At 42.2% G+C, this 72,089-nt stretch overlaps 1 protein-coding gene across 1 annotated transcript; it reads right to left on the bottom strand.

Annotated features, from left to right (window-relative positions):
* Window positions 1–19,667: 19,667 nt before the first annotated feature.
* On the bottom strand, window positions 19,668–64,325 carry CREG2 (cellular repressor of E1A stimulated genes 2). Its single transcript, XM_036881434.2, has 4 exons — window positions 63,828–64,325; window positions 61,529–61,698; window positions 27,230–27,343; window positions 19,668–24,781 (listed from the first exon to the last, which is right to left on the bottom strand). The coding sequence occupies exons 1-4, from the start codon at window positions 64,242–64,244 to the stop codon at window positions 24,634–24,636; spliced, it is 849 nt and encodes a 282-aa protein (XP_036737329.2). The 5' UTR covers window positions 64,245–64,325; the 3' UTR covers window positions 19,668–24,633.
* Between the last annotated feature and the right edge of the window lie 7,764 nt (window positions 64,326–72,089).

The raw sequence follows: 72,089 nt of genomic DNA, 5'->3' as shown, positions 1-72,089 counted from the left end.
GACATTTAGAAGAAAAGGCAAGGTTCTTCAACTACGCTTCATCAACACCATTTAATCAGTGTACCTTTAGAGGGGAATACCTAAGAACAAAGTAAAAGAAGGCATTTCACAGACTCATCTGACAATATTCAAAATGTGCTGTCTCCTGTTGTAATTTTCAGTTAGTCTTTGGAAATAATGTGTTTATCGACAGGCAAATAAATACAGATCCATTCTGCAGATAACTGTGTTATATTTGTCTAAGAATTTTTCTGCTTCATCTAGACTATCTATGTTGGCATATAATTTTTCATAATATTCTCTTATAACCCCTTTTATTTCTGTAAGTCAGCGGTAATGTCCTCTCATTCCTGATTTAGTAATTTGAGCTCTTTTTTCTTGGTCATTCTAATTAGAGGTTTGTCTTTTCGAAGAACTAACTTCGGCTGCACTGATTTTTCTCTACATTTATTTTTGCTCTAAGCTTTATTACATTCTTCCTTCTTCATGCTTTGGGCTTAGTTTGCTTGTCTTTTTCTAGTTTCTTAAGTTGAAGGTTTAGGTTATAGACTGAGGATGTTCTTCCTTTTTAATAAAGGAATTTTAATAAAGGAACTATAAATTTCCGTTTAAGCACTGCTTTAGCTGAATTTCATAAATTTTGATATATTTTGTTTTTTGTTCCTACTCATCTCAAAATACTTTCTATTTTGTCCTTGATTTTTATTCTTTGGCTCATAGGTTATAGGAGTGAGCTGTCTAATTTCCACATATTTGTGAATTTTCCAAATTTCTTTCTGTTGCAGTTTCTAATTTAATGTGGTTGGAGAACATATGATTTTAATTATTTTAAATTTATTGAGAATTGTTTTGTGTGCTAAGATATAGTCCACTTTGGGGAATGTTACATGCACACTTTAAAGGCCTCTGTATTCTGCTGCTATTGTGTAGAGTCTTCCATAGGTGTCTCTCGGGTCTAATTGGTTTTTAGTATTATTCAAGTCTTCAATTTCCTTGTTAATCTTCTGTCTAGTTTTTCTACTCGTTATTTAGAGTATTTAAGCCTACAGTTGTTATGGTTGAGCTGTTTGTTTTTCCTATTAGCTCTGACAGATTTCGCTCCATGTATTTTGGGGCTCTGTTGTGAGGTACATATATAATTGCTCTATCTTTTATATGGATTGCTCCTTTTATCATTATAAAATGTCCTTTGTTCATTGTAACAGTTTTTGTCTTAAGGTCTAATATGTCTGATGTTAGTTTAGTTACTCCATCTTTCTTTTGGTTGCTGTTTGCATAATGTATCTTTTCCCATTCTTTAAATTTCAACTTATGTGTGCCTTTGACTCAAAGAGTGTCACTTATTTCTATAAGTATAGAACTGGAAAAAAATTTTTTAAATGCCTTCTGCCAACCTCTGCCTCCTTACTGGGTGTTCATTCCATTTACATTTAATATAATCACCAATAAGTAGGATTTACATATTATTTTGTGGTTCTTACTGATTGGGATGATCCCTACTAGGGATGATCATTAACACCTTAACTTAAAATCTAGTGGATAATGCCATCTAATTTCAAAATATAAAAATTTTGCTTCTATATAGCTTTATTCCCTTCCCTTTATGCAATTATTGCATCATCCTCATACAAATTACACCTTTATAAGTGAACAATACCAGTAGTTTTATAATGATTGCTTTATGCAGTTGTGTCTTAAATCAGATAGGAGAAGAAAAGTTACAAACAAAAAACACCAGTAAGATGTCTTTTTATGTTTATCTCTGTAGTTAACTTTACCAGTCTTCTTTATTTCTTTGTGTGGATTCAAGTAACTGTCTAATGTTCTTTCATTTCAGTCTGAAGGGCCATTTTTAATATTTCTATAGGGCAGGTTTGCTAGCAATGTATTCTCCTAATTTTTTGTCTTTCTGGGAATGTCTTCAATTCCCCTACCTATTTTCTGGGTATAGAACTCTTGGTTGACAGTCTTTTAATTTTAGCATTTTAAATATGTCCTCCCACTTCCTTCTTGCCTCCATGGTTTCTGATGAGAAATCAGCTGTGAATCTTATGGTGGCTCACTTATATATGAGGAGTCACTTTCCTCTTGCTTTCAAGGTACTCACTGTCATTTAACATTTTTGATTATGATCTGTCTGGATGTGGATCTGTTTGAGTTTACCCTACCTGGAATATGTTGAGCTTCTTGGTCATGTAGAACAATGCTTTTCATCAAATTTGGAAAATTTGGAAATTTTGAAAATTTTCATCTACTATTTATTTAAGCTTTCTTTCTCCCCCTTTTTCATCTCTGAGACTTCCATTACGAATATATTGGAATGCTTGTGGTGTCCTGCAGGTTTTAGAGGCTTCCTTCATTTTGCTTGATCCTTTTTATTCTTTCTGTTTCTTACACTGGGTAATCTAAAATAAACTGTCTTCAAGTTTGCTGATTATTTCTTCAGCCAATTCACATCTGCTGCTGAATCCTTCTAGTGAGTTTCTTTTTGGTCCTTTTTCTTATTAAAATAATTTTTTATTTCTTTATTGGTATTATCTCTTTGGTGAGACATCATTATCATACTTTCCTTTAGTTCTATAGTTCTTTGAACATATTTATAATAGCTAACTTAAAGCCTTGTAAGTCTAGTAAGTCTAATGTTTGGGTTTCTTTAGGGACAACTTCTATTGACAGCTTTTTATTTTCTCTGTATATGGACCATACTTTCCTGTTTCTTTGCTTGTCGCACATACTTTAGGTTGAAAACTGGACTGAAAAATAATATAATGTGGCAATTCTGGAAATTAGATCTAGATCCTTGCAATTGTGATAGCCATAAAAACCAGTAGTCTAGCTACCAATTCAGTCTAGAACAATGGGCTGTAAGATCCCCACAATGTTCCAATTCCAGAGAATTCCACTATTTGTCATTGCTGTTTACTTAGCAACATTTCTGAACTGATTCTGTAAAGTCTGTATTTTTTTCTGTGTGTGGCCACTGAATTCTCTGTTTAGTTAGTGTCATTGTCTGTTAATGACTGGCCTGGGATTTTCTTAAATGCCCTGAACCAATGTCTTCCAGCTTTTGCTAACAGGCTCTATGTGCCTGTGGGGGCATGTTCTCAATGTTCCAGAAAGCAGTTTTACAATTCTGCCTTAGTTTTCACTTCTCGATTGTGCAGAGCCTCAGGGTCATCTGGAGGTGAGAGAGTAAGGCCTTCTCAGTCTTTCCTGATCATGCACATAGTTCTGCATAGGCATGTGACCTTTTAGATTCCCAAGAATATGCTGGAGGTTTCCAAAGTCCCTGTGGACATTCTATTCTTTCACTTTTCAAGTGTTTTGGTCAGCTTCTCATTTGTCCCAACTGTTAATACCACCGTATGCAGTGGAGAACTTAAAAATTTGCTGCTGATTATTTTCAATAAATGCCCCTGGGAACAAGCTCTGATTGAAGTCAAAGAAAGATTACCTCTATTATGGGGGTTTCCAGGGAACTTGCAGATAGGTCTAATAATGCAGTTCTCTGGGAGTGGGGTGTAATGGGGACATCCGAGTCCATTATGTTACACTGAGTTGGTTGCTAGACCACTAGTTTTTGTGGCTTTCACAATTGCAAGGCTGTTGGTTTTTAGGCCTCTGTGGAGCTATGGAGAGTTGCATGGAAATAGAGTATGTTAAAACACCACAAAACTCACTGTTCTCACTAAGATTCAGTCATTTTTTTCTTGAATTAATGCTCCTTGGATTGTTGCAGGCCATTGGTTAATTTCCAGGGTTTGGAAAAGTTGATTTTGACCATTTTCTGTCAGTGATTTTGTTGCTTTTATGGGAATGTAGGTTTCAGAGGTTCTTAATCTGTCATTCTAGAAGTGATCTTTCTCTGTGTATTACCTTTATATACTTATCTTCATGTTAATTTGCCCAGATGAAAGAGATTTATATCAAGAAGCAATAAAAAAAACTATAACCTGCTTAACTTTGTCTTCAAAGAGGGGAAGTCAGGTTGGGAGAAATATCAATGAGTTATTAGTGGCAGACAGTATCATCACTTGCTGTACAGTTTATAGGAAATTGCACCCTTGTTCTCAATGATTCCTGGTAGGCCAGTTGGTAGATGGTAGTAGCTGGTGGCCAGCATGATGGAACTATCCCTCCACTACAATGTCAGACACAATGATGGATGCTTGTTAAATGACTGACGTGGAATAAATGAAAGAAGGAAGTAGGATTGTGTGATGGATTGAATTGTGTTCCCCCAAAAGGTATGTTGAAGTTATAACCCTCAGCGCCTCAGAGTGGTTTCCAAACCTTACTTGGAAATAGGGTCCTTGCAGATGTGATAAGTTAAGATGAGGTCACCCTGGTAGGCCCTTAGTCCAATACGACCAGTGTCCTTATGAAAAGAAGAGAGATACACAGAGAGAAGACCGGCATGTGGAGACACAAACACAGGGAGAAAATGGCCATGCGATGAAGGCAGAGGTGGGAGTGATGCGGTCACAGGCTGAGGAACACCAATGACTGAACTGACGGCCAGCAGCAGAAGCTGGGAGAGGCAGATTCTTCCCGACAGATTCCAGGGGGAACACAGCCCTGTTGACATCTTGACTTTAGACTTTTAATTTCCAGAGCTGTGAGAGAATAAATTTCTGTTGTTTTAAACCACCTAGTTTGTGGTACTTCATTAAAGAAGCCCCAGGAAATAAATACAGATAGGCAGGGAATTACTGACAGGGCCTAGCAGGTGACTGTGTGGGAACTAGTTAGTCAGTAGATCATTGGTAATGACTTAACAGAGAAGGGTACGACTGCCAGGCCAGGGTCCTTATTTATTTAAAATATGTATTGGGAAGTACTGTGTCCTCGGGCAACACTGCTGAAGTGTGGTCTGTGGTCTTGTGCCAGTCAGTGCACTGTTTGCTAAAGGTCCACCATGAGATAAGGAGCTTGTGCCACAGCAGAAATCAATAGACTGTTTCCTTTATCAAAAAAGAAATCTTGATATAAATAGAAAAAATGCCAGCTGAACTGAAGAGTGTGCACCATGTTTTGGGTGGGGCACTGTGTGAGGGGACGCAAGGAGAAATCTGACATAAGCCTGCTTCAAACTGAGTAGCCGAGATAAGATGTTCATATTTCTGCCTTGTTACTGGGTGAATTATAGTAGTTACCATAAGAAGCTCCAAACAACAAGGAGAGAGCTTCCAAGTGGAAAAATCTGACAGTGCTTCACAGAAGAAGTGAATCTGAACTAAACTTTGAATGATGGTTAAGATTTCTTTTTAGGAAGAAAAAAATCATTTTTTTCCAGCTTTGCTGGGGCATAATTGACAAATAAAAATTGTATGTATTTGAGGTATACAGTGTGATGATTTGATAAGTTATATACTGTGCAGTGATCACCACAATCAAGCTAACACATAATCACCATTATTTGTGTGCACAACACTGAAGATTTACTCTCTTAGCAAATTTCAAGTATACAATAAAGTATTATTAACTATTTTCACCATGCTGTACATTAGATTCCTAGAACTTAATTCATCTTGTAACTGAAAGCTTATACTCTTTGACCAGCATCTCCCAATTTACACCAGCCCTGGCCTCTCGCAACCACCAGAGAGTAGAATGGAGAGTAGATTTCACATATAAGTGGTATCGTGCAGGATTAGTCTTTTGGTGTGTAGTTTACTTGGCATCATGTCCTCCAGATTCACCCATGTTGTTGCAAATAGAGGGCTTTCCTTATTTTTTATGGCTGAATTATATATATCACATTTTCTCCATCCATTCATCCATTGACAGACACTTAGGTTGTTTCTATATCATATATTTCCATGCATAACCAGAAGTAGGATAGCTGGATCATATGGTAGTTCTATTTTTAATTTTTTGAGGAACCTGCATATTGTTTCCCATGGTGGCTCTGCCAATTTACATTCCCACTGATAGGGTTCCCTTTCCTCCACACTCTTGCCAACACTGATTCTTTCTTGTCTTTTTGATAATAGCCATTCTAACAAGTGCGAAGTGGTATCTCTGTGGTTTTGATGTGCATTTCCCTGATGATTAGTGATGGTGAGCATCTTTTCTTTTATCTTTTGGCCATTTGTATGTCTTCTTTAAAAGATGTCTATTTGGATCCTCTTGGCATTGTTGAATTGGGTTATAAGTGATATTTAATATTTTAATGGGGTGGGTAGGGTGAGAAGACAGGGCATTCAGAAGTAGGACTCAAAATAAACAAGGGTTGGAAGTGGGAAAATGAGGGTTGTGCTTGGAGGCCAGGAAGTAGTCAATTTTGAATGGAAAATAGGGCATAGAGATGAGAGTGAGGTAAGGACAGAAAGTATTTGAGGCCATATTAGAAAGGACATGGACTCCGTATCGTAGAGTTTGTACTACACTTGTTGGACAGCAGGGACCCATTGACATGTTTTAGATAAGGAGGTGGCTTGGTTCTACTTTTATAGTCGTATCTTTGAGGAGAAATCATCTAAAGAGGAAGAGACTGGAGTGAGGGTGACTAATTAGGATGCTATTTGACTAATAAAAGACCAATAATGAGGAACTGCACCAGGCAGTGGTATCTGAAAGGAATGACAGTGTATTAAGAACTATGACTGAGGCAGCATCTGCAGGTGTTAAAAACTGCTCAGATATGAACACGGGAAAGAGAGTGCATAGAAGGTGATGGTGCCAACCTAGGTAAAGAGGGCAGCAGGAAGAACTGGTTTGGTGGGAAGATGATGAATTGGACTGGATTGCGTCTGAGGTACTTGGAAAGCCAAGTAGAAATTGGCACAGACTATGTAGGTCAGCAACTTGAGAGAGAGGTGAGGTCTATCAGTCCTAACTTGAGAGGTGACATCATAGAGGTGATTCGGGAGTTGTAAGGATTGACATGCTCAGCAAGGGAAACTACTTGAACAGAGAAGGTAGAGAACCTTGGGGGATAATTCTCTGCTTTTAGTCAGGTGAGAACCTTGGGGGAAGAAGGAGGAGTGGCTGGGAAGGGCAAGATAATGAAGGTGAGGCACTGAAAATGGCAGATAAATGTTCAGGGAGGGAGAAGCCCCCAGAATGACACTGGCTATAATACTGGGGCCCATGAGTGTGCACCACTTCAAGTTATTTGAGTAGCAAGATTGGTAATTCCAAGGTGCAGTAGGACAGAAGGAAATGCTTTCTTTCTTGGGGTGGGGGAATGTTTATGGGCTGAGGAGAAGGAACCAGAGATTAGTGGGGGACTGAGGATAGAGGTTAGAGGAAGTGGTTGATTAAGTCTGCAAAAAGTTGCTAAAAGGGTTACATTAAGGTAGAGGGGCAATCTGAGAAGGAAGGAGGTATATTTCTTTGACACAGGACAGAAGATGAAAAGGTCAGTGTGGATACAGAGACATTTTGATCTGTAGAGGCAGGAAGCTGAACGTGTTCTCAGCTGGTGACTCATTATTCTCAAAGGAATAGAAAGTGAGGCCAGCAGAGACTGGGATGGGGCATGTACCTGGTTTTGAGAATAAGGGAAAGACTGAAGCACCTGCTGGGGAATGAGAGAGAGTCCACTAGAGGCGGGCAAACAGATTTCTGAAGACCACTGGGAGCCCAGCTGAATCTCAATCCAAGAATATGCAGTAGAACCAGTTGGCATGGTCACCCACTTGGGGTCCCTGGAGGGCAAGGCAAGAAAGCAGAGAGTGTCATCCTCCAGCAATATATAATGTAGTCAGTTATCTATATACACCACTGCAAGTAAAGAGCAGGTTCATACCTTATTTGGCACTGTAGTCCTAACACCCATTACAATCACCATGCTCATACTTAATAAAATGCTTACTGAACAAATAAATGAAGTGTGCAGCAAGATAAAAATTCTCGTTAACTGGCTACCATATAACAGAAGGAGAGGATAGAAGGAGAGAAACAGTGTTATTACGAAAGCTGAGTCAGTGCCCTGTCAGCAGCTGCCCATCTCCACATGCTGCAGAGAAGATACCAGAAGCTTGGACCCCTCTCTCCTGCAGAAGCCTACCACGCCTGCCTATGGCACGGTGATCACAGGCCTGGACCATAAAAGAGATCCATAAAGGCCTTCCCTTCCTTTCCTTTGTCACCATGCTTACCTTGCAGTCTTGATCTCTAATTTGGCTGCCTAGGATCTTGTAAGTCTAATATCAAGGCCACAATCATGGTTTACTGCAAAGATTTTTATCTTCTTTTAACATTAATAAATTGGCATGATGGCTTATAAGCCAGTCTTGTGTGAATTTAATTCATGGGAGGCATGTTAATTCATGGATGAGGTAATAAGTTCAAAAGCTGCAAAGCTGGGCATCAGCATCAGGATCACAGGCAATTTACTGTAATTATGCTTCTACCAATGTTTTACATTGCTAAGTCTGAAGTCAAGAAACAGAATATAGAGCTCTCTTCAATTAGAATTATCTAATATTTCAGCAAAGGACATGGGCTTTTCTTTGCAAGAAAATCAGAGACCTCACAAGGAGAGTACAAGATAAAATTAATAATCACTTTGGTGATTTAGGTCTGTATATTTGTAGCCTACAGACCTAAATTATCAGGATTTTGTATTTCTGGGCAGAACACTCTTTTAGGGACAGATGACTGTGATCTTGGTGTGGCCATACAATAAAGCTCATAGACCTCATAGTTCAGGGGGTATAATTGACCATTGCTGCCAGCCAGCTCCTGTCCAATGACTGTGTACTTTAGCCTGGCATGCTAAGGCAATTCCTGGAAGACACGGACATTTTCTGATGGCTGACTTTGGCTTGAGGGCTCTCCTTTGGTCTTGCTGAACCTTCCTTACATCACACCGAGGTCTTGGACACCAGCAGTCAGTCTTTCTTGACTGTCCTCTTCCTTGGGGTCAAACTTGCATGCGCTCTATTATTGCTCCCAACCTTTCCCATCTCTCTCCCCAGTACCTCTTACAGGCATAATGAAATCCTTGCACCATACATCTCATCTTGGAGGACCTGGACTGATGTAGAAATTTTGCATCAGAGCCCAGAGGCCAGGAGGGGCTGATGGAAGGTGAGTGTCCGTGGCGTGGCTCTAGACACTGAAGAGGCTAATTGTGACATGGATGCAAATAGTTCTGAAGCTTGCTTTTTTTTTTGTATTTTATTTTTTTGAAGCTTGCTCTTTATTGACATTATTTTTCATAGTTCATGCCTGCTTTATATAGCATATAGTTCCTGCCTCTCTCTATATATTTCCAAAATAAAGCTATTTGGAAGTCCCATAGAAAGATAATGTCGAACAAAATTAGTATTGCTCTTCCTCATATACTGTTGATTTTTTTTAAAGATCAAATTATGAGGACTATCATTCCAAGTTTGGAAATTCTAACTTTACATGTATTGCAGATATATCATTTGTTTATTAAATTTTATCTTTATTCTAGATTTCAAGTTTCAAAATATAAGATACTTTAAAAATTTGTTTTACCAAAATCATATTATTTCCATAGTGATGCCAATTTATGGCAAGAAAAGCTCATTTATTTGTATGTGGGAGGGGGGCCTACATTAGACTTTCTCTCCTTTCTCCCTATTTTTATTACTCAGGTCTCTGGCATAAAGAGTAAAATTTAATTGGCATTACTATTTTTTAAAAAATCTTCCAAGGAAGATTGGAGACTGACAAAAATTAGGCTTGGGGTGGATTAATGATTGTGCATTGAGTATTGACCCCCCTATACAGAATTTTATTGTTGTTAACAACTATTTGATCAATAAATATGAGAGATGCCCTCACAAAAAAAAAAGTATATATATATATATATATATAAACACACTTCCAATTGTAAAATAATTAAGTAACCGGGATGTAATGTATAGCATAAGGAATATAGTCAAAATATTGTAACAACTTGGTATGGTGATAGCTGGTACCTAGAATTATCATGTATATAAATGTTGAATCACTGTGTTGTACACCTGAAATTAATGTAATACTGTGTGTCAACTACCCTTCAATAAAAAAAAAAAAAAATTCCAAGATAACCTCACCTGATTGAATTGAGCAAGGTCCAATTTATTCATGTGAACTGGGTTTTATTTTTAACTGGATCCTATCCTTCACATTTTAGTTATTTTTCCTGAGAGCTAATTTGTCATGAATATGTACTGCATTCATTTCCTATTCCTGCCGTAACAAATTATCAGAAATGTAGTGGCTTAAGATGACACACACTTATTGTCCTAAAGTTCTCTTGGCCAGAAGTCTGAAGTTGTTCTCAATGAGCTAAAATCAAGGTGTTGGTTGCAGCTCTGTTCCTTTGGGAAGGCTCTAGGGGAGAATCTGTTTTCTGCCTGTCCCAGCTACTAGAAGCTGCCTGCGTCCCTTGGCTCACAGCCCCTCCACCTTCAGAGCCAGCAGTAGCTGGTTGGGTCTTTCTCACACTGCATCCCTTAGACTGCCTCTCCTGCCTCTCTCTTCACTTACACAGACCCCTGTGACTATATTAGGCCTGCCCAAATATCCGGAATAATCTCCCCATCTCAAGATTCTTAACTTGATCACAGTGACAAAGCCCCTTTTGCCATTCAAGGTAACCCATTCACAGGTTCTGGGGGTTAGGATGTGGAAATCAATGGGGGGCCATTAGTCTGCCTACCACGTACACCCACTGGATAAATCATAAAAACATAATATCGCAAAAGGATACCGACAATCAGATTCTAATTATGTTACCTTTCTTAAAGCACATAAAACAATACTATATATTGTGTGTGGGTACACAGTTTGTGTTAAGTATGAAAAGAAGCCTAGGATGAAGCACTTAACATCTGCTGGATAGTGGTGACCGTGAGGAAAAGAAGGGAGAGGAAAGGGCTAAGGAATATGAGTTTATTTTTTTATAAGAAGGAGATCTGAAGCAAAATGTTAACATCTTTTAAATCTGGGTGGCTGTCACATAAATGGATGTCTGTTTTTATATATTCTCTTATATGTTGTAATACTTCATAATTAATAATTAAAAAATTAAGGTAGTATTGAGCAACTTCTCAAACTATGTTGGTAACTTGAACTAATTCCAATGTGATCTCATTGTTATAAAGAATGTAGTTTTTTATAACTTTGACAAATGCACACTGGAAAATGAATGAAAATTTGTTTTTATTTTTATGATGTTTGTTGTACAGTCGGCTTCTCCACACAATATTCAGGCTGCTAATTAGAACTATGTGTTAGCCTTTGGCATTTAAATCGATATTGTAATTCAAAGGGTTGATCTTTTCTGATTCAAGAAGGTAACTATATGATTAGTTGTAGGATTTGAGTATTAACTCGATGACTGACAGGAATGGCAGGAAGAAATGAAAAAGGACCCACCCATTGAAGGGACTCATCAGGTCCTGGGGAAATTAGTGCAGGAATATCAACTCTGAGGCATTGCCTAATAAAACAGCTAGATTTCAAAGAAAAAGATAAAACCCTAGAGGCCTCCAGGCAAAAACATCAAATTACAAAAGCAGAAGAATTAGTCTGGCACCAATTCTTTCTTTATGAAACCATAAAACTCTTAGAAAAAAACATAGGCAAAAATCTTTTGGACATAAACATGAGCAACTACTTCATGAACATATCTCCCCGGGCAGGGGAAACAAAGCAAAAATGCACAAGTGGGACTATATCAAGCTGAAAAGCTTCTCTATAGCAAAGGACATCATCAAAAGAACAAAAAGGCATCTTACAGTATGGGAGAATATATTCATAAATGACAGATCCGATAAAGGATTGACATCCAAAATATATAAAGAGCTCGGGCACCTCAACAAACAAAAAGCAAATAGTCCAATTAAAAAATGGGCAGAGAATCTGAACAGACACTTCTCCAAAGAAGAAATTCAGATGGCCAACAGGCATATGAAAAGATGCTCCACATCACTAATCATCAGAGAAATGCAAATTAAAACCACAATGAGATATCACCACACACCAGTTAGGATGGCCACCACCCACAAGACAAACAACAACAAATGTTGGTGAGGATGTGGAGAAAGGGGAACCCTTCTACACTGCTGGTGGGAATGTAAATTAGTTCAACCATTGTGGAAAGTAATATGGAGGTTCCTCAAAAAGCTCAAAATAGAAATACCATTTGACCCAGGAATTCCACTCCTAGGAATTTACCCTAAGAATGCAGCAGCCCAAGTTTGAAAAAGACAGGTGCACCCTATGTTTATCGCAACACTATTTAAAATAGCCAAGAAATGTTAGCAACCTAAGTGTCCATCAGTAGATGAATGGATAAAGAAGATGTGGTACATATACACAATCGAATATTATTCAGCCATAAGAAGAAAACAAATCCTGCCATTTGCAACAACATGGATGGAGATGGAGGGTATTATGTTCAGTGAAATAAGTCAGGCAGAGAAAGACAAGTATCAAATGATTTCGCTCATATGTGGAGTGTAACAACAAAGAAAAAAACTGAAGGAACAAAACAGCAGCAGACCCACAGAACCCAAGAATGGACTAACAGTTACCAAACGGAAAGGGACTGGGGAGGATGGGTGGGAAGGGAGGGATAAGGGGAAAAAGGGGCATTACTATTAGCAGACATAATGTAGTGGGGGGGATGGGGAGGGCTGTACAACACAGAGAAGACTAGTAGGGATTCTGCAGCCTCTTACTACACTGATGGACAGTGACTGTAATGGGGTATGTTGGGGGGATTGATGATGGGGGGAGTCTAGTAACCATAATGTTCCTCATGTAATTGTAGATTAATGATACCAAAAAATATAAATAAATAAATAAATAAATAAATAAAATAAAATAAAATAAAAAGAAATGATGACTTGGAAAACTTCAGCAAACAGGCTGATGGTGAGTATTTAAATACATAAATTTAAAATATATAACTGTACCTCTAAGTTTAAAACAAAAGGTCAGAGACCAATGTACATATATATTATGACAGAAGAGAAACAAGACAACTGATTTATGGGAGGAGAGAGCAAGAAAGAAGGAAATGGAATGAGCTCGTTGGTTATTGTGGACAACTATAATTTTCACGAAGTTGCATTCATACTAACCTAATTTAAACAGGTAACATGTCCATTAACTTAGGGATAGTGTCAACTTAATTTTCATTTGGATTTGAATTTCCTAACTCAAATATCCCTGAGTGAGATAATGTTAGGTTAAGCTGCGGGGTTTTGGGGTAATTGTTACACAATGCAGATAACTAGGACATTGAGATACAATCTACATCAACTAAACAGACTATATGGAAATTATTGGTTGCCATGACAGGACATCCTAAAATGTACTAACTGGTTTTAATTAAATCGATATGTAATAAATTGCCAGAGACAGAATGTCTCAGGGCTTATAGAACCCTGCCTCGAAATCCAACATCGGTATATGCAGTGTTTACTCATCACTGTCTCCTAGGGAGAGAGCCACTAAATCTGGGTTACCAGAATAACTTGGCTGCATTCCCCATTGGGGAATAAAGATGATCCAGTTTGCCCATTTCTGGATTTAGGTGAATAGCCCCTTCCAAGCCATTCTATTCTTTGGATCTGTTTTATGTTCAGCAAACCACTCTGAAAAATAATCCAGCTTCTCTGGTGGAAGAAAGGTGGGGAATCCCTGGATGTGAGGTGGAAACATTTTGGTCTGTGCAGGCTGTCCTAGCCGCCTCAATCAAAGGCCATCAGAACTAACCCCAAGTCTAACAAAATCAGGTTTATTGGCTCATGGAAATGAACACTGCGTGTGTACCAGCAAAGCCCTGGGGCATTTCACCAAAGAAAGAAAGAGAGGGTTATGTGATTTGGGGGAGGGGAGTTTAGGTAAGATTTAAGTGTAGCAATGTTTGGATAGCTTCAAAGCAAACAGAGCTGCCTGTATAAGGGTGAGCTTTGGGTCTAAACTGCAAAGTGGACTCAGGGCCCCGCTGGAAATTCCCCAGTTAAGATAGCTGTGTAACATCTTGCCTAGAAAGCCTCTGTCTGGAGCCTGCATCTGGGCTGGAAATTGAGGCTACTTCCTGGCAAAGGTCAAATGTTTCATTCTTTACGGATTTGATTTCAAACAGCAAATTTCCTGACAGCTGCTGTTTTTAGAACAAGGTTCCTCATTAGAAAGCAGAAGTCACTCAAAAAGGGGTTTGTTACAGTGTTTTATAGTTGTAGCACGACCTTGGGAGAAACACCGTTTCAGTTAACCCAGCAGCTGGATTCGCCTGTTTCGCTAGCCAGATTCAGAGCAGCGTGAATCTTTCCTCTTGAAATACAGTGAGGGGAGAGAGAATTGCCTGAGTCTTTATTTTAAAAAATCACCAGCTACTCTGCAGAGTGTAGTACACCATAGATGAATACAATAAAAATAACGGCTGTGTTTAAAAAAAAAAAGCACAAAAAAATCCCCCAGTCTTATGACTTCATTGCTCCCAGATATTTTTGGGTAAAATACACAATCCTTTCAAAAGTATCTGTAAAATAGTGGCACCCATTTAAGATCCAGAGCATGATTTTAAACGTAATTAAAATAGCATACAATGACCTTGGAAATGTGAGGTTGTTAGAAAAAGCATGAAACCTAAATGTGATTTATTCCCACCAGGAGATTTAAACATTTTAACACTAAGGTATTAACAAAGGGCCACGTGGTGGAAAAGTATTAACAAAGGGCCACATAGTGGAAAATACGCCAGGAAGCTGCTCAGGCTGAGAGTGGGGGTGGGGGTGGGGGAAATTGGTAAGGGCCTGGCTATACATGTTTGAGTTTTTTAAACCTACCAATGAAATTAAGACAAATATAAGAGAAGGCCCAATGTAGATATAATTGGCTTAGGCGATGTCTGGGAAAGAATGTGAACCCTACAATAATCAGTCAATGAGGAACCACGGGAGGGACTCACGTACTAGGGAATAAATTACTTGGCACCAACGGCCTCAGGTGTGCCTGCCCACCAGACACCTGATCTTGCAAGAACGTCATTAAAGCCTTGCTCTGCTGTTCTCTTTGTCTTTGTGTCTGCTTACTGAGTTTGGACCAGTGAGTGTGTTTCTCACAAGGTGTAATAGGATAGAACAAATGCTTCTTCATTCCAGGAGAAAATAAGAAACTACTTTCATTTCTTTATAATAGAAGGTATGTCAGTATCTCGCTGGGAAACAGAACTGTTAAATAAAGAAAAGTTGACCACTATACTAGGGACCGCCTAGAAGATTTCTAAGGTTTAAGTATTGAAGATTTCGTTAACTCTGGGAGTCTCAAAAAGGCTACCTGTGAAAAAACTTAAAAAAAAACAACCCATCTGTTAATTAAGTTAAAAGCTAAATCTGCATCCTCATTCCTATTAAAGGATAAGCAGAATGCTTACATTTCCCCTTAATTGCCTTCTGCCTCCAGATGCCTGCAGGATGTGGACTTCTTCCTGCTCTTTGCATGATGTAGCTTCCTAAGTGAAATGTACCTCTCTGAAGGTCTGTCTCCTCCATAGAACCTTCATATGATTTGGGCTCTTTGGAACATGTCTCCTACCCTACCGGTAGGGGTTATATCTTCCTGGTAGGTCCAAATTCTGGGTCAAATAAAACTCTTTATTTTCAAGGTGGTCTTAATGAATTTTTCATTGACAGACTCATTCTAGATATTTCAAGTAAAGAGGCATTTAATGCAAGGACTTAGCTACAAAGAGGTTGGCAGGGCTGGAAGAGCCAAAGATCCCAGAGGAAGGAGGTGGAGGGGAGCTCTGGGGTGGGGGTTAGGGTTGGTGGGGTACAGGGAGGGTTGGAGCGCAAAAGCTCCTACTGCCTGGCTGTGTGTCGGCCACAGGTCCATACCTGAGTTACTGTTCTTAAATTAAGCAATCGAAATAAAAATTTAAGTCAATTTAATACTGAAAAATACAGAAATAAGCTTGCCGGGTGGTGGTTCAGGGCTGGGACTTGGTACGGGATGGGGTGCCACCAGTGGGCAGGTTTTCTCACTTGGTGATTAGCGAGAATGAGGGCCTACCTCCCAGGGTTGCTGCGAGGGTAAATCAGGTACAGCTAGTAAAGGGTAACACGGCCTGGCACCTAGTAAATTCTCCACTGATTTAAATAAAGGCCTTGCATCTGCTGGAAGCAGCTTCAGCCTGAGCCTGAGGCCATGCCGGGGCTGGTCACTCACCCAGTAACAAAGCGAGGCAAGGAAACTAGATAGATTTGTCTGGGTTCTTCTTAAATCCCAAAACACCGAGGGGAGGGCGAGGAGACTGGAGTCAGACAGTGCTGGGTTTAGTACCCACTGAGCCTCCTATCTATTTCAGGGCCCCAGGAACCAGATGTAAGTACTAAATGGGATTTTTTAAAAATATGTAAGATACATAGCTTGTAGCAGGAGTTCAATTACAGTACCGCTGTAATTAAATAATTATAAATAATTAAAATACAGATAAATAAAATAATTATTTAATTAAAAATCTCTCTCAATGTCATAAAGTATTTGTATGCCTGACGTGGCATCACGTGCGGGAAAACATGTACCCGTGTATATTTTCAAAGGGGAGAGTTTGGTGAACACTGATGTCCTCCACAGATCCTTCCGCAAACCTAGTGCGGACCGCACTTTCTTGCCTGGATTCTGGGTTCTGAGAAGTGATGTTCCCAGGTACGGCCACCAGGTAGCGCAGCGGTTCTTTGCCAGGATTGCAGCGAAAAATCGACAGGGTTGCGAGCCAGCAGCTCTGATGGAGTCAGTTCCTCCCCAGGGGAGGAACTGTGTGTGTAGGCGGGGTGGGGGGGTGGCAAGAAGGCTAGGAAGCTGAGGCACAGACGGAGAAAAAGAACTGAGTCAGTGAAAGGTACCCCCTGAGTCCTGGGAAGGGTCTCTGGACCAAAGCCCTCAAATAATTCATCCACTCTTACCACAACCATTTTCCAGCGCTTGCCATGAGCCACCAACCGGGCCATGTGTTGAAATCAGCCCCCTCAAGTAGCTCAGTCTTGCTGAGGAGACTGACACGAGGACAAATGACTAATACTCAGTGTGAGAGAAGTAAGAGCGCCATCTGCTAAAGAGCACTCATCTCTTTAACCCTATGGTGTGCCAGGCACTTTACCATAATTATCCCATTTTAGGGTCAGGGAAACAAGGACTGAAGCTATGCCAGTGTATTTTAAGGCTGTGAGTGCTTTGCAAGTCATTACTCCTTCAGTAAAACAAGAGAAAACAACCCTGCTCTTTAAAGTTCATGATTTTAGGTTAATCTCAGCAAGGGTCGACACTGGGGTAGCAGGGCACTTCCCGTATCTGGTGCCGCCCCCCACCTCCTGCTTACCGTTCACCCACCGGCCGTGGCATCCGGCTCGTCTCATTCACCACCCCACGGCCTGGCCTTTAGGTCCTTACGGCGGGCTCCTTCCTAGACAGTGCCTGTGGTTCACAGTGACCGGCTCTCCAGACGGCTCCAGTGCCCCCCCTGCAGCCGTTGTTTGCTTTTCTGGGTCCTGGAGATCCCGCTGAGTTCTCTTAGACCCCAGAGCACTGAGGGAAGGGAGAGGAGGCTGGAATCGGACAGTGCTGGGTTTAGTACCAACTGGGCCTTCTTCCTGTTTCTGGGCTCCAGAAACCTCCCTCTCCTTCATTCCTTCCCCAGGTTAGTCCCCATGTGAAAACACCCTAAACTCCTGTCTCCTCCTCCTGCATGCACCGGCTTCTACCTGAATAAGCCTCGCCTTGCTCTGCTGCACCCAGGCAGCCCTGCAGAGAACCGCGGGGAGGAGAGAGGGCGAGGAGAGGAGGAGAAGGCGGGCGGAACACACCGTAAGGAGGTTAAGGATTGCTCATCCCAAGGCTTCAGAGTTCCCTGCGAAGCGCATGTTTTCTTTTGTTTTGTTTCTGTTTTTGTTTTTTTGCTGAGAAGGTATAGACAAGTCCACCCAGCAAAGGAGAAGGAAGCTCTTTTGTGGAGGAAAGGGTGGAGTTAGGGGAGGCCCTGATAAACAAAAAGTCAAATATCCTGGCTTCTCATCGGGTGCATTATGACAGCTCCCATTGGCTGGGCTCTTGCTAGGGCAGAAGGAAACCTTCCTTCCTCCAGCTGGGTAGTAAATGAGTAACTGAAGGACTGTGGACTTGCAAGGCCCGTCTCTTTTGGTTGGGTGTCTGCAGTTGACCTTGAGTGGTGGGGCATGAGTGCTCCCCCTTCCAGCCTGGGGACTCCATTTTAGAGAGGTTTCCTTTACTGATTTTCACAATTATCAGCTGCAGAGATGAACCAGGGTGGTGCAGAGGTTTGCCCTGCGGTTCCATCAGAAAAAGGGGGATTTTGAGGATACTGGCTAAAGTGATGGGCAGAGTCCATAGGAAAACAATTAAGTCCCTGGGTTTAAAATTCTTTATCCCTGGGTTTAAAATTTAAATCACTGGGTTTAACATTAACCAAAAATGAATTCAAATAGCCCCCAAACCCTTGTAACCATTAAAAGGTGGCAGTTTCTTTTTGTTCTCCCTGTTTTCTGAGCCTTAGGATCAGAGATAACCCAGAAAGCTAATTTTGCAGAACCCAAGACATTCTGTCCCAGGGTACTGAGGAAGAACAGATAAGAACAAAGAGCAATTAAATCATATCCTTGCAAGATGCTACTTTATGTGACTGTGCTCATGACTGCCACAGCCTGTCCCCAAGCATTTCCCCTTTAAAAGCCCCAACTGCTTTGTGCTTATGAGGACAGTGGTTCTTTAAGGCACGAGCTTGCCACTCCCTCATTTGCTGGCAATTAATAAATAAACTATTTCTTTCATTTCCTCCAAACCTTGTCATTGTGTTTTGTGATTTGATTTCAGTGACAAAGACCAGTTTTCAATAACATTACTAGATTACCTGGTTTAAAAAACTGATTACTTATTTTTACAAAACAGAAGCTTTCTGAGGACAGGACCTTGTGTTCCACTGTCGTCCAACTGCATTGTCTTCTTGAGCAAGTGAGTCAGGTGGTGAGGTAGAGAACCTCAGGGTTCTGGTAGCAGGAGAAGGGGCTGCACAGAGAGAGACTGTGGCCGAGGGGGGTGTCTGAATGCAAATTTTTGAGATGGGTCAGTTCTGGAGATGACCTGCTGGGGATGTGGGGACCTGAGGTGGATGGAGGCAGGGTGACCAATCCATCTGTTTGCCCAGAGCTTTGCTGATTTTACCATGGAAAGTCCTGTGTCCTGGGGAACCCCGAGTCCTGGATCCCCTGGGCTAGCGGTCACTCTTAGTGGAGGGCAGGACTCCTGCTGAGGAGCCAGAGTGCTGGTGGGCAGTCCGGGGAGGCTGCGGGGTCCATCAGTCCCATGGGTGTGTATATGTCATTTTTGCCACACTCTATGTGTGACCCCTTGGGCATATATATATATATTTTTTTATTATCAGTGAAAGGGAGCTTTCTTGTATCCCTGAACTCTAGGAATCACAACTGTGCTAAAAATGGCAAATACTTCCAAGAGAAGGAACACCAAAGCATGGCATCAGCATTTTCAAGTCTGCAAATTAAGTGCATTTTACTCAGACCCTTAAAAATTGTAAAAAATCACCCAGCTAATTCTTTTCTTTCTATTGGACATTTAACTGCTGACTTACTGTAATAGCATCTATTTTCTTAGAAATCAAATGATGTTAATTCGTAGTATTACATGAAGAAACTATTTATAAATATCATAATTTTATTTAACCAAGCATGAAAATCATATCAGAAATGACATAATCATTGGTTAAATAGACAGATCTAGTTTTGAAAACAGATTTTACACTCCACATGCATTACATAGTACAGACAGACCATAGCTTCATTACAATTCCAATTTTATAGTAACTGACTATATAGCAATCAAATAAGCATCAATAAGTTATTCTAGAGAGGTTTTATTTTCAGAACAGTACTTGATGGTTAAATTATTAAAAATGAAATGCAGACTTCCTGGGAAAATTGCAGAAATCATTTCAACCAAAAAATGGTTCCATAAAAAATCTATACATACAAGGCACATTAAACAAATAACATCAGAATTGCACTCTTAATTTCAATATCATGGGTATGTACAATTACTGTAAATAAAAACACAAGGGTCAGGACATAGCCCATTCACAGAAACAAAAGAGGAATTCTTTCCCAGAACAGTTAAAGGAAGAGCATTGAAAATATAGTTCTTTGCTATAAACATCAGTGGAGAATCATTATGTACAAATTTGGCTATTTATGTACATCCATAGCTTACCATGTTTATATGCCAGAAACTTGAAGATATCTTCCCCTTCTAAGTGTCTACATAAAACCTATACAGCAGACTTGAATTCCTATTATTTGTATTCAATGATAAACTGAATACATTTAGAAAATTTTTAAGGAAATCTTACATCTCTTCCACAAATGCATATATTAATGGTGAACCAAAAAAATTAAGGGGTTGTCTGTTCTGCTAGGTTTTGGCACATTAGCTCAGTTCTTCATTACTAGGGACCAACAAGAAAGCATAAATAAATACAAGCCTTAAGTTTTGTTTACATTAAACTTTTTACTCTGAGGTAATTGTAGATTTCGAGATAATTGCAGATAACTGTAGATTCATATGCAGTTGTTAAGAAATAATATAAAGAGATCCTGTCTGCCACTTACTCAGTTTCCTCCAATGGTAACATCTTGAAAAACTATATTAACAATATCACAACCAGGGTTTTGACACTAAGACAGTCAAGATAGGGAACATTTCCAGCAGCGCAAGGATCCCTTGTATTTAATAGTCACACCCACCTCTGTCTGTCCTTCATTCTCCTTCTTGGCAACCCTTAATCTGTTCTCCATTTCTAGAATTTTGCATTTCAAAGTGTTAAGGAAATGGAATTATGTAGTGTATAATTTTTTGGAATTGGCTTTTTCACTCAGCAGAATTTTCTGGAGACTCATCCCCGTTGTTACTTATATCAGAAATGATTTTTATTGCTGTTTCCTTGGAATGGAGGTACCATATTTGTTTCACCAGCTACCCATTATAGGATACCTGGTTGTTTACAACTTTGGAATATTATGAATAAAGCTGCTATGAACACTCGTGGATATGTTTCTGTGTGACATAAGTTTTCATCTCTCTGGGATAAATGCCCAGGAGTACAATCACTGAATGGTATGGCTGTGCATGCTTAGTTTTATTAGGAACTGCCAAATATTTTTCCAAAGTGACTGTTCCATTTTACATTCCCACCAGCTATATATGACTGATACAATTGCTCTGCATCCTTGCCAAGAGTCAGTGTTACTTAATTTTGGTAGGTGCATAGTGGCATCTCATTGTGGTTTTAATTTGCATTTCCCTAATGACTAATGATAGAGAGTATTTTCATGTGCTTACTTGCTATTTATATATTCTCTTCAGTGAAATGTTTGTTCATGTTCTCCATTTTCTAATTGGATTTTTAAAGAAACTGCTGAATTTGAGAGTTCTCCATATATTCTAAACACTAATTGTTTGTTGGATATGTGGTTTGCAAATATTTTCTTCCAGTATGTAGCCTCTCTTTTCATTCTCTTAACATGGTCTTTTGCAAAGCAAAAGTTTAAGGTTTTGACGAAGTCTAATTTATCAAACTTTCCTTTTAAGGACTGTGCTTTTGGTGTCAAGACTAAGAAAGAATTCTTTGCTTAGCCCTATGTACTAATGATTTTCTACTTAAAAAAAAAATGTTCTATAGTTTTGCGTTCCATGTTTAGGGTTATGATCTATTTTGAGTTAATTTTTCTACAAGGTATGAGGTTTAGTTTGAGGTTCTTTTTATTTGTCTATGGATATTCAATGGTACATTTATTGAAAAGACTATCCTCCCTCCATTGAATTACTTTTGTACTTTCATAAAAGGTCAATTGAGCATATTTGTATGGGTCTATTTCTTGATTCTTTATTCTATTCCATTGACCTATGTGTCTATGTCTATGACTCCACCAATACCCCACTCACTTGATTACTGTAGCTACATAATAAATCTTTATATTGGGTAGGTAGAGTGATTCCTCCTACTTATTCTTTTACAAGATTGTATTAGCATTCCAAGACTTGTGCCTTGGAACTTTTAGAATAAGTTTGAATATATCTATAAACACCTTGCTGGGATTTTGATAGAAATTTCATTCAACCTATAGATGAATCTGGGGAGAATTAACATCTTTATTATTTTGAGTCTTCCAATTCATGAACATGGTATGTCTCTTCATTTATTTAGGTCATTGATTTCTTTCATTAGCATCTTTCAATTTTCAGCATATAGAGCCTGTACCTGTTTTGTTAAATTTATATCTAAGTATTTATTTTCTTTGGAGTGACTGTAAATGGTATTGTGGTTTTAATTTTGGTTTCCATCTTACTCATTGTTAACATATAGAAATTTAGTTAAATTTTGTTTCCTGATTTCATATCCTGAGAACTGCTTAAATTACTAGTTCTAGGAGTTTTGTTTTCTTAAAAAAAAAAAAGATTCTTTGGAATATTCTATGTAGACAATCATGTCATCTATAAAAGGATACTTTTTTTTCTATCTTTCTAATTGTATACATTTATTTCTTTTTCTTGCCTTAACACTGTGTCTAGAACTTCAAGTACAGCTTTAAAACTTTTAATCAATGTAAAATTTTAGAGATTTATTCAAACTTACTGGCCTGAATGAGGCCCATCATTCTCAAACAGATGAATTTTCAACATGCTTCTTACCATCACACCTGCCCAGATTTCATTTCCTGCAGTTTGGATAAATAACCAACAGCCTTCAAATGTGGTTATAAATGGAACCCACACTGCAAAGCCCCTTGAAGCAGTGAAAGTCCCTTTAATGAGCTAAGTGGAACCTGATTTTTAAGAAAACCTAGCATAGAAACATTATCCATATGGCAGGACCAGGAGGCAACAATGCTCAGATAGTCAAGGTTTGAAGCTGACTTATGGAAAATATGCTTCATTCTTCCAGTTTCCCCTCTTATCTCAAAAGTGGAGGTAACAATAATTTAAACTCTGAAAGTATGAAATACCCTCAAAGTCACCTTATTCTTAGATAATGGAAATTGCTATATTATTGGGAACTTTACTGAGAATTTTAATAAGTGAAGAATTCTGTGCATCTTACTGTTTTTAGTAACAGGCACTTAATATTTTGACAATTCAAACTCTCTTCATGTCTTAATTTTCTAAACAAAAGTGTAACCATTCATAACACTTTTATTTAAAAATATATATTTCCTATATATAGTGTTGTGTTTTTATATTATACAACATACCTAACCCACTGAAAAAGGTTTATAGCCATTATAGAAAGACAGAAAACGGTACTGCTAGAGCTTTATAGATTCCAATAGATGAGATCTTGGATGTATATACATAGGTCCTTGTAGGTGTCAGGTGTGTACACAGTTGCAAGGTAGTTTCTTGCAAACACCAGGAGCTCCTGCATATAATTTGTAGAAAATTTTAAATCTGTACTAAGAGTCAAATTTCAGAGGCCTTTTTTTTTTTTGGTAGAAAGCAGTAACCAATCAAATATGGCAGGTTAGGTATGATTTTACCGATCTTGCTGATTCAATGACTACCTGTACATTCGAGTAACTCTTTTGTCTTGTCATTAAGATTGAGCATCATCCAGTGACCGCTTCATCCATTGTGTACTCTGTGTTCTGGAGTCAGATGCTGGGACATTGACTTAGCCTCAGTCTTCTCATCCATGGGTGGACAAGATGATATGCATCTCACTGATGGTGAGGTTTAAAAATGAGATGCCCTGACCAAGGCCTGGCCCAGGGAACGTGCCTTCTGTTACTGACTTGTTTTCTTCCTTCTCTTGTACATACATTGCCTTTGTGCCTTCCTGGATTCATCCTTCCTCCTCTTCTCTCTATACACCACAGAAGAAGGTGTCACTTCTTTTGGATGCCCCCTCAGGCCTAAGAGAAGCGTTAGTGGTGAGGATCTGGGGAGACTGATGCCGAAGCTGCTCCTCCTTGTTAATATCGCCCATGGCCTGCTTACATAGAGTAGGACTGTGCATGAAACTCTATCATGATACAGTGGGGAGAAAGCTTCATAAGTGACAGATACATTCTAGCAAATGTGACTTAATAATCCATCTGCAATCCAGTTGTGTGAAGAGTAACCCACAGACAAAGAGTCCTGCACCCCGGCCCTAGACATAAGACTGCGACTGTGTGAGGCAGACTTAGGTCCTCCGGGGCTGCAATGATCTTAGGCCCCAAGACACTGCCTTTGGCACAGCAAGAACAAAACACTCTCACAATACAAAGAAATCACACTGTGCATACAGGCATAATTTTTCTCTTGTCTTTAAGTATGGGACACCTCCTGTCTCAGCATGTCACTTTGACAACCAACAATGATTCCCAAGTAGGTGAATCTGGATGGAACACAACATAAACAAAGACTATAGGTGGGAAGTACCTGGGTGAAGTAGAGATTTGCAAATAACCACTTTAATCTCCAGTCTAGCATGGGGTTCACTGGTCACCCTTTCTTATTCTGCTATAAGTGACAGGGCCACTATGAACCCTTCAACAAAGAGACAGCAGTCATTCGCTGTCTGACAGCATCACTTGAAAGGTTTTCATTTTATATAAACACCAAGACTTTCCTCTTACTCCATCAGGCCTTTCTTGGAACTGCTTTGAAGTATTCCTCCCTTGAAATGTCAGATACCCCTCCATACCACTTCTGAAGCCAGATATGTTGTATCCGCATCATCATAAAGAACCATTCATACTGACGAGGCCACTTCCTCATAACTGGGTGTCTGCAGAAACAAAGGAGAGGTCATGAGAAAGCTGTTCTTATCAGAGGCTGGGCCCTCCCAGAGCACAGGTCCGGACTCTATGCATCCTGGGCCAATCATATGGCCCTCTAGACTCCAGGCCTCACTGGGGCTGAGACCTGCTCAAGCCAGCCAGAGGCAGAAGCCAGGCAGCCAGGGATGGGGATGGGCATCTATGTCCCCACGGAGGGGCAAACAGGCTCCTTGGTACGAATCCTGGTTTGATGGCTCCCAGGCCACTTGCACTCTCAGCCCTGGTCTCCCCATGATGGTGTCAGATCACAGGGCTGGGTGGGGCACAAACAAATAGGTACACATCAAACACCTGCCCAGGGTGAGTGCTCGGCGAACGCCAGCCACGGGTATCAGGAAGCGTGAAGAAAGGCATTCATGCATCTCTGTATGAAATGTTCCAAGAATTGTGAGCCCTTGAAACAAATCTGTTCATGGGAATTCAGACTGCCACTCCTGCAGCAGGCTTAGAACTATGGGGCCAGGCTGAGAAGCAGCCAGAGTGGACAGGGAGCGCCACATTCCCTTCTATTTCCCGCCTTGCTTTCCCCTCGTGGGTAGCCCTCAACACACGCATTGTTCCTAAGGGCAGAGGCTGTGGCTCACTTTTTTTAAACATCATAAAAGTAAAAATTTTATTTATATCTAAACATGTTATAAACAAAATTCAAAGACCAAGTGAAAACTGGGAAAAACATTTTCAACAAAGCAGATGCAATAATAGGTTGATGGTACTTCATAACAAATTTTATCTTGAAATAATCATAAGCTTACAGAGAAGTTGAAAGTACAGTATAAATAACTATTTTTTTTCCTAAACTATCTGAAGATAAGTTGCTGATCTGAGGCCCCAATGCTTCAAATACTCATGTGGCCAAGATAATAAAATGATTGCTGTGATTTTAAGCAAGTTAGTTTTGTATCGATAACCAGAACAAATTTTGTCACCTGCAAATGGGGGGCAGGTGTAAGAAATGCACTCAGCGGGGCTCTGGTTTTGGGTCCAGCAGTGAGTTGAAGGTAGAAGGACCTTGAGGAGACTGACCGTGAGGGCTTAAGAGAAGCTGAAGCCAGAGGTAAAGGCACCTGTGATGTAGCTTTGGAAAATTTGGCAACACTGTTACCTGCAGCAATGTGGAAAATCGGAAATGAACTTAATGAACCCAGTGGTCTAACTAAGATGTTGGCCTCATCTCACTGACTGTACTAACTGTAAGAAGAGAGATGGGAGCTAACGAATGCTAGCTGAGTTTGAAAATGAAGCATGCACACACACCTATGGTTATTTCTCTATCGATGTGTTGAAAACCATGATTTCATGTTGCTATATCCAATCTCAATTCAATCCCAGAGGTCATCCTAGTTTTCTCTCTTTGTGCATCTGTAACTCTTTTCATGGCAATGAGAAACCAGGCTCCCCTTCTCTTTACTGAATTCACTTATATGATGATTCTCCCATGTGTAAAATCTCCCCATCTCTGTGGGGATGTGGATGGCTCAGTTAACATATCACCTACTTTCATGTTACTCTTCCAGTAATTTCGACAAGCAATTAATCTGCCTGTTCTAATAGCCCACAATCCTGCCTGGATACCCGCCGCTCCTTACCCCAGCTCTGACCTTTCACTCCAGCCACCCCCTGCCTGGATAGTCTGCTCACCCACAGACTCTGACACCCCTGAAAACAGCCCTTTCTATGCACACACCCTGCTTACTTTGCTCTGCCCCCTGCCCCCCATTGTGTTCCCTACACCAGTGAATTTCTTAACTTCAACATGCATGCTAATTTCCAGGGACATGCTTTAAAAATTTAGATGGAGTCTCATCCCCAGAGAATCCAATCTGGTAAGCAGGCCGAGGGGGGGGGCCCAGAAAGCCAAATCTGAGCAAGCCCCCTGAAGGGTTCAGATGTAGGCAGTGAGAGGAAACCCTGAGAAACACTACTCCCTCCCTTTGGCACAGTGCTTTGCTTAGAGTGGACTTTAGAAAATGTTTGCTGTGTTGACAGCAAAGCCTCAGGGACTTCCGTGTCAAGGCAGGGCCCTGGAAAAGGTCGGCAGGCAGAAGGAACGGTCCCTGGAACCCCTTGGTGTGAGGTGCTCTCCAAAGGCAGGGTTAGCCCCCTGCAAAGCCCTTTACCCAGCCTCTGCTACCACCTCGAGCAGCCGAGGCGGCCAGCGGGAGGTCGGCGGTGGGCCACCAGAGGCACTTCAGTTACTGTCGCCTCCGCAGAGGCTCAAATGGCACAGCTCAGACCTTTATTTTTGTTACTGTATTTTTCTGGGCAAACCAAGATTTATATATGTATATATTTTATTAAGGTATCATTGATATATGATCTTATGAAGGTGTCACATGAGCAACATTGTGGTTACTACATTCACCCTTCCAAGATTTATATTTAAAGCATACACACACCTTGAAAACATGGCTTGCTTGGCAAATTCCACTTCTTCTGGAGACACTGTGATCATCTGGCCAGTGAGTATCAACCGGGCACACCGGGGATCTTCTGGGTCAACGATATTTTTTCTGCATTTGAGGAACATTTTTCACACATTAAAATGATGATAGAACATCAGCCTGAAATACTAAGGATTTTATTAAAAATGAAAGACCATAGTCACATTCCTGATGACATCATTCAGGTTTTCACATGGCCTATAATTTCTTTTAAATACTCTGGCTTGGGCAGTGGAAGAGGTGTGCGTAAGTCAGATGTCAGTCTGCATCCTTGGGACAGCAGATAAGATCTGAAGAGCTCTAGCCCAGTCTGCACACACTAGGACCAGCCTCTGCAAGAGCCCAGTTGAGAGCTGCTGTCCAGAATCCTGTTGCTGCTCTGTTGTGCATCTGTAACTCTTTTCATGACAATGAGGGGGGGCACCACAATTCACTGAAAGACACTATGCATGGCACTTCTGGATTCAGACAATGCATCTGCCTAGATCCAGCGGTGACCGAGGGAAAGATTCTAAGTATCACTATCAGATTGAGTAAATTCCTTACTCAGCATAAAGGATGTTAGAAATAACACCAACAGTGGTGTCACTGTACTGGTGACTGCTTGTGAGTAAGTGTTTCAATGGTGGCAGAATTCTTCCAAGACTTGCTTTCATTGTAAGAAAGCAGTGAGGGTGTGGGGAAGGCCAGTGAAAGTTCTCCCTTACTTCTAATCATGTGAGGCTACCTATTTCTGGAAGAGACATAAAGAGGAGAATCTGCTTTTCCAAATGTTCAGATAGTGGCTTCACCTCAAACCCTGGGAGAAAACTCTGGTCACAGCTGGTGCCTTATGCATTTTGCAAGCTCTCTCCATGACTGTCTGAGAGGTGGTTTAAAGATGGGGTAACCTACAGTCATACAATGTTTTTGCCTTCATATAATGGTTTTGGTATTCCTAAGATGCTTCTGGGTCTATTCTGTTATTCGCTGCTGTAATAAGGTTTGTTCACTTTTACGCCAATTCAGGTTGTACATCGCCTCATTTTGTTTGATCTTCATGGCAACCCTAGGAGATGGGTGCAGTTATCAATTCATTTTAGGGCTACGGAAAATGAAACGCAGGTGGGCTCAGTGCCTGGCCTGGGGCCATGGCACTCGCAGGGCTGGTCTCAAGCCAGAAGGTAGGCACCCCTCAACCTGCCCCTTGCTTCTTGGCACATCTGAGACTTACCCTCTCCTCAAAGTTCATGGCTTCCCTCTCTTATTATCTAATTGTGGATTTTTTAATATCATGCTAGAACATTTTATCAAAACTGCACCTTAGAGTGAAAAAAAATGCTAGCACATTAGGGAAAAAAGTGCACGCAAAGATACTTGTTACAGCACTGTTTTTGATTATAAGAATTAGAAGTAAGCAAATGCTTAGCAGTGGGGAAACACAAATAAGATCAATTTTATAAAAACTATGGAATACAAACTTAAAAAAAATGAGATGCAGCTGAAGGTGTCCATGACAAAGATATATGTAAAAATAACCCAATTAATGAATGAGCCAAAGACCTTAACTGACACCTTACCAAAGAAGATATACAGGTGGCAAATAAGCACATGAAAAGATGCTCAACACTGTATATCAGCAAGGAAATACAAATTAAAACAACAAGATACAACTCACACCTGTTAGAATGGCCCAAATCCAGAACACTGACATAACCAAATGCTGACAAGGATGTGGAGCAAGAGTAACTCTCATTCATTGTTGGTGGGAATGCAAAATGGGTCAGCCACTTTGGAAGACCACTGTCACTTTCTTACAAAGATAAACAGACTCTTATCATATGATCCAGCAATTGTGTTCCTTGGTACTTACCCAAAAGAGTTGAAAATGTGTATCCACATAAAAACATGCACATAGATGTTTACAGCAATTTTATTCATAATGGCCAAACTTTGGTAGCAACCAAGACATTCCTCAGTAGGTGAATGGATAAATAAACTGTGGTACATCCAGACAATGAAATATTAGTGCTAAAAAGAAGTAAGCTGTCAAGCCATGGAAAGACATTAGGGAATTTGAATGCCTATTTATTTAGTCAGTGAAAGACACCAGTCTGAGAAGGCTACATAATGTATGAGTCCAGCTATACAACATTCTGGAAAAGAAAAAATTATGGGGACAGTAAAACATTAGTGTTTTCCAGGAATTTGGGGTGGGGGATAGAGCTGGGAGAGATGAACAGGCAGAGCAAAAGGGACTTTTAGGACAGTGAAAAACTCTGTATGATATTATAAGACAGATATATATCATTATACATTTGTCCAAACCCATTGAATGCACAGCACCATGAGCAAACTCTTAGGGAACGACGGACTTTGGGTGACCATGATATGTCAATGCAGGCTCACCCTTGGTTACAAAAAAGTACCTCTCTGGTGAGTGACGTTCATAATAGGGGAGCCATCCTAATGAGTGTGAACTGGTACCACACTGTAGTTTTCATTTGCATTTCCCTGATGGCTAATGAATTGAACACCTTTTCATGTTCTTATTAGCTACTTGCATATCTTTCAGACAAAAGTCTATCCAAATCCTTTGCCCATTTTTTAATTGGGTTGTCTTTTTATTGTTGTTATAAGAGTTCTTTATATACATTATGTATATTTATACAAACGCCTTGCCAGTATGTGATTTAAAAATATTTCCTATGGGTTTTCACTTTCTTGATGGTGTTCTTTGATGCAAAAAAATTTAAATTTAATCAAGCCCAAATTACCTATTTTTCTTTTGTTTCCATTTATGATGTTTTAAAACCTCCTGGCAACCTAAGGCAAAGGATCCTTACCAAAATCCTATAATCTGTTACATTTGATAGAACAAGGCAAACATGTCCATATCACTAGACTTTGTAGCTTTCTTTGTAGTATGGTAAGAAATAGAAATATGTATAAAGATTGGGAAACAATGAACCAAGTTATAGTCATCTGAAAATTAAATAGCTGTATACAAAGGAAATGAATCCACACCCAGAACATTAGTATTAGGAAGAAAGCTTAGCAAGATGGTTGAATTCATGAACAAGAATTGTAAAACAATTGTATTCCTACTTATCAGCAAAAACTATTTTTAAAAAGTACATTTTTTTTAGTGATGTAATTTAAGATGGTAACAAAACCTATAAAAAATGCCTGAAAATAAATTTAACAAAAAAAAGTGTAATACCTTGTTGGAAAAAATTTCAAAACTTTTATCAAAGTACATAAATGGCCTAAAGAAAGGGAGATTTATACACATGAATGGGAAAACTGAATCTAATGGAGAATGAACCTATATGGACAATGTAATTTCAATTAAAATTCTGATATATTTTTTAATAGAACTAAACAAGCCAAATCTAAACTTAATATGGACTAAGAAAGTGTGAGAAGAGTCAAAACCATTATAAAGGAGAAAACAAAGTGGGAAGCTTTCTGTACCAGGTAGCAAGTCTTAACATAAACAATGCAGTCATACTGGTACAAAGACAGACCAAGGGAACGGACTATAAAGCCTCGGAACAGGCCCAAGCATATGTGATACTTGACATATGACAGGGTTAGAAATTAGTAACTAAAGTTCTGATTACCCAATAAATGGTGCTAAAAAAATGGTTATCTGTATGGGAAAAATCTAAAAAGAGATCTCTATGTCATACCACATACAAAGAAATTCTCAGTTGAATTAATGGTTTAAATGTCTAACACAAAGATCTAATACTTTTAGGATAAAATACAGGAAAATGTTTTTATGACCAGGTCAGAAAGAATTTCTTAAGCAAGACACAAAGTGTATAAACCATAAAGGTAGATGAATTTGATTTAACTAAAATGAAAGCTTTAACAAAAGAGTTCATGAGTCAGGTGTTGTTTGAAGTCTATTAATTTCCATCATGATTCTTATTCTATCAGTGAGTAGGGTGGGCAGAATTGCTAGATGGCCCCCATCGTCTCTGCCCCTAGTGCTGCACCCTGTGCAACCCCTTCTCCTTGAGTGGGGGCAGGGGCTGGGACTTGCTTCTTACCAGTGGATTACCGCAAGGGTCATGGGAATGTGGATCCCATGTCTGTAAGATGTTATGTAAGACTCTTCTGCTGGCCTGGAAGAAGTAAGCTTTATGATGGATGGTCCTCCAACAGCAGTGGAGAGAAGGTAGCAGGAGACATCTCGTATTTCCATTTTGCTTGAGGCCAGTTATAGTTAGGAGAAAGGGGAATAAAGTCTTCTTTCCTTGTGTGTTTTGCACAGTTTGTAAAGTTAAGCATTCTGACCTACAGACACGCATAAGCATGGAAGGACGTGAAAGGCATATAGGTGGTGATTAAGAGTATGGGCTCTTGGTCAGCCTCCTAGATTTGAATCCCGACTGTGACTCAACTTCTCTGAGCCTTAGTTTTATCATCTGTAAAGAGAAGATGCAAATAGTTCCTGCCTCAGTGTTGCTATGAGATGCTGGTGGGGGCAGGGTGGAGGCTTACTGCTCCTGCTGATGAGGGCTCCCCTAGGTAACCCTCCTGACTTATACCACTACTCAGACTTAAATTGATCAGTACATTTGGAAGAAGGCACTGGACATGTATAGTTTAATCCCATCTCCCTGAAGGAAGGACATGTTCTATTTTACTCCTCTGCCATCAATTAAAGAGGCCTGCCACAACTCTGAAGGCCTAGGGCTCAGTGCTGCCTGGGACCTGCTGCACGTCTGTCCAGTTCTGGAGGTGCCCACACTCTCCATGTTGGCTTTCTCTATGTGAAGGTGATATTGTGCTATTCCCTCTGCTTTAAAGTTTTATTTCTAACTGGTTTAGATCTGGCAAATTATGGCTCGCTGGCCAAATGTGGCCTGCCTCCACTTTTCATGCAGCCCCAGACATCAGGATAGAGTTGACATTTTTAACTGGGTGAGAAAAATCAAAAGAAGAATACTTTATGACACATGAACATCATACAAAATTCAAATTTCAGTGTGCTTAGATAAAGGTGCACTGGAACACAGATTCATTTGTTTCCAGATTGCCCGTGGCTGCTTTCGTACCACAATGGCAGAGTTGAATGGTTGTGACAGAAACTGTGTGGCCTACAACACCTGCAAAGTTTACTATCTTCCCTCTACAGAAAACAAATTCCCAACCCCTAGTTTAGACTGTGGTACTGGGAGAGGGATGCTATTCCTTGGGCTGCCCGGCACCCCTCCATGAGGACTGGATGCAGGGATTCACATAATTAGAGGAGCACCTGGCATGCAGCAAGCCCTTGTATGGAGAACGGTGAACCATTACAGGGGGGTCCTGAACTGGGGAGCAGAATGGTTGGAGAGTTAGGGAATTGGACAGCCTAAACTGGTGATGGTATCGATTATGAAGTATCAAGAAGATTGTTATAGGCTGAATTGTGTGCCCCTCAAATTCAAACGTTAACCCCCAATGTGACTGTATTTGGAGATAGGGTCTTTAAAGAAGTGATTCATCAATTCCTTCTTTAAGGTGAATGAGGTCACAAGGCTGGTGTCCTAATCCAAGAGCACTGGTGTCCTTCTAAGAGCAGCAGAAGGGAGGAGCATGCAGAGGAAAGGCCACAGGGGGATCGCTAGAGAAGACAGCCCTCTGTGAGCCAAGGAGAAAGAACTCAAGGGAAACCAACCCTGCTGACATCTTAGCCTTGGACTTCCAGCCTCCAGAACTGTGAGAAAATAAATTTCTGTTGTTTCAGCCACCCAGTCTGTGGTCTTTTGTTATGGCAGCCTGAGCTGACACAATGTTGGTATGGACGGAGCGATGATTCTGAAATGGCGAGCCTCAAAAGCCTTCCCTGTACTTCTCTTGCTAAATCTGTTGCAGAGGAAGGACGCTACAGGGTAGAAAGGAGTAAATTAGGAGGCTAATAGATGATATATAATATGGGTGACAGTTAACCTATCAGATCTTGAAAGTTCTTTTTACAGGCTTCAAACAGAGTCTGACTATTTTTGTGGCAGATCCTCTTCCTGGATCGGGAGCTGTAGCATCTATGGATCCTAGAAAATGTGGGAAAGATACCCTTGATCTGGTTTCCAGAAGTATTGTACATTTTTGCCCTCCTGGTATGATGTCCACCACATTACACAGTGATGGTAATGGTGATAGCATCATGGTAAAAGCTGGCCCCCCTGTAAGCAGACCTTCATGGTTTCTGGTTGGACTGTGCAAATCAATTCAAATCTACTTATGTAGCTATCTATTTAATTCTTTAGCTTCATAATTTGATTATTGCTTGAGAGAATGATATAATTTCTTTTTCCTTTTTGAAATCAGGCGTGGTTGTTTAACATTTACACATCCTCTCAGATTTGAAGGGATCTGACTTGTTTAATCCTCTTAAGTCCATGTGGTGTCGGTCACATACCACTATCTCCTGGTGTACAGTGAAGGGTTAAAGCTCAGCAGACCTGGGTTGCTCAAACTCTGCACATTTCAAGGAAGGGCCTGTCTTTGGGAGGACTGGACCTTGATTGGCTCCTTGGAAGAGAACCTCTGAATCCTTGAAGCATCCTACTTCATAAGAGTGGTTCTATATGCTTAAGGCCCTGGGCCATGCTGGATCAATTTTACCTCTTAGGGCCTGGAGACTGAGTAGCTAAGATCAGTCATGTGGACACTGTCATGCCCATGTGACAGAATTCCAGCAAAATCCCTGGATACCAAGGCTCAGGTGAGCTTCCCTGGTTGGCAATACTTTGCATGTTTTGTCACGTAGCATTGCTGGTAGAATTAAGCATGTCTCCATGCAATTCCTCATGGAAGCCTGGGCCTGGTTTCCCTTGGACTTCATCCCATGTGCCTTTTGCCCTTGATGATCTTGATCTGTATCTTCTCACTGTAATAAACTGTGAGCTCCACATCCTGTGAGTCCTTTTAGTGATGCACTGAGCCTGAGGGTGGTCTTGGGGACTTGTGGCCCAGCTGGCCAAAAAGACTCAGACACATCTCTTTTCACAGATGGCATATATCATAAAATGACTGCCATGAGGCAGGGCTCTTTAGAACTCATTCTTCATCCATTGCATTGCATTAAAATCTTGAGAGAGGTACGTTTGTTAAGCAAAGTGCATGCTCTGCTTATACATAACAAGCTTGTTTCTACTTACCTAGATATTTTTCTTTATTACACATCCTGTTCAGCTGTAATGAGAGAAATACTGGACATACCCATTGCTTAGGCAAATTGCTTCATGTGGGGACACTGTGTACCATTTGAAAGTGTTATAAGCTGTTGTATTTTTTTTTTAATTTGAAATTGTTTAATTTTATTTATTTATTTATTTATTTATTTAAAAATTTTTATTTTGGTATCATTAATCTACAATTACATGAAGGACATTATTTTTACTAGGCTCCCCCCTTCACCAAGTCCCCCCCACATCCCCGTTCGCAGTCACTGTCCATCAGCATAGTAAGATGCTGTAAAATCACTACTTGTCTTCTGTGTGTTGCACAGCCCTCCCCGTGCCCCCCCAACACTATACATGCTAATCGTAATGCCCCCTTTCTTTTTTTCCCGCCCTTATCCCTCCCTTCCCACCCGTCCTTCCCAGTCCCTTTCCCTATGGTAACTATTAGTCCATTCTTGGGTTCTGTGCTTCTGCTGCTGTTTTGTTCCTTCAGTTTTCTTTTGTTCTTATACTCCACATATGAGTGAAATCATTTGGTACTTGTCTTTCTCCGCCTGGCTTATTTCACTGAGCATAATACCCTCTAGCTCCATCCATGTTGTTGCAAATGGTAGGATTTGTTTTTTTCTTATGGCTGAGTAATATTCCATTGTGTATGTGTACCACATCTTCTTTATCCATTCATCTACTGATGGACACTTAGGTTGCTTCCATATCTTGGCTATTGTAAATAGTGCAGCAATAAACATAGGGGTGCATCTGTCTTTTTCAAACTGGAGTGCTGCATTCTTGGGGTAAATTCCTAGAAGTGGAATTCCTGGGTCAAATGGTATTTCTATTTTGAGCATTTTGAGGAACCTCCATACTGCTTTCCATAATGGTTGAACTAATTTACATTCCCACCAGCAGTGTAGGAGGGATTTCCTTTCTCCTTTCTCCACAACCTCGCCAACATTTGTTGTTGTTTGTCTTTTGGATGGTAGCCATCCTTACTGGTGTGAGATGATATCTCATTGTGGTTTTAATTTGCATTTCTCTGATGACAAGTGATGTGGAGCATCTTTTCATGTGTCTGTTGGCCATCTGAATTTCTTCTTTAGAGAACTGTCTATTCAGTTCCTCTGCCCATTTTTTTATTGGGTTATTTGCTTTTTGTTTGTTGAGGTGTGTGAGCTCTTTATATATTTTGGATGTCAACCCTTTGTTGGATCTGTCATTTATGAATATATTCTCCCATACTGTAGGGTACCTTTTTGTTCTATTGATGGTTCCTTTGCTGTACAGAAGCTTTTCAGCTTGATATAGTCCCATTTGTTCATTTTTGCTTTTGTTTCCCTTGCCCGGGGAGATATGTTCAAGAAGAGGTCACTCATGTTTATGTCTAAAAGATTTTTCCCTATGCTTTTTTCTAAGAGTTTTATGGTTTCATGACTTACATTCAAGTCTTTGATCCATTTCGAATTTACTTTTGTGTATGGGGTTAGACAGTGATCCAGTTTCATTCTCTTACATGTAGGTGTCCAGTTTTGCCAGCACCATCTGTTGAAGAGACTGTCATTTCCCCATTGTATGTCCATGGCCCCTTTATCGAATATTAGTTGACCATATATGTTTGGGTTAATGTTTGGAGTCTCTATTCTGTTCCATTGGTCTGTGGCTCTGTTCTTGTGCCAGTACCAAATTGTCTTGATTACTGTGGCTTTGTAGTAGAGCTTGAAGTTGGGCACTGAGATCCCCCCCACTTTATTCTTCCTTCTCAGCATTGCTTTAGCTATTCGGGGTCTTTGGTGCTTCCATATGAATTTTTGAACTATTTGTTCCAGTTCATTGAAGAATGCTGTTGGTAGTTTGATAGGGATTGCGTCGAATCTGTATATTGCTTTGGGTAGGATGGCCATTTTGACGATATTAATTCTTCCTACCCAGGAGCATGGGATGAGTTTCCATTTGTTAGTGACCTCTTTAATTTCTCTTAAGAGTGTCTTATAGTTTTCAGGATATAGGTCTTTCACTTCCTTGGTTAGGTTTATTCCTAGGTATTTTATTCTTTTTGATGCTATTGTGCATGGAATTGTCTTCCTGATTTCTCTTTCTATTAGTTTATTGTTAGTGTATAGGAAAGTCACAGATTTCTGTGTGTTAATTTTGTATCCTGCAAGTTTGCTGAATTCCGATATTAGCTCTAGTAGTTTCAGAGTGGAGTCTTTGGGGTTTTTTATGTACAATATCATGTCATCTGCAAATAGTGACAGTTTAACTTCTTCTTTACCAATCTGGATTCCTTGTATTTCTTTGTTTTGTCTAATTGCTGTGGCTAGGACCTCCAGTACTATGTTGAATAACGGTGGGGAGAGTGGGCATCCCTGTCTTGTTTCCGATTGCAGAGGAAAAGCTTTCAGCTTCTCGCTGTTCAGTATGATGTTGGCTGTGGGTTTATCATATATGGCCTTTATTATGTTGAGGTACTTGCCCTCTATACCCATTTTGTTGAGAGTTTTTATCATGAATGGATGTTGAATTTTATCGAATGCTTTTTTCAGCATCTATGGAGATGATCATATGGTTTTTGTCTTTCTTTTTGTTGATGTGGTGGATGATGTTGATGGATTTTCGAGTGTTGTACCATTCTTGCATCCCTGGGATGAATCCCACTTGGTTATGGTGTATGATCCTTTTGATGTATTTTTGAATTAGGTTTGCTAATATTTTGTTGAGTATTTTTGCATCTACGTTCATCAGGGATATTGGTCTGTAGTTTTCTTTTTTGGTGAGGTCTTTGCCTGGTTTTGGTATTAGGGTGATGTTGGCTTCATAGAATGAGTTTGGGAGTATTCCCTCCTCTTCTATTTTTTGGAAAACTTTAAGGAGAATGGGTATTATGTCTTCTCTGTATGTCTGATAAAATTCTGAGGTAAATCCATCTGACGTGGGGGTTTTGTTCTTTGGTAGTTTTTTGATTACTGCTTCAATTTCATTGCTGGTAATTGGTCTGTTTAGATTTTCTGTTTCTTTCTGGGTCAGTCTTGGAAGGTTGTATTTTTCTAGGAAGTTGTCCATTTCTCCTAGGTTTCCCAGCTTGTTAGCATATAGGTTTTCATAGTACTCTCTAATAATTCTTTGTATTTCTGTGGGGTCTGTTGTGATTTTTCCTTTCTCTTTTCTGATACTGTTGATTTGTGTTGACTCTCTTTTCCTCTTAATAAGTCTGGCTAGAGGCTTATCTATTTTGTTTATTTTCTCGAAGAACCAGCTCTTGGTTTCTTTGATTTTTGCTATTGTTTTATTCTTCTCAATTTTATTTATTTCTTCTCTGATCTTTATTATGTCCCTCCTTCTGCTGACCTTAGGCCTCATCAGTTCTTCTTTTTCCAATTTCGATAATTGTGACATTAGAGCATTCATTTGGGATTGTTCTTCCTTTTTTAAATATGCTTGGATTGCTATATACTTTCCTCTTAAGACTGCTTTTGCTGTGTCCCACAGAAGTTGGGGCTTAGTGTTGTTGTTGTCGTTTGTTTCCATATATTGCTGGATCTCCATTTTGATTTGGTCATTGATCCATTGATTATTTAGGAGCGTGTTGTTAAGCTTCCATGTGTTTGTGAGCCTCTTTGCTTTCTTTGTACAGTTTATTTCTAGTTTTATGCCTTTGTGGTCTGAAAAGTTGGTTGGTAGGATTTCAGTCTTTTAGAATTTTCTGAGGCTCTTTTTGTGGCCTAGTATGTGGTCTATTCTGGAGAATGTTCCGTGTGCACTTGCGAAGAATGTATATCCTGTTGCTTTTGGATATAGAGTTCTATAGATGTCTATTAGGTCCATCTGCTCTACCCTGTTGTTCAGTGCTTCCGTGTCCTTATTTTCTGTCTGGTGGATCTATCCTTTGCGGTGAGTGGTGTGTTGAAGTCTCCTAGAATGAATGCATTGCAGTCTATTTCCCCCTTTAGTTCTGTTAGTATTTGTTTCACATATGCTGGTGCTCCTGTGTTGGGTGCTTATATATTTAGAATGGTTATATCCTCTAGTTGGACTGAGCCCTTTATCATTATATAGTGTCCTTCTTTATCTCTTGTTACTTTCTTTGTTTTGCGGTCTATTTTGTCTGATATTAGTACTGCAACCCCTGCTTTCTTCTCACTGTTGTTTGCATGAATTATCTTTTTCCATCCCTTGACTTTAAGTCTGTGCATGTCTTTGGGTTTGAGGTGAGTCTCTTGTAAGCAGCATATGGATGGATCTTGCTTTTTTATCCATTCTATTACTCTGTGTCTTTTGATTGGTGCATTCAGTCCATTTACATTTAGGGTGATTATTGAAAGGTATGTACTTATTGCCATTGCAGGCTTTAAGTTTGTGGTTACCAAAGGTTCAAGGTTAGCTTCTTTACTATCTTACTGTCTAACTTAACTCACTTATTGAGCTATTATAAACACAGTCTGATAATTCTTTATTTCTCTCCCTTCTTATTCCTCCTCCTCACTTCTTCATATGTTGGGTGTTTTGTTCTGTGCTCTTTTTAGGAGTGCTCCCATCTAGAGCAGTCCCTGTAAGATGCCCTGAAGAGGTGGTTTGTGGGAGGCAAATTCCCTCAACTTTTGCTTGTCTGGGAATTGTTTAATTCCCTCCTTCATATTTAAATGATAATCGTGCTGAATATAGTATCCTTGGTTCAAGGCCCTTCTGTTTCATTGCATTAAGTATATCATGCCATTCTCTTCTGGCCTGTAGGGTTTCTGTTGAGAAGTCTGATGATAGCCTGATGGGTTTTCCTTTGTAGGTGACCTTTTTTTTCTCTCTGGCTGCCTTTAATACTTTGTCCTTGTCTTTGATCTTTGCCATTTTAATTATTATGTGTCTTGTTGTTGCCCTCCTTGGATCCCTTGTCATGGGAGTTCTGTGTACCTCTGTGGTCTGAGAGGCCATTTCCTCCCCTAGTTTGGGGAAGTTTTCAGCAATTATTTCTTCAAAGACACTTTCTATCCCTTTTTCTCTCTCTTCTTCTTCTGGTGCCCCTATAATGTGGATATTGTTCTGTTTCGTTGGTCACAGATTTCTCTTAAAATTCTTTCATTCCTGGAGATCCTTTTATCTCTTTCTGCATCAGCTTCTCTGCATTCCTCTTCTCTGTTTTCTAGTCCATTAATGGTCTCTTACATCTCGTCCATTCTGTTTTGAAGTCCTTCCAGAGCTTGTTTTATTTCTGTATTCTCCCTCTTTAGTTCTTGCATATTTCTCTGCAAGTCCATCAGCATGGTTATAACTTTTGTTTTGAATTCTTTTTCAGGAAGACTGGTTAAATCTATCTCCCTGGGTTCCTTCTCAGGGGAAGATGTAGCAGATGTCGAAGCTGTCTGGGTTAGTCTTGTCTGGATCAAATTTTTTTGCCTTTTCATGTTGATAGGTGCAGTGGTGTGCTATTGACGCGTCTATCAGCTGGGAGAGTCAAGCCTCTTTCCACTTGACTCCTGGCCTTTCTTTACTGGGACAACTGCGACCCCTAGTGGCTTGTGTTGGGCAATTGCACGTAGACTGTGTCTTTGTATCTTGCCGGGTCGGTATCGAGGAAGCTCCCTTGCTGAGGGCGTGGCCAGCCTCAGGCTGCTTCTCTGCTATGGCGGGGCCCCAGAGAGGTAATGGACGGGGGGCTGTTTGGCTGTTTACCTCCAAGAGGGGTCTCAGAGCTGTTGCCCAGGGGGTTAGTGCGCCCTGAGTTCCCTGGAATTTCCAGCTGCTGGACTGTGACCTGGGATGCTTCGGTGCAGCTGTGGGGTCCCTGTCCCTTTAAGCCTTTCAAAAAGCACTCGCTTTTCTTTGTCACAGGAGCGCCGGCTTCAGGACCCACTCACAGGTTCTACTGTCCTGCTTCCCTATTCTCCAGCACCCCACGCATGCACTGTGTCTGCGCTCTGGCCCGGATGGCTGGGGCTGGGTGTTTAGCAGTCCTGGGCTCCCTCTCCCTCCCCACTCCGACTCCTCTCCTCCCAGCAGGAGCTGGGGTGAGGGGCCTCTGGTCCCCCCGGGCTGTGGCTTGTATCTTACCCCCTTCACCAGGCGCTGGGTTCTCGCAGGTGTGGATGTAGTCTGGCTGTTGTCCTGTGTCTTCTGGTCTCTCTTTTAGGATTAGTTGTATTTGTATTTTCAAAAATATATATGTTTTTGGGAGGAGATTCCCACTGTCCTACTCATGCCACCATCTTGGCTCCGCCCTGAGCTGTTGTATTTTTGACACTGCCAAAATTTAGTTGCTGAATTATGAATTTTTCTTGTGTGTTAGATGAAAGAATGATGGGGTACAACCCAAAGAATAGCTATAAAAATTTAATTTATGTGGAACTTTGTAAAAAACCTGAGATGGAAAAGAGAAAACAAGTAAAAATAGTACCCAGGAACTAAATTTATATATACTAGACAAGACCATTACCAGTTGTACCCAATTTGGCCCTAAAACTAATTTATTCACGAAATTGCTCTGGGTGAAAGTAATGAAACAAGCACCTGTATATGTGATTATAGAATAACATATTACATTTAAATAGGGAGTGTTTTCCTTCTCCACTGGTGGTAATTACATAGACTAAAAAGGAGAGGTAAATAGAAAACTTTCCATTTACATTAAGGGTGACCTAGCTTAACAAAGTGTGACTTCCTTCCCAACTGCAGCAGGCAGGATAATGCCCCCCACTTCCAACCCTATCCCAAGATGCCCACATGTTAACCTCTGGAACAGGTGATTCGTTATTACCATACTTGGAATTACGGTTGTTAATCAGTTGATTTTGGATAGGGAGATTGTCCTGGATTATCTGCCTAGGCCCAGTGCAATCACAAAGGTCCTTAAAAGTGGAAGAAGAGGCCAAAGAGTGTCAGTGATATGACATAAGAAAGACCTGACTGGCCATAGCTGGCTTTGAATAAAGAAGGGGCCACAAGCTAAGGAATGTGGGCAGCCGCTAGAAGCTGGAAGACACAAGGAAATGGCTTTTCCCCTAGAACTTCAGAAAGGAACGCAGCTCAGTCAACACCTGGTTTTAGCCAGTCAGACCTGTTTGGGACTTCTGACCTCCATAACTGTAATGTAATATATTTGTATTATTTTAAGCCACTAAGTTGTGGTGATTTGTTACAGCAAGAGGAAACTAATACACCATCTGGAGGAAGCTGGACTACGATCCTGCCCTTAGTCATGTGAGTGGCACACACTGGAGGTTATTGGCAGCTACTGCTCTTGAAATGGTCAGCAAATGCAACAGTGACCGGGAAGGAGGACACAGTGTACCCTCAGAACTCTGATCAATGGCTTTCAGTTCATGAGTGCGGACTCCGTGAACAGTGGCTGCGGAGGACGTCCCCTCGTCTTGGTGATGTACTTTGTGTATTATGTGGGCATCCACGTCTCCCCTGCACAGCTTCAAGGAACCCTGTCGGGTCCTGAGAGCTGAGACTGCTCAAACCACTCATCACATCCTACCTCCTGGCCACAGTGACAGAGTCAGAGATTGGCATAAGAGCAAGTTTGGTCACTAAAGCTCAAGGAGCTACTGGCTGGGCACTTCTGGAACGGCAGTCCCCTTACTCTCCTTTGGGGTCTACCTGGAGAGATGCTCACTTTTTCTGAACATAAATGGGAACACATGTACCTGGAAGTTATGGGCACCACACTGGATCACAAGTGGGGCCACCCTTTCAATGATGTGGACATAGGAGATAACAGAGAGGAGAGATGGGAAAATCTCATTTGGGCTGACATTGAAGAGCCTCTAAGAAAAGCCTATGTCTGGACTTTTCAAATGCATGAACTAGTAAGTCTCTTTAATTCTCAAAGTACATCTGAGCTTCTTTTTCTGTTCTTTGTAACTGAGAGGTCCCTCACTAGTACAAGGGCTTTCAGTCCCTGGAACTATGTTTCAGTTCTTGGAATGGGTCCTATGGTTGAGGCATGCCCACCTAATGCTAGGTGGTATTAATAGCAATCCACAAACTACTCTCAATGCAGGCAGCAAAACCATGAGTGAAATGAGGATAGTCCCCTGTGCACACGTTTCCATTAAATGGGGTACTGTGCAAAGACAGCCTGTGTTTAAAAAATATTCACAAATGTATATATTTCCTTGAGCTAAGACCATATGTACTATCTCTTTGGATGCAGCTCTCCCAGGGTCCCTTGGGTTTCTGAATATCTTGTGACCAGAGGACTAGCTTCCCTTGTTCTCAAATACCTTTGCCCAAAGATGTTCATACAGCAAATAGCCTGGAAAATGGAGAGTGTCTCCCTCTGGGGCAAAGGGCAGGGGGTTTACTGGCAAGCAGGAAGAAGATACTGTCTCCCTCCAGGGGCAGACAGCCTTGTTCTCAATTATGCAAGACTTCAGTTCTTTAGACTTGGGGCTCCTCGCCTGTAATAATAAAAGCTACTGCACATGCTGATGTTGCCTGGCCCTCCCCACATCTCCCTGTGGGAACCGGGCCTCAGTGGAACTTGACTATAAAGTGCTGCTGTTCTGCAGCTGCTTTGCTGTGAGGAACATCCTTTATTTCTGACCCAGGAGTCTCGGGTCTTCTGCCAGCGCCTGTGACCCGTGGCAGGCTGACTTGTTCATTAGAACTCACAAGGCTAACTGGCTTGCGGAAAGGGTAAGGGCTAAGGTCTGGTGCGGGCATAGACCCATTAAAGTTCTTGATGTAAAAACGCTAAGTTTCTTTGCTTTTGGTTGGAACTGAATCACTTTGGAATCAGTGAGGTAAAAATAATTATATCCTGCTGACTAGAAGCTCTGATTTGTGTGTGTGAACACACACACACACACACACACACACATATATATGTGTGTATATATATATATATATATATAAAATGGGGGAATAAATTATTTAAAAATGTAACTTGTTCTTTAGACAAACATGTTCCCTATTACAAGGATTATAGAGCAAAATAACCCAAGAGACCTTGCTGGTGCAAAGTCTGGAGTCCATTGCTTGCCTTGCTCCCCGTGGACCAGTCCAGGGCCTGTCGGGGTCTGCGCCCAGCCTGGGGGTGTGAACAGCATGGGCACAGAAGGAGCCACTTGCTTTGCCTACCTGCAACCCCCCAACCCCCACGCCATATTCCTTGTTTCCCATTTAGCATTTTGCACAGCCTGCCGGTCTGAATGCCATCTGCTATTTCCTGACCTCTGACTCTAACTTAACTCCATTCCTTGGCTCCTCAGGGAGCAAGAAAAAAATCACTATTAAAGAAACTGACTGCAGCTCTTTTTGAATTTGTGTACCCCTGGGTGACTGGGTAGACATGGTGGTGGTGGTGGGAGTGAAAGGCAACAAATTCATCTCAGTAAGAGCTGCTCTGTTGTTAAGGAAAGCATGTTAATGAGTCCGATTATCAGGGTAAGGCAAGGTGCTCTCCCTGCACACCCAGGCCAGTGTCTGGGGAGACAGAAAGGGAGCTGAGTGTGTATAACCCTGCAAACATGGTCCTCCCTGGTGGTACTGCATTTGGGATTCCTGTGCAGCCAGACCAGAGGGAGTTGCTTTGTTTTGTCTGGTGGAGGGTGCTGAGACTCAGAGAAGAAAGGCACAGGGGGGAACCACGGAGCTCAGAGAGGATGCGCGAGAGTGTGGCAGGAGGTGGGAGACGAGGAGCGGGAGGGGGGACGGGGGGGGTGTCCTCTGTCCCTGGGGTGAGGGGCGGCCAGGAGCAGGAGATGCCATGTGATGAGGCTTCCATCCTATGCTGTACCCGGAGCTGCTTGATTTAGTAGTTAAATATACAGGATGTCCAGTTAAATTTGAATCTTGGATAAACAACTTTTTTTCAGTATAATATGACAGATGATATTTGGGATAAACTTACACTAAAAGAGTATTTGTTTATCTGGAATTCGAATTTAACTGGGCCTTCTGAATTTATCTGACAACTCTAGCTGTATCTCCTCTATCGTCCCAGACCCTAGCAAGAGTGGTACATCCAGTCTGTGGCAGAGGAGGTGAGCCACCAGTTAGAGTGGTAAGACACGCAGTGGTGACTGAGGAGAGGGGGTGGAGCAAGAGGTGATGGTCATCCCCTGCACCACACGTCCTTCTCTGAGAATCCCTGGAGATGCTCAGGTGGGCTACCTGCCTCCTGCACTTGGTGAGAACTTAGTTATTTTATTTGCATATTGCTGGAGAAAGTGACCCTGGGGACTGAGGGCCTTGCTGAATGGTCTCCATCTCTCTTTCAGGCCAGGGGACACTATTCTGAGCATTTCTCCCCATTCCACTTGTCTTTGGGGCCTGCCACCTGTGCCAGGATAGGTAGCTTGTCACCCAAGAGGACTCCAGCCTCAAGACCAGGACCAGAAAAGCCCCACCTGCTCAGGTGGCTTCCTGGAGAGCCTGGAGGGTGACTTACATGCTGGAAGACCCTGGTAGACAGTGCCAGAAGCTGTCCCGGAACCGCCCTCTGCCGTCCTGGTCTCTGGCTGCATTCGTAACATCCCACCACTGCTCCATGTATTGCCTCTGCTGGGTGAAATGCATGCACACCTGGCCTGGAACTTCTTTTTAAATTCTCACTTAAATTTTGTCTACAGCAGAGTCTAATATGATGTGTGATAATTTAAGCCTACAGAGTTGGAGACTAAAACATCAAAAGGGTCTGTTCTTGGGGAATGGCCTGCATGCCCACAGGTACGGACCCATTAGGCAATATTGTTTCAAGGCATGGACCCCATTACATTGAGGTTCCAGAGTGCTTCTAGATAGGGAGAATGGTCAGCTGCAGTACTGTGTATGTAAAAATGCAAGTTAGGTGATCTGGGAGACAGAAGGGAAACAGTAAGGGAAACTGGGCACTCAAACTGTTTCCAATTAAATGAGGTTGCCTTTCAGATATATAACCTCCTCTGAGATAAGTCATCCTCCTTTTGCTATGATTCCTTTTGTATTCACATTTTTACGGGCTACAATTTCCTAAGAGCTTCACAAGGTATGCATTTTTCCAATAAATATGCATGCAACCTTCCCAGACATTTTATTTCTTGTTGGCTAGTTCGTTCAAAGGTCTGTCTTATTTTACTGTGTTTGTGTTCAGTGACAATGAAAATTATTAAAGAAAAGAATACATTATCATTCCGGACTTATGAAGTTAATACACATGAACATACTCAGCAAATGACATTAAAATATTTCACTCAACTTTACTCCGATTCTTTAAAATATAGTTGTTCTACGCAATCCCTGAGTGACAGGAATACAATTTCAGCTCAGTCCTATGACTGGCAATACCACCATCTATGTACAATTCTCAAACGAGGAGTGGTTTCTTCCCCATAAAAGGCAGTTGGAAATTCGTAGAGCATCTTTTCTCTTCATGGAGACAGGGATGGGGGCTCTATTTGCATTTAGAACGTGGGCACCAGGATGTCCTGCAATGCATGGGGCTACCTTGCCCAATAAATTGTCCCCTGCAAATGCAACAGAACCCACTGAGATGTGCACTGAGCTTTGCCTCTCTCTCTCATGTATCCAGCCAGGTAGTAAATGAAGGACAGTCAGTATAGAGTTTCCTAACCTAGGCACTAGTGACACTTGAGGCTGGATGGCTCTTTGAGGGGCTATCCTATGCCTTACAGAATACTGAGCACTGCCCTGGGCCTGACCCATGACACTGCCGTAGTGGCCTTGCCCCTAGGTTGTAACAACCGCAGATATCTCCAGACATGGCCACATGTCCCCAGGAGATGGGTGCCCTCACCTGTTTGAGACCCACACATGTTTACACAAATAAATTTACAGACTTTGCAGAGGGAGAGGACAGACCTCATGTGGTCTTGTACTTTGTCAAAGAAATGTGGGTGCTGTCTGCAACTGAGAGAGATGGGAGGGGGATGAGTGGGTTTGGTTTGAAAAATGGGAGCTGGTCTGAGCTGAGGGTGGGAGGGGGCTCCCTGGAGGGGTGGGGGACTTTCTAGCAGGGTTGAGAATGTGTGTGGGGATTTTGCTTGTGAATTTTAAGTGGAAGTCTCAGCCTGGCCATGTGGTTTGTTCCTGCAATGCTGAGCCATCTGGTGCAGGCATAGGGGAGGAAGCAGGGTTAATGGGGTTGGGTAGAGCCAGGCAGGAGTTCCAGAGGGAGAGGGGCAGGGGAGGTGCAGGGGGCCTTGGACGTGATTAGAAAGATAGACCATGGGTCTAACCTGGGCAAAGAGAGGGGAACCAGGAGGCACTGATGGGGGTGAGATGGTGATGGGAGCAAAGCGGGCAAAGCAGTGAGGGGTTCCATGTGGTCCAAGCACACTGCAGAGGGGCTCCTCGGCAAGAAGGGTAGGGGCGGGATGCTCAGAACAGAGGCCTGGATGTGGAGCATTTGCTACCGAATCTGCAATGTGGTGGTGGTGGTGATAACTCATCTGGAGAAGCTAGGGTGCAGATGGGTCACCCACAGGATGCTGAAGGTAAGAATGGGAGGACAGCAGTGGAGAGGAAAACTGTGAGGCCCGCGTGGCTTCCACTGCCAGCTTGGCTTCTGCCCTCCAGGGTAAGCCCAGAACAGACAGAGCTCCTTCCTGGGGCTGGCCTTTCAGACATCTGCAGAGGGCGCTTAGGCATCCTTAAGACTGTCTCCCTGCCACCCCCCACCCTCGCCCCAGTCTGGCTGCTTAGACTTCCTAGTTTGTCAATATCCCCTTTAAACTATGGACTCCAGAATTGGCCTCAATGCTCCAATGCTCCAGGAGAAGGTATGTAAAGGGGAGGAGGTACGTCATGTCCACTGTCCTCTACTGGGGAGCATGGATGTTGTTATGTTATGTATATATTTTTAAATTAAATTAAATTAAATTTTCTTTTATGGCATACCAGTATAGAGCCCCAAACTGTCCCAGTTAATTTTTCCCAGTTTTGTCTTCCCTTCTTGGTTCTATTTTCCTGGTTATGGCTTTGGCTTTCTTGACAATTTCTCTGTTTCCCAAACAGGATTCACTCCATCAAGCTCCCAATCGGTTCAACTTCAGAACCCTTCCACTGGCTGCCAGACTCTAGCACCTTCCAAGTGCTTATGAATGGCCGAGGACCCAGAAATACCCCACTTTGGTGTTCAGAGTAAACCCCACCCTATTAATCAACCCCTCAGGGACATTCAGCCAGGTGTTTATCTATCCACTTTCACATTCTTTGTGAAATTCAGTATAAAAGAAACAAACAAATATAAACCTCTCTGCATTGGTATTATTATCCCCTAGTTCATGTTATTCATCCTTGTCCTGAGGACATCCCACAGGCTTTCTGTCAAATGCCTTGGGGGTACAATGAGGAGACAACAGTTTCTTGATTTATCACCTTAGTAAACCTATCAGAAAAAGGGACAACTTTTTTGACATGCCATCCTCGCCACCCGGCAATGCCTGCAGGCATTCACTTCTTCCAATTTTAAAGTCACACAAACCAATTAAAAAATGGTCTGTTCCAGAATAACTATGAAAGTTATTTCTGTTCACCTATAGACCCTCTCAGCATCTGTTTTCTGAGACTGAACAAATCCATTTTCAAGCTGTTGATGCTTTTCCTTTTGCTCAGACCAATGTGCTTATCCATGGATTTTCTGACTGTTTTAGAATAAGATTTATGTCATCCAGAAGCCTGGGGCATAAATATGTAAAGCAGAAAGTGCTCCATGACATCCTTTTACTCATCTAGGGCTGGAATTTTCTCCTCCCCAGGATCAAATCCTGTAGTTCAAATCTTGTGACCCCAAATGGCCACACACAAAGGAAGAGGACCTATGGAAGGGGAACCGGGTCCACTTCCAGGCAGGAGAGGAGCAGGGGGTTGAAGCGGCTCACTCTGAAAGCAAGCCAGCCATGATTCACAGAGCAGTTCTATCTAGAACCCTTTTCTCTGCAGGTTTCACATTTCTCTATTGCTTTGATATGCTGAGAATATATTAAAATTTACATTCATCAATTAAATATCACATGTGTTTGAGCCATTTTAGTATCTATATTTTAAATACATCTCTATTATAAATAAGTACAATCATGACTCTGCCAAAATACATCTTAGTATACATTAGAATAAATTACCATGTTTCTCTCTACACTTGCAGACGTGTTTAAACTGGCACATCCATCTGTGATTGGTTGAATAACATCCCTCCCCTGACAAAAAGGATGTTCCCATCCTAATCCCAGAATATGTGAATGTTGCCTTATATGGCAAAAGGGACTTTGCTGATGTGATTACATTACAGATCTTGAGATAGAGACATTGTCCTGGATTACATGGTAGGCCCAGTGTAATCAGAGTGTCCTTCAAGAGGGAGGCAGATCAGTGTGGGTGGATGTAGAATGGAAGCAGGTTTGAATGATGCAAGGAAGGGGCCACGAGCCGAGGAGCACAGGAGGTGACAGAGGCAGGGAAATGGACTCGCCTCTCAGAGCCTCCAGAAGGAACCAGCCCTGCCGACAGACACCTTGCTCGTAGCCCTGTAAGACTCATTTTAGACATCTGACCTTCAGAACTGGAAGAGAATACGTCTGTGCTGTTCTAAGCCACTAAGTTTGTAGCAATTTGTTCCAGCAGCCATGAGAAATTAATATACATCAAGGCTCAACTCAAATATTCCATCCAATCGCTGATAAATATGTAGCCCCATTCAATGTTCAAGGCCCCGTGCTAGTTGCTGGGGCTGGTAAAGACCCAGGACACAGCCCGGCCTACCCGGAGCATGCCCTCTGGCAGGAGAGGCAGACAGCTGGCTATACCCTTAGTGCTGTATTCACTTGATCATATGACACGGAAACCTGTCTGTGTTCTGAGGGCCATGGAAGGCTGAAATCTGGAAATTAGTGGAGTTAAAGTAAAGAGGCAGCAAGGAAAGCATCCCAGACAGAACGAACAGCAAGGGCTAGGACCCCAGGCAGGAAAAAAAGCAAAGACGGCTGGAATCAGGACACAGGCAGGGAGACTGGGGCCGCTCAAGGATGAACCATGTAGGTCTCACTGTCCACGTTAGGACTGTTACATTTCATCCTAAGAGCAATGGGAAAGCATTGGAGAGTTTAAGCAGGGCAGTGGAATGAGGAGATGTGCATTTTGCAAAGATACCTCTGGCTTTGGGATGGAGAGTGGGTGGGGAAGGGGCACACAGGGACCCAGGGAGACACAGGTGAGCAAGCATGGGGGACAGGGCCACCACACAGGGACCAGGTGGTAGAGAGAAGCAAGCAGGAGAGAGGTGTCAGCTGGGGAAAGTTTGGGAGGAAGACAAGTTGAAGCTTGCTGCCTGGTGGTGAGGTGTGAGAGGGCGAAGGAGGCAAGGGTGCTATCCAAGAGTCTGCTCCTAAAGGCCCAGGAAAAGAAGCCCTCTGGGGAGGGGAGAGGCTGAGCCCAGGTGTCCTTGAGATGTCCAAGAGGAGATGTCTAGGAAGCAGCTAGAGTTCAGGTCTGAAGTTCAGATGAGAGGTTCCAGATGGCTCTGTAAGTTTTGGGGCCCCTGGCATGCATGGGTGGTATCTGGGGGTGGGTGGGACAGCAGCAGGGAGAGCACGCAGGGTGAGGAGGGGCACAGGATCATTTGTGAGAGTCTCTCTCTCCCCACCATCCATCTCCAGGCCAATGTCTTCTGGGGGGTTAGGATGCTCTGCTTCTTTCAGGAGTATTTCCATGGGTCTCACATCCTTCTCCTCCTCTCAAAGCTGGATGCCACTGTCTTTCATCCTAATCTGGGCAGTGCTGAGCATGGTTCATTGCATAGTAGTTGCTCAGTGAGTAAATACCTGTTGAAGTGAGTGTTTTACTGCAACAGCTTGTCCATATGTATTTAATAAAGTTTCACGTCTTGCCTCTATTGCAGTGCTACTCAAATGATGGAGATTATACTCAAACAACTTAAGACAACTTAAAATACTTCTGAACTTTGCAGGTGCAACAGCTTCTGCACCAATTCTTCATGAAAGGCTGTATCCCCAGCTGACACTATGTGTTGGGGAGGCAGGGAGTGCAGGGGTGAAGATGGGCTGAGGAGCCAAATGAGATCGAGCCTCAGCCCCATTCAAAGGTGAACTGTGGGTCCTTATGCAAGTTCCTCGTGTCCCCTGTGTCTCAGTTTCCTCACCTGCAGAAAGGGGCTAGCAATGGTACACCTCTCCTGAGACGCTTGTAGTGATCATGTGGGCTATTTACGTCAATTGCTTAGAGCGCTACCTGGCCCAGAACCGTGTTAGAGAAATGACTGCTGCCAGACTTATGAGGTACACAGGAGGTCACCAGTTTCTACCTTCCTTTCCTGTCTCCGCCACCCCCAATTCTGCATAGAGGACAGAACTGCCAATGACAACCACCACCATTGTTGATACTGACCATGTCCTGGAAACTTTACCCACACGGCCGCATTTCATTCATTCCCACACACGCTTGTGAGTACCGTCAGTCCCATTTTAGGGATAAAGAAACTGAGGCTCAGACAAATTAAGCAAGTTGCTGAAGGCCAGGCTGGTATTACTTGGTGGGTTTAGGATTAAAGTCAATCAACCACAAATCAGAGCTCTTTCTTCTAATGTAGTAGTTCCCAAATTATGTATGTTTTAAGAATTCCCGGTGTTCCTTAATCATACAAATTCTAAGACTCCCATCTTCAGAGACTGTTAGAGCCCAGGAGTCTGATTTTACAAGCAAATCTGGTGGTGCTGCTGGTCTCGGGCTGCTCCCTGGATGTGGCTTCATTACCCCACAGCCCACCAGAGGGTTCAGGAGTCAAACCTGGTCATGTTCCCAGGCCTGGAGCTAGCAGCCGGATTGGGGCTCAGGGGCTGTCGGGTTGTTCTAGAGGCCCTGCTGCCTCCCAGTGCCCACAATCTGGTGATCTGGTGATCCGGGTGGGGGTGGGCTGGGGGCTGGGCCTCCCTGCAGCGCCTCACCTGCAGCACTGGCCTCTGATGGGCTGCTTCCCTGGAGCCACATGCAAGCCCCCTCTGCCACCCCTCTGGACCTACCTGGGCGGCCAGGGCTTGCTGCTCTGACTGACGCTATGCCTCTTAGGGCCACATGGCCCACCCTGCCTCCGCCTGGATGATACTCATCAGAAATAGGACAGCCGCTCCCTGCAGAGGCATACGTCCACCGAAGCGTGCTTTGCCCTTCCCTTCCTGCTGCGTCGATGGATCTGGGAGTTGCTGCTCTGCTCCACTATGGAACACATCATTCTCTGACGGAATCCTTTCTTCATTACATTGGGTATTTGGGTGTCCCTTCCAAACTCCTGTTGTGTATCTTGCTTAGAGATGTGCATCAAACAGAAAATTTAAAAAGGGAAGCTACCTGTGCTCCAATGCTTCACTAACTTGGAAGGCAAGAAGGTGGCTACAGGGAGAGCAGCAGCCAGAGGGAGCGGGGCTGAGTTGGGAGAGGCGCCGTGTGCAGTGGGGAGCGCATGGGTGTGAGACTTAATTTATCTGCCTTCCGGTTCCCACCCCCTCGGTTTCCTAATCTGCAAAATGGAAGGCAGCACGGACGGCCAAGGCCCTTCCAGGCTATAAGCACACTGGAGGAGTCTTGCCGTATCTTACAGAGAAAGCTCTGCTGCCTCTTGGATCACATTTACCTGCTGCCCAGTTAGCCTCTCAGGGGCAGGGGCATGGGACAGGGCAGTCCCAGGGGTCTGAGACCTAGGCTGTCCTCATGAATGAAAAGAAATAGGCAGGCAGAAAATGAAATGCTTTCTGGGGAACAAACTGGTAATTACTGGGACTAGAAAATTTGAACACAGCTCTAAGACGGGAAGAAAGAGGTAGAGAAAGGAAGGAACTCTCAGAGGTCAGTGTCTTGTTTTGAAGGACAGGTCAGGGTGCGCTGGATGAGATGGAAGAGAGGATGTCAGGATGGTGGAAATCAGCTGCAGTGTGGAATTTTGCGCATCTCTGACTGTGGAGATGCATGGTTTTAACACTTGGGGGCCCTTCACATACATGGGGATGGTTGGATCTCACTGTCTTGGTTCAAATGACTGGTAACAAATAAGTGGAGAAGAGCCTGTTCTTTAAGTCTGATTATGCATGCCTGGCATGTAGTGAGTGCTCAATAAGTATTATTTGAAGGGAAATTAATTCTTCTTTTCATTACAATATTTAGCATGTTCTTTGCACACAGTACGCTTAATTCAACTGTTTAATCAAATTTATTATGACTATCTCTCCACCTTGTCTTTACATTATTAGAATAAGTGCCCCCCACCCAAATTCCTTTGCAGTCCAATTACTTAAAAAGTCTTTTTTATTGGTCAGACATTTGCTTACCATTTCTACACACTAGACAATTTAGGTACACTTCTGTGTCATCTCAGGAAAGTTACTTCACTTATGTGCTTTTCAGATAGTGAAGGGCCAGGTCAGAAAAGCAGAAGGACACTGACCAAGAATGTATACAACTAGGATGCTACTACTAAATCCTTAGTTTTTCTGTTTTCTCCAATGACAACAAAAAGAAATTAGATAAACATGCTTTAGGAAAATACTTGCAAATTATATGTCTGATAAGGATCATATCCAGAATATATAAAGAACTCTGGGAACTCAGTGACAAAAGGAGAAACAACCCAATTAAAAATGGGTTGAGGCATTGAGGAGACAGCTCTTCAAAGAAGGTATACAGGCAACCATCAAGTATATGAAAGATGCTCAACATCATTAGTCATTAGGGAAATGCATAGCAAGACCACAGGGAGATACCACTTCATACACACTAGGACAGCTATAATAAAAAAGGCAGACACTACCCAATGTGGGTGAGGATGTGGAGAAACTACAACCCTCATACACTGCTGATGGGAATGTACAATGGTGCAGCCACTGAAGAAAACAGATAGGTCCTCAAAAAAGTTAAACATGTAGTACCATATGACCCAGCAAGACCTCTTCCTGGTATATACCAAAAAGAATTGAAAACACATATCCATACAAAGACTCATACACAAATATCCACAGCAGCATTATTCATAGTAGCAAAATCATGGAAGCAAATGTCCGTCAACTGATGAATGGATCAATAAAAATGGATAAATAAAATGTGGTATATTTATACAATGGAAGAGTATTTGGCCATAAAAAGGAATGAAAAGTATTGACACATGCTACAACATAAAGAACCCTGAAAACACTGCTAAATGAAGGAAACCAGTCACAAAAGCAACATATTGTACAATTGCATTTATATGAAATGTGCAGAAGAGTTAAATCCACTAACACAAAAGACAGATTAGTGATTGCTAGAGGCAAAGGGCCTTGTAATAAAACCCTTACCTGATTCCTCAAGGGAGGAACAACCTAAGACAGGCACAGTCGCAGGGGGCCATCTGGTGAGAAAATGGGGAGCAGCAGAGGTGAGGCTTAGAACCTCCCCCCTCATGTTCTGAGAGAAATCTTCTGCATACATGGATGTTTTATTGCCCTGGTCTAGCTTGGATTAACACATAGTCTACAGGCACACACCTGATCATCTACATTTGCTCTCTTACAACACTAAACTCTGTTTTCTACCTTTATCTCGTATCTACCTACCACTTCAGCATTTTATTAAAAATAATAATAATAGAGAAATGTGGTATCCACATATAAATCAAGTTTAAAAATCAAATGAATATTCATATTTGAACTGTGTATAGTTCATAATGCATTAACAAAACCGAAAGTTTCTGTGATGACTGCCCTTGCACTGTTCACCATGTAACTTATTCACTATGTAAGAATTTGTACTCCATGTAAGAATTTGTTCGTTATGCATCAGAAGATTGGAGACTGACGAAAATTAGGCTTGGGGTGGATTAATGATTGTGCATTGAGTATTGACCCCCCTATACAGAAATTTATTGTGGTTAACAACTATTTGATCAATAAATATGAGAGATGCCCTCACAATATATATATATATATATATATATATATATATATATATAAACACACTTCCAATTGTAAAATAAATAAGTAACCGGGATGTAATGTATAGCATAAGGAATATAGTCAAAATATTGTAACAACTTGGTATGGTGATACCTGGTACCTAGAATTATCATGTATATAAATGTTGAGTCGCTGTGTTGTACACCTGAAACTAATGTAATGCAATGCTGTTGTCAACTACCCTTCAATAAAAAAAAAAAAAAAAAAAAAACCCTTACCTGTATCTTAACACCCTAAAAGCTTGCTGGAAGGTGTGTATTTATGAGAATTATATCTTTATCACTAATTCATGTCACATCAGCTCAAGATGGAATCATGCCAACGGGTAAGTAAATCATCTGTGAACAGGATGGAGAGAGGCAGGCGAAAGGGGCCGCATACGGACAGAACTGGGATCACCTGTGGATTAATAGAACAGCTCCCCTGGGAACCATGGGGACTAACTCCATGGAGCTCAAACAAAACCAGGGAGACAGAAGTGTCTGCAACATGCTGTGAGAGCTGCCATAGAAATGAGTGGAAGACAGGAGAGAATTTTCTAACATCTGCTTATTGAGCTTTTGCTCTGCAAAGTTCTCTGACTCTTCTCAGGCAGGTCTTTTAAAAGCTACTGAGGTTAATGTTAGCTTCAGAATTACAGGAATGTGCAGGCAAAGGAGAAGAGGTAACATGAATCTGGACAGGGAGCAATTTTTTAAGAAGATTTATATGTTGCTTTCAATGGGAAGGAACAAAATTCAGTGAAGAGAAATTAAATTGGCTTCTTTATCTGATTAGAGCTGGACCCTGTACTTCGACATGCACATCACGTCTTAGGTGGACAGACTACAGACAGAGATACATCCTGGCTATTAGTAAGCAAGCTGCTGCAAGCACATGCCTATTCCATGTGCTCACTTGACTAAGCTCATCTAGAGACGGTTGCATGGCATGCCTTCCACACACAGTTCTGGGGGAGCAAATCCCAGAGCCTGTGCTGGGAATTAGGCAGGGCTGAGGTTTTCCACTACCATTCAATACTATCTTTTCTTCTTACAAGAAAAGTTCCAAAGATGGAGATGGGGAGATGAGTGGCAAAGGGGCACTCGTATTTCTGAATCTCTTTTTATTTTCCACAGAGATGCAGTGATTAAACTCAGCACACTGTAGTTGCTTGTGTCCAAGAAGCACTTACCCAATACTCCTGACATCAAGGTAAACCAACTCCCCCACCCTCCCCTTAGCTATTTCATTTCACCAAGGGAGTTTCTCTTCCTGTCAATGAGCTTGTAAAATTGAGGGGCTGTTCCCAGGTTAGGGCAGGCCTCTATGTCCAAGTCCATTGTCCCAAATCTCTAGTATGAGCAATAGTTTTTTGATGTGTTATCTTTGGTGTTGAATTGTCTCTGCACTAGGTACCCTCTAAGCAGCTCATTCTGAGGAAGCATTATTCTACACACCCACTGCACTTCAGCCCATTCTGGTGTGGCACCTCCCTTCAGAAACTAGCTTTCTTTGGAAACCAGAATCTTAGTATCTCCTTTGGTGCCCAACTGCATGGAGGCCTCGTCAGTTAAAGGGCTCTAACAAGAGCAGCTGTCCACTGTTTGGACAGGGGCCCTTCAGCCTGGGGGAAAGGGGCTGGGACCCATGGCAATGGCCAGGGAAATCTTTCATTAAAAGCCTTTTGGGGAAGAGAGAAAAAATATTTTTGGATCCTCCTTTCTTGAGAATCAACTCAGTCTATCTAGAAACCTAGCATTTGTCCAAGCTAGCAGTTGAAATTTGTTCATTTCAGGGAAAGCACACGATAAACCACTTTTGGTTTCATATATTTCCAGATCTTCAAAAGGGAAGTTGATCTAATGCCAACGAGCAGAATGTCATTCCTCAGAAGAGCCCTCGTGGGTCCAGAGGCCTTGCTTTGCTGGCTCGCCATGAAGATGCAAAACCTAAACCCCACTGTGTTCAAGCCTGCAGGCACATGAGGAAAACGGTTTCAGAGGAGGAGAGATGTCTCGGTGGGCTTTCTCTGTCAATCAATATTTGCTGAATTTCCATACAAGTGGGTCTCTGGTATGAACATAAATTCACTTAGTTACAGAAGCATCTGTCCGTTTCTGTGGTGGAAGGGCAAGGGACTGCTGATTGCCAGGGAGTCTTATAAACAGGAATCTTATTCTCAATTTGTCATCTTAACCTGAGCTAGGAAACAGACTTGTATCCTTAACTAATCTAATTAATGAAGAAAACACTGCACCAAGGAGTAAATAGAACAACTGAATAAAACAGACTTTAACACACGAACAGTAATTAGGCAAGATGCGTTTGCAGGTTCTGGTTTGGATGGATGTAATGTCTGACAGGATGAAAAAACCACATCCTTTTCCAGGGTTCTCAGACTGTACTCGACTTCATTTTACAGATGGCAGGAGTCATCCTGGGCCTAGATGACAGTTCTCAGCAGGCTCTTATCAGAAACCCAGGAAATGCATGTAAGACCCACTCAATGTCTTATTTATTCTAAAGTAGTGTCAGAATCACCCTGGAGCTTCTTGAGACCATGAACCCTTGTCCCCTAGCAGGTTGTCAACCTTGTGCTGCAGGAGGGGCCTGGCTGTTCAGGTCACTATGACGCGTCCTTCTCACTCTGCTGCTCCCGATGTGTGGGAGCTTGCACCTTATGACCTTGCTTAGCAGTCCAGGTGTGCTGTTCTCACCTGTTCTGTCTTCACCACTCTTGGCGTGTCCCGCCTCCTCTTAACCTCGGAGCCAGAGGCCCTTAAGTGGCCCTCAGAGGTGCCAGCTGGATAAGACACTTCATTCTACTCCAGAAACTTTTCTTGGCTACTCTGTCCCATAGAAACCACCAATCTAGCCTTTTTTCAGGACTGAAAGTCACTTTCTACTTATTATCTGCTCAGATTCGTCTTCCAAATAATCTCCTCCAAGAAAAAGGGTAGGGTAATAGCACCCAGTCCAATATGCCCTGGGGTGGGAGGCAAGACAACTGTGTCTAATCAAGTCTAGTAACTCTGCTGTGACGTTTTAGGGAAAGTTCAGGCACAAGAAGATCAGGGTGATGAAAAGTTTGGGAAAAATCCATTACAAGATGAGATGGAGTATCACAGGCTGATTCATCTAAAAATTCTTTAAGGTCCCTATAAACCTATAAGATAGGAAGAAATATTTGCTCCTTCCATTACTGCCAAGATAACAGCCTCTCCCCACTTCAGCTGAGGAAATGACATCTGCTGTGTATTTTCTTCACCATTAAAGTTCCTGCAATTTTTGTTTATTCAATGTCATTTGCCCATACCAGTTCAAATCCAATTTCACTTTTAATACACAGGCCAGTTCATTGACCTAAGAATAATTTTTGGGAAGCATGATATGTGCCAGCACACATTTGAGGGCTACTGAGCAAAAAGCATTTCTTATGTATACCATGGAATATTATACAGCCCTGAGAAAGAAGGACATCCTGCCATTTGTGACAACATGAATGGGCCTAGAGGGCATTATGTTAAGTGAGATAAGTAAGAGAAAGATAAACACTGTGTGAGCTCCCTTATATGTGGAATCTCAAAAAGCCAAACTCATAGAAACAAAGAGTAGGATGGTGACCACCAGAGCCTGGGGGCAGGGGAATTGGGAAGGTGCTGGTTAGAGGGTACAAACCTGTGGTTACAAGATGAGTAAGTTCTAGAGATTTAATGTGTGGCATAAAGATTATAGTCAACAATGCTGTATTATATATGTCAAAACTGTTTAGACTAGATCTTAAATGTTCTCACCACAGAAGGAATGATAATTACATGACATAACAGGAGTGTTACCTAACACTATGGTGGTAATCACATTGCAATATATAAATGTATCAAATCCACAAATTGACACCTCAGATTTATATATTGTTATATGTCAATTATACCGCAACCAAAAAAAGAGCATTTCTTAACTATATGCCAAACACATACATCAGCCTTTGATCATGCAAGCTTTCAGCTTAAACCTTTCAACTTAATAAAACTAGGGTATAAGTCAAATATTAAGTCAATTAGCAAACGATCAGGCACTATTATCTATTCTGAGAGGGAGGCAGGTGCCCAGTTGTGGAGGGTCTCTCCTAGGTCATATTAAGGATTTCATTCTTTTTCCTTATGAAAGAATTTAGGCAGGGGGGTCTCAGAATCTAATTTGGGTTTTGAAAGATTACCAGCTGCTGGATTGAGGATGAATTCAAGATGATGGAGAGTGGACTAGGGAGACCACTTGTTCTCAGAATAAATATTAATTGAATATGTGGAAGTATACACACACACACATATATAACTATCAGACTATAAACTACCTATTAAATATGTGCACATTATACATGCAGTTGTCTTGTACCCCAAAGGAGCTCTAGCAGCACAGAGGGCCAGCTCAGCCTGCCCTCGTGGTACAGTCAGACTTACCTTCTTCCCACCCTCAGGCAGGAATTGTGTTTGGCCCTTGTGGTGGACAGCTTCCTTCTCGGGCTGTGTCCTTCTGGTGGGTAAGCTGCTCACTAGCCTGTCCCACTCCAAACCCTGCAGGGATCAGGCTAACCCTGATGAGGGCACAAGCGGACTAGTAGCTGAAGTGCCCGTGGCCACACGGGAAACAGCTGGGAAGGCACCCCCTTGCTTCTCTCCAGCATCAGCGGCAACGCAGCTTCTCCCTGTCTGACCTTGATTTATGGTGCAGTTTCTGAGGGCTCCTCTGCCCTGACATGGCCTGCGAGGCCCACAGGAGCCTGGGAAGCGTCAGCAGAAAGCACTAGTTCTGGCTCTGTCTTCCCAAGTAGGATGAAACAGGGCAAATCCATGCCTTCCCAATTTGCACAGACCAGCAGAGTAGTTAAAGTGCACAGAATCCACCAAATGTGACAGTAAAATGCTGTCGCAGGTTTTCAATTTGCGAGGATACCTGCTTCATAGAATGAAGGCAATTTTCATGTTCCTAAGTATGTGCTGCCTTCTGAAAGTGAAATGGTCTTGCTTATCATCATCATCATGAAACATGGGCATTTTTCTGAGTCTCCCTGCTCTGCAGAACATGCTTTGAAGTGCCTGACAATATGCTCTGGTCTCACTGCCCATCTCTCCAGGGCTCAGCTTGTTGTTGCCTGACTGGGCTGTCCTTGAACTTCACACAGGTGCTTGTCCAGGTGGTTCTTAGTCACAGGCATTTCCATCTGATGCCTTGCTGGGCTCCGATGGCCCAAGGAGCTCCTGCCTGGCTTGTTCAGGGCTCTGGTGTTTGCCTACCTTTGACAACAAGTCTCTGTGCTCAACATTACCAAGATTCTGGAGGCAAAACTTAAAATGTAATGCTGAACATGGAATGTGAACCTGACACAGATGAATCACCTGGGCTTAAGCTGCTCCTGGGAACTAGTAACCCGTGGGGAGGAAACAAGCCCCGTCACCTTTAGCTACCTTCAGCGACTGGTAACCTTTGTGCTTTGATGCTTACTAAGGCTAACTTAAAATTTGTAGGTATTTAAGCTATATTTAAATGCTTTGGAAGTTTAAACAATGTGAGGGAGAGCAGTTCTGAGTGGCAGAGTCTCACGTGAGGAGTTGGACATGGGCGTACCAGTAGGTGGTGGCCCATTCCTCCTCTTCCAGGCCGGAGCTACAGGTGTGCCAAGATACCCATGCCCTCAGCCCTGGGGTGGTTTGTGGGGCCTGGGGTCACCTTTGGTCAAAACCTGCCATATCAAGTCACCCTGGCATGCTGCCCAGAGAGCTGCACCTCCTCCATGTGGCCTGCCTTGAAGACAGGTCACACACAGGGCTCCAGGCTGAGCAGGTAAGCATGGCCAGTTCCCATGATCAGGACCTCCCCATGCCCCCAGCCGAGTGATGACCCTCTAAGCTGGATTTCCCATCCCTCCCTCCGAGCTTTCAGCTCCTGCTGGCATCTGCCTGGGACCTTCCAGTAGGCAATTCCCTCCACATGCCGAGTGCTGAGCAGCTTGGATCACTGCCCACCATTCTGTCTGTGTCTCCAAGAACAGGTGTGCTCTGAGTTCTGGGATCCACATGCTTCGGCACAACAACTGCTTTTCAGATGCTAGAATTCGGAACACCTCAGACGTTTAGAAAGGTAACTTGGGAACATGTTTCTAGTAACAGCAAGCTTGACTGGCCCAGACTATTCCATGAAAAAGGAAACATTCCTTTTCCTGGCTTCTTGCCATACCTGAAAGGGAACTGGGTCAGCTGGACTGTCTCCAGCGCAGTGGAACCTCTCACTGTCAGCATCCTAAGGGTAAGTAACAGGGTCTTATCCAGGCTGCATTTACAGCAAATTCTTGCTTTGATTATCACCACCCCACCCCTCCAAAGTATTAATAAATTTGTTTGCTTAATATGTTTTTCATGCTCTGTATAAAGAACAATATAAGTTTGGAACCAGGATAAATCTTATCCAAGTTCCTAAAGCACCACTGGGTGAATTGAGCCAGTCCCTGGGGGTTAGGGACTCACCCCAGGCCACCTATGCATTTGCTGTTCCCTGAGGGGTGTCCCTCTCATGCAGGCCCACACAAGCTTGGCACAAACATCTCCCTGGCAGGATTTGTAAATTCAAGCTTTATATTTTAAATTCAGACAGAAGTGATGGATCAATGTCTCATTTGTGTTTAAGTATCTTTTCTTTAGAGAGATTTTGAGACAGTGTATTAAAGGATTCTGGATCTTTATCGCAAACATCTCTGCAGGGGTGGGGGAAGAAATCAATTTGAAAAACAATAGACTCTAGGCTGTGTTTGCCATGCAGACAAACTGCTGGCTCTTCCTTCACCAGCCTCCCCTCCACCCCCGTCCTTTGCCATAACAGGAACTGCAATTTGTCCACCCCATATTGTTCAAGACACTGCAAATATTTCCCTTTCCCAGTAACCATATGAGGTAGCAATTATTATTTCCATTTTACAGATGAAGAAACTGAGGCTCTCAATGGTTAAGTAACTTGCCCCAAATCACAGAGTTTTGTGAATGGTGGAATTCTATCTATCTGCTTCCACTTCAGGTTGGTGAAGACATCCCTTTGCTCCTCAGCACCCTGTTAAAGTCATAGGCCCAGGGACCCCCCATCTCATCGCCTCTCTGCTTTACGCAGAGGACCTGAGTGGGTCACACCAAACCCTTGCCTACCTGCAGAACTCTCTTTCCGATTCTGGCAGCAGGAGTGAGGCCACGGGGTTCTTCATGAGGTCAGCCACTGCAGGGTCTTTGGGTGTGACATAGAAGAAAGGAATCCCCGTGCTGTTGTTCAAGGGGCCATCACTGATGGGCAGGCAGTTCCCAAATGGCAGCCCGGGGATCTAACAAACAACAAAAAGGCTTTTTCAATGCAGTGGATCGACCTGAGCTACAGCTGAGCTTGTGTTTCTGGCCAGGAAATACAGAAATGAAGGAAGCATGGCGTCACCATGGTTTTGAGAGGTAGTAAATTGAGGCAGTGGTCCCCAACTGACCCCATTCATCCACGGTTGGCTCTGGAATTTCTATAGAGGAACTTAGCAGTGGCATTTTACTTGGAAGGGATGGTTGGGAAATTACTCTTGAAGTTGCATTTACATAGAAAACACCCATTTTGTTAAATTTAACATTATTTTGGGGAGAGGTCCTAAAATATTTCCTACACACTGCTTCTGGGAGCCCTTCTGCCTTTACTGACTCTCCCAAGTTTTTAGAAACCTTGGGGATAGACTTTAAGTCTTAAATATCTTCATGGTCTTGGGATTCCAGAAACTTTCTATTACTGTTTCTTTTAGAGCTACACTACTTTCTCAATCATTAGTCACATTTTTTATTGCAATCAATATTTCATTATATATAATTCAGAAACTTATGGGAAACTGGCTTCTTACCCTCTTTTAGCTTAAAGGAAGTCATAGAGACATGCTATACTAATTTTTGCTCATGATTATCTGGAAGAGCAGATGGAATTCTCAGACATTTACACAAATATTTCTTAGGTTTTCCCAAGTCCTGCTGGGTCCAGCCCCAGCCTCCATGAGCTTTACCCTTCACACTTTCTGCATTATTAATGAACTCAGAACTCTGCGTGTCTTTTAAGTATTGCATGACAATGGTGTGTAGAATGGTAATAAGGGAAGGCTTTAATCTTTTAAGAAAACACAATGCTAAGGGGTACTCCAAAAGGCAATATAAGTTCAGTTGCAGATTGTCATCTTGTCATAAATGGCCCCGAGTCATGCTCTGCACACATGATGTGCATGTGATAAATGTTCTCTGAATTTATTGAATTTGGATTGTTAATATTGGAAGGGAGAACTCCTGACAGAGATGTCAAAAGTCAAAATATCTTTAGTACACTAGCACTAGACTTTCAATTGCTTGGGATGACTTGTGTTTTATGCCAAGATTGGCTTCATATTTAAGCTTCACATCTTAAGGTGTGTCTTAGGAAGATAATATATAACTGAGAAACCATTTGGATGCTGTGAAAGAGGTTAATACCATTGCCATAATCAGAATAAAGTTGTCATGTAGATCATTTTTTAAGCAAAAAAAAAAAAATGACCTTCAGAACTACCTAGTCAACCATTTAATTTCATAGATGAGGAAAACAAGTGGAGAACCCAGTGAGGGCCAGTCTCAGAGCCGCTGAGACTCACAACTGGGGTGAGAAGCTGCCTCCTGGCCAATGACCTATACATTCCATGAAATATAATTATTTTGCATGAATAGGAATTCAAATTAGTGCCTTGTAACAAAACTCTCACATTGATCTTAACAGCCCTTAAGTCTCACTAGCGTGCATATACTTATGGATGTTCCATCCTCCCAATTACCTATGTCATTTCGGCTTAAGGTGGAATCATGTCTAACAGGTGTGAAACATTTGTGAACTGAACGATAAAAACTGCAGCTGGTAACAGCTCGTTCCACACTTTGCACAGTAAGCCTCTTTTGCAGAAAAACTCCTGAGTTCCATTTTCTTAGATGTAGATTTCCACCAAAGTCCTGGCGGCGTCTTTCTCCGGTCCTGGCCTGAACCCAGCGTCAATTGGCGCCCTGGGAAGTTTGGGTCTCTGGGCAGTGGGTGCGGGGGGGTGGGGGAGAGGCTGCTCGCACCCACTCTGTGATGCCAAAGGCGGCTCCGGCTTTGGTCCAGATCTCTGGAAAGGCGCAGGTTATCCGAACGTCCCTTTGATCATCTGAAGACTGCACTCCGGTACTCATGTATCTACCTGTCAGGAAGCCTGGTTGTCAGCCCCCACGCTCCAACACTTTGCCAGCTAACCCAGGCACAATCTGGCTCCGTTATTACCCGGTGTCCACAGCCCAATCCAGCCCACCGCGCACGTCTGTGAGACCTGGATCCGAGTACGAGTGGGTGGTTGCTAGCCTCTCCCTGTCCTCGGGGCGCGCCAGGCCACCGCCAGGCGTGCACCTGAGCCCGGCTCCCAGCTGGGGCGCTTACCTTCTCGTGGGCGGACACGGTGGCCAGACAGCCCCAGGGGCTGGCGTGGGTCAGGAAGCGGGCGGTGCCAGGGCGCAGCCTCGGGCCGCTCTCGCGCGGGTAGGAGAACATCCCCGGCGGCGCGGGACGCGGCCTGGCGCGGGCAGCACCCGCTGGGGGCAGCAGGTGCGCGGCCTCCTTGTGCGCCGAGTTCGGGAAGCTTTGCTGCCAGATGCTGCCAGCGTCCTCCAGCAGCGCGGGCAGCGCCTCCTCGGTGGAGGCGCTGTCCAGGTCCTCGTCCACCTCGTTGGTGACGGCCCAGGACACGGAGCTCACGATCACGTAGCCCGCGGCCGGGGACAGCAGCGCGCTGCAGCACAGCAGCCAGGAGAGGCGGGCCCCGGGTCGCGCCGGCCGCCGGCCACGGCGCACAGGCATCTTGCAGGCGGCACGCGCGGCCCCGGGGACCTCCAGCGGAGCGCGGAGGCCGGCTAGGCGGCAGCGCCCCGCTGCGGCCGACGCTGGGAGCGGGTCCCCGCTTCCGACCGCCTCAGGGCCCCTGGGTGGTGTCCCTACCCCGGGGACGTCCTGGCAGCGCATGCCGCGAGAAGCCGAGGCCCCTTAAAGACCCGGTTCCCCTCAAACGCGGCACGTCCTGCAGCCGCCGTGTGTACAATCCTCACCGCCGTGTGCCATGTCCGGGTGGGCTTGCGTCCAGAAGGTGGGCGTTCAGACCCCGGCTCAATACGTTCTTCCACTCACCAGCTGTGTGACCCCACCAAATTACTTAACCTGTGTGCCAGTACCTTCATTGGGAAACGAAGAAAACAGTATCTAACTCATAGGAGTGGTGGGTGGGAGGGCCGAATGAGTTAATATTTGGAGAGGCTTAGAACAGCGCACGGCATGGAGTAAGACAAAGCCTTCCATTTTCATAATACACAAAGGTGGGGATTGTTAATCATTATTTTATAGAGGAGGAAACTGAGGAAACGGTGAAGGTAAGATTAGCAGCAGGTCCGTCTGATGGCAAAGCCCATTCATTCTCTTGCTCTGTTAAGACTGAGCGTCTTACACTTTGCAAGGACAGGAGGACATTGCAGCCATTTCATCTGAAAGCAGAATTAAATTTTTATGTATAAACTCTTGTAAACAGGGAATATGCCCCAGGATGCAGTGGCAGAGAATTTTAAGAACGTATCTCAGGTTTTTTTTGTTTTTGTTTTTGTTTTTGTTTTTAGATAATTATTTTTTATTGAAGGGTAGTTGACACACAGTATTACCTTACATTAGTTTCAGGTGTACAACACAGTGATTCAACATTTATATACATGATAATTCTAGGTACCAGCTATCACCATACCAAGTTGTTACAATATTTTGACTATATTCCTTATGCTATACATTACATCCTGGTTACTTATTTATTTTACAATTGGAAGTGTGTACTTTTTTTGTTGTTGTTGTTGTTGTGAGGGCATCTCTCATATTTATTATCAAATGGTTGTTAACAACAATAAAATTCTGTATAGGGGAGTCAATGCTCAATGCACAATCATTAATCCACCCCAAGCCTAATTTTTGTCAGTCTCCAATCTTCTGAAGCATAACGAACAAGTTCTTACATGGAGAACAAATTCTTACATAGTGAATAAGTTACATAGTGAACAGTACAAGGGCAGTCATCACAGAAACTTTCGGTTTTGCTCATGCATTATGAACTATAAACAGTCAGTTCAAATATGAATACTCATTTGATTTTTATACTTGATTTATATGTGGATACCACATTTCTCTCTTTATTATTATTATTTTTAATAAAACGCTGAAGTGGCAGGTAGATACAAGATAAAGGTAGAAAACATAGTTTAGTGTTGTAAGAGAGCAAATGTAGATGATCAGGTGTGTGCCTGTAGACTATGTGTTAATCCAAGCTAGACAAGGGCAATAAAACATCCACGGATGCAGAAGATTTCTCTCAGAACAGGGGGGGTGAGGTTCTAAGCCTCACCTCTGTTGATTCCCAATTTCTCACCTGATGGCCCCCCTGCGACTGTGCCTGTCTTAGGTTGTTCCTCCCTTGAGGAACCTTACCCATCTCTGGCTAACCAGTCATCTTCCGGGGCCATACAGGGAAATGTTAAGTTGGTAAGTGAGAGGGAAGCCTTATTGTTTGAAAAGGTTAGCTTTTTACTTCTTTCCATATTTATGCCCTGTGGCTTCTATGCCCAGCATTTGTCTTGAGGTATCTTTACCACTTGGAAGAATTATGATACTCGGTAAATTCGATATGTGGCATGAATTCTATTTAAGGGTTGTAATTAGGTAGGAAGAAGAAAAGCTATAGAAGTAGCAGGCGGAAGAAAACATGGGAAGATTGATTATTTCTTTGACATATCTTCCTGTAGAGTAACTTCAGCGCACACACATTAACATAACAGGAGTATAGTTACATAACCAAAGCATACCTGTAATTACTAGCCATCTCCAGTGAAACCAAGAAAACCAGTTAGGCACCTTAGGCATTTGTGAAAACTTATCTATGATATGGTGGATATTGTCCAACTGAGCTTGAACAGTCTGAGAGAAATCAGATAAATTAAAACAACCCATTCCTGGGGAATGTTCACATCCCTTATGTTCTTTTAACAGTAAATAGTCTGTAGTTGTAAGATTTTGGAGCGCTACAATTTGCACTTCTCCTAATTCTTGGTTGAGTTCCAACAGTATAGATCCAGTCAAATTTGTTGTTTTACTGTATGCACAGGCCAGCTTAGATATCTCCTTCTTCATTCCCATGGCAAGTCCAGGAACTGGTGGGATGAGTGCATCTACAGCTGTAGCAGCGCGTGGATCTTTCTTGGGGTTTTTTGATGATCATCTTCTGGCATGAGTCTTCCCGAGAGTGCTGATGTTGGAAGTTCTTCTTCATATCATATCTTAGTTCATTTTCGGGGTAGCCCAATTAGGCTTTGATCCTCTGTATAAGCACAAACAGACCCTTTGCCTACACTTTTATATGCCCTTTATACCCTTGTGTAGGACTCATTGGAGGTCTCCACACAGGAACTGCCTTTTTTTTTTTTTGGTATCATTAATCTACACTTACATGACAAATATTATGTTTACTAGGCTCTCCCCTATACCAGGTCCCCCCTATAAACAAACCCCTTTACAGTCACTGTCCATCAGCATAGCAAATGTTGTAGAATCACTACTTGCCTTCTCTGTGTTGTACAGCCCTCCCCTTTCTCCCACCCCCACCATGCATGCTAATCTTAATACCCCCCTTCTTCTACCCCACCCCAACCCTCCCTACCCAGCCATCCTCCCCAGTCCCTTTCCCTTTGGTACCTGTTAGTCCATTCTTGAGTTCTGTGATTCTGCTGCTGTTTTGTTCCTTCAGTTTTTCCTTTGTTCTTATATTCCACAGATGAGTGAAATCACTTGGTATTTCTCTTTCTCTGCTTGGCTTGTTTCACTGAGCATAATACCCTCCAGCTCCATCCATGTTGCTGCAAATGGTAGGATTTGCCCTTTTCTTATGGCTGAGTAGTATTCCATTGTGTATATGTACCACATCTTCTTTATCCATTCATCTATCGATGGACATTTAGGTTGCTTCCAATTCTTGGCTATTGTAGATAGTGCTGCGATAAACATAGGAGTGCATTTGTCTTTCTCATACTTGATTGCTGCATTCTTAGGGTAAATTCCTAGGAGTGCAATTCCTGGGTCAAATGGTAAGTCTGTTTTGAGCATTTTGATGTACCTCCATACTGCTTTCCACAATGGTTGAACTAATTTACATTCCCACCAGCAGTGTAGGAGGGTTCCCCTATCTCCACAGCCTCGCCAACATTTGTTGTTGTTTGTCTTTTGGATGGCAGTCATCCTTACTGGTGTGAGGTGATACTTCATTGTAGTTTTAATTTGCATTTCTCTGATAATTAGCGATGTGGAGCATCTTTTCATGTGTCTGTTGGCCATCTGTATTTCTTTTTTGGAGAACCGTCTGTTCAGTTCCTCTGCCCATTTTTTAATTGAGTTATTTGTTTTCTGTTTCTTGAGGCATGTGAGCTCTTTATATATTCTGGACTTTATCGGATGTGTCATTTTCAAATATATTCTCCCATACTGTAGGGTTCCTTTTTGTTCTATTGATGGTGTCTTTTGCTGTACAGAAGCTTTTCAACTTAATATAGTCCCACTTATTCATTTTTGCTGTTGTTTTCCTTGCCTGGGGAGATATGTTCAAGAAGAGGTCACTCATGTTTATGTCTAAGAGGTTTTTGCCTATGTTTTCTTCCAAGAGTTTAATGGTTTCATGGCTTACATTCAGGTCTTTGATCCATTTTGAGTTTACTTTTGTATATGGGGTTAGACAATGGTCCAGTTTCATTCTCCTACATGTAGCTGTCCAGTTTTGCCAGCACCATCTGTTGAAGAGACTGTCATTTCGCCATTGTATGGCCATGGCTCCTTTATCAAATATTAATTGACCATATATGTCTGGGTTAATGTCTGGATTCTCTAGTCTGTTCTATTGGTCTGTGGCTCTGTTCTTGTGCCAGTACCAAATTGTCTTGATTACTATGGCTTTATAGTAGAGCTTGAAGTTGGGGAGTGAGATCCCCCCTACTTTATTCTTCTTTCTCAGGATTGCTTTGGCTATTCGGGGTCTTTGGTGTTTCCATATGAATTTTTGAATTATTTGTTCCAGGGATTGCATCAAATCTGTATATTGCTTTGGGCAGGATGGCCATTTTGACAATATTAATTCTTCCTAGCCACAAGCATAGGATGAGTTTCCATCTGTTAGTGTCCCCTTTAATTTCTCTTAAGAGTGACTTGTAGTTTTCAGAGTATAAGTCTTTCACTTCTTTGGTTAGGTTTATTCCTAGGTATTTTATTTTTTTGATGCAATTGTGAATGGAGTTGTTTTCCTGATTTCTCTTTCTGTTGGTTCATTGTTACTATATAGGAAAGCCACAGATTTCTGTGTGTTGATTTTGTGTCCTGCAACTTTGCTGTATTCCGATATCAGTTCTAGTAGTTTTGGGGTGGAGTCTTTAGGGTTTTTTATGTACAGTATCATGTCATCTGCAAATAGTGACAGTTTAACTTCTTCTTTATCAATCTGGATTCCTTGTATGTTTTTGTTTTGTCTGATTGCCGTGGCTAGGACCTCCAGTACTATGTTAAATAACAGTGGGGAGAGTGGGCATCCCTGTCTATTTCCCGATCTCAGAGGAAATGCTTTCAGCTTCTCGCTGTTCAATATAATGTTGGCTGTGGGTTTATCATAGATGGCCTTTATTATGTTGAGGTACTTGCCCTCTATTCCCATTTTGCTGAGAGTTTCTATCATGAATGGATGTTGAACTTTGTCAAATGCTTTTTCAGCATCTATGGAGATGATCATGTGGTTTTTGTCTTTCTTTTTATTGATGTGGTGGATGATGTTGATGGACTTTCGAATGTTGTACCATCCTTGCATCCCTGGGATGAATCCCACTTGGTCATGGTGTATGATCCTTTTGATGTATTTTTGAATTCGGTTTGCTAATATTTTGTTGAGTATTTTTGCATCTATGTTCATCAGGGATATTGGTCTGTAGTTTTCTTTTTTGGTGGTGTCTTTGCCTGGTTTTGGTATTAGGGTGATGTTAGCTTCATAGTATGAGTTTGGGAGTATCCCCTCCTCCTCTATTTTTTGGAAGACTTTAAGGAGAATGGGTATTATGTCTTCCCTGTATGTCTGATAAAATTCCGAGGTAAATCCATCTGGCCGGGGGGTTTTGTTCTTTGGTAGTTTTTTGATTACCACTTCAATTTCATTGCTGGTAATTGGTCTGTTTGGATTTTCTGTTTCTTTCTGGGTCAATCTTGGAAGGTTGTATTTTTCTAGGAAGTTGTCCATTTCTCCTAGGTTTCCCAACTTGTTAGCATATAGGTTTTCATAGTATTCTCCAATAATTCTTTGCATTTCCGTGGGGTCCGTCGTGATTTTTCCTTTCTCATTTCTGATACTGTTGATTTGTGTTGACTCTCTTTTCCTCTTAATAAGTCTGGCTAGAGGCTTATCTATTTTGTTTATTTTCTCGAAGAACCAGCTCTTGGTTTCATTGATTTTTGCTATTGTTTTATTCTTCTCAATTTTATTTATTTCTTCTCTGATCTTTATTATGTCCCTCTTTCTGCTGACTTTAGGCCTCATTTGTTCTTCTTTTTCCAATTTCGATAATTGTGACATTAGACCATTCATTTGGGATTGTTCTTCCTTTTTTAAATATGCTTGAATTGCTATATACTTTCCTCTTAAGACTGCTTTTGCTGTGTCCCACAGAAGTTGGCGCTTAGTGTTGTTGTTGTCATTTGTTTCCATATATTGCTGGATCTCCATTTTGATTTGGTCATTGATCCATTGATTATTTTGGAGCGTGTTGTTAAGCCTCCATGTGTTTGTGAGCCTTTTTTGCTTTCTTTGTACAGTTTATTTCTAGTTTTATGTCTTTGTGGTCTGAAAAGTTGGTTGGTAGGATTTCAATCTTTTGGAATTTACTGAGGCTCTTTTTGTGGCCTAGTATGTGGTCTATTCTGGAGAATGTTCCATGTGCACTTGAGAAGAATGTATATTCTGTTGCTTTTGGATGTAGAGTTCTATAGATGTCTATTAGGTCCATCTGCTCTACTGTGTTGTTCAGTGCTTCTGTGTCCTTACTTGTTTTCTGCCCAGTGGATCTATCCTTTGGGGTGAGTGGTGTGTTGAAGTCTCCTAGAATGAATGCATTGCAGTCTATTTCCCCCTTTAGTTCTGTTAGTATTTGTTTCACATATGCTGGTGCTCCTGTGTTGGGTGCATATATATTTAGAATGGTTATATCCTCTTGTTGGACTGAGCCCTTTATCATTATGTAGTGTCCTTCTTTATCTTTTGTTACTTTCTTTGTTTTGAAGTCTATTTTGTCTGATATTAGTACTGCAACCCCTGCTTTATTCTCGCTATTGTTTGCCTGAAATATGTTTTTCCACCCCTTGACTTTTAGTCTGTACATGTCTTTGGGTTTGAGGTGAGTTTCTTGTAAGCAGCATATAGATGGGTCTTGCTTTTTTATCCATTCTATTACTCTGTGTCTTTTGATTGGTGCATTCAGCCCATTAACATTTAGGGTGAGTATTGAAAGATATGTACTTATTGCCATTGCAGGCTTTAAATTCGTGGTTACCAAAGGTTCAAGGTTAGCCTTGTTAGTATCTTACTGCCTAACTTAGCTCGCTTATTGAGCTGTTATATACACTGTCTGGAGATTCTTTTCTTCTGTCCCTTCTTGTTCCTCCTCCTCGATTCTTCATATGTTGGGTGTTTTGTGCTGTGCTCTTTCTAGGAGTGCTCCCATCTAGAGCAGTCCCTGTAAGATGTCCTGTAGAGGTGGTTTGTGGGAAGCAAATTCCCTCAGCTTTTGTTTTTCTGGGAACTGTTTAATCCCACCATCTTGGCTCCAATCTGTACCTCAGTTTTAAAGCATTTATTTTATTGATCGGAGTTTGGGTTGTTTCCAATAGTAGAGTTTTATAGCTATCAACATAATTTAAGATTACTTACACATTTCAACTTCTGCATATGGTATCCATAGCTGGCCTACTAGACTAGGGAACATTTTAGGCACCATATTTTCTAACTGGAAACTAACAGTCCTGCTTCAGATCAGTTATGGATGAAAGTAAAGTGAACTAGCCCAAGGATTTTTAAAGATATTTTGGCAAACGTTACCTTTTCCAGTAACCAGAGGATCCATTGGTACCCCCACTCCACCCACCTCCACCCTTGCCTTCCATTCAAAGCCATTTTTCCTAAGAAAGTCTACTTTATCTCTTCAACGCACTCCTAGCCGGCCTCCATCCCACCCCAACCGCCTTTCCAGGATGAGCTCTCTCTAGCCTTTTTCTTACTGGAGCCCCCTGCAGTCTTCAACGTAGCCGGCACCCTCCTCCCCGGAGTCTCTCATTGCCAAGCGGGCTGTACTTCCTCAGTCTCCTTTGTAGGGCCAGTTCTCTGTCCTCTGCATATTGATGTTCTAAGGGGAGTTCTGTCTCCAGGCTTTTCTTCTCTCACCTGTTCCCATGGCCCTGCCATCCTTTTAGGCTGCTGACTTGCCAACCTAAGTTTCCTCCCCTTAGTGCATTCTCTCTCTCTCTCTCACTTGCTTCCAGAATGATGTGTCACATAGTCTTGGGGAGGCAGTATAGAAAGTCATTAAAAAAGTGGGCTCTAGAATCAAA

The sequence above is a fragment of the Manis pentadactyla genome, chromosome 2 (assembly GCF_030020395.1).
Source record: "Manis pentadactyla isolate mManPen7 chromosome 2, mManPen7.hap1, whole genome shotgun sequence".
NCBI lineage: Eukaryota > Metazoa > Chordata > Mammalia > Pholidota > Manidae > Manis > Manis pentadactyla.
Note: the sequence above shows the minus strand (reverse complement) of the source record. Positions and strands in the feature narration are given on the sequence as shown.

Coding starts and splice junctions, on each gene's coding strand:
- CREG2 (XM_036881434.2), bottom strand. CDS start 64,244: ATGCCTGTGCGCCGTGGCCGGCGGCCGGCGCGACCCGGGGCCCGCCTC. Junction 61,699..63,827: donor CCGTGTCCGCCCACGAGAAG/GTAAGCGCCCCA, acceptor GTTGTTTGTTAG/ATCCCCGGGCTGCCATTTGG. Junction 24,782..27,229: donor AAGCAAGCCATGTTTTCAAG/GTGTGTGTATGC, acceptor TTGTTTCTGCAG/ACACCCAGTTATGAGGAAGT.